Source organism: Cyclopterus lumpus, chromosome 20 (assembly GCF_009769545.1).
Source record: "Cyclopterus lumpus isolate fCycLum1 chromosome 20, fCycLum1.pri, whole genome shotgun sequence".
Classification (NCBI taxonomy): domain Eukaryota; kingdom Metazoa; phylum Chordata; class Actinopteri; order Perciformes; family Cyclopteridae; genus Cyclopterus; species Cyclopterus lumpus.
The window spans coordinates 16959910-17031998 of record NC_046985.1 but is presented as its reverse complement, the minus strand read 5'-3'; the positions used below and the strand labels follow the sequence as shown (position 1 = coordinate 17031998).

The following is a 72089-nucleotide window of genomic DNA, read 5'->3' as shown; positions in this document are numbered from 1 at the left end:
GATATAGAAATGAAGTTTATTACTTAATGGAGTCACGTTGCTAGTATGCTAACCTGTGAGGATTTGAGACGATAGAGTCTGGAACTTAAAGTCCACGAACAAACGTTTTCTCAAGCATTCTAGCAGCGTCTCGGAGTCTTCATCCCTGTTCCAAGTCTACAGGGTCTGAAGCTGTTCAAGGGGTCTTTGACGGCTTCAACCACAGTATTTATTACGTAATACAGGACTTTGACATCTTTAACCATCTTTAAACTCTTTTAAAAACACTGTGTGAGCGCCTCCTTGACCAGCAGCTCTACTGTATCTCTGTCCACCTTCCTCCCTGCTGTGCCCCTCCTCTCCCACTAGGGGTTAGTGAAGAACACAGATTCACCCTCCTCTCCCCAGATGCATACCTGCTGCAGGCTGCGCTGTTTATTCTCCTTGGATTAACATCCCCAAACGTCCACCCTCCTCCTCCTCCTCCTCCTCCTCCTCCTCCTCCTCCTCCTCCTCCTCTTCTTCCTCCTCCTCCTCTCCCACCTCCACACAGTGAAGGGAAAACAACACTTGGCTCTTCAGCACATGGTAAATCTGCTCTGAACTTGTACACAAACACACACACACACACACACATAGAGCGTTTGCCACTGTTCCTCTCCGTCCCCTCTGCATTAGCATGGAAGTCATCCATATTGATGCTAGTTGATTCATGCACTGCCAGCCTCTTTGTTTTTTTTTTTTGTTTTTTTTTTCTGGCCTCCTTACCCTCTTTACCCAGGCAAAGCTTTCTGGGGATCGGGGGGGGGGGGGGGGGGGGGGGGCGATTAAGGCAAGGAGAGATGGAGGAGTGGTCGACCGAGGACCCTGGGGTGGTGGGGGCGGAGGCGGCAGGTTTGTAGCCCCGGTCCCTCCCGGTGATGAGGTGGAGCCTAATTGATTTGTCAATGTGGAGCCATCTGGCACAGAAGAGATGGGGCTCCAACCTGTTCTCCTTCCTGAGGGGGGTGGATTACACACATGACACACACACACACACACACACACACACACACACACACACACACACACACACACACACACACACACACACTCCTTGGGATTTTATGATATCTCCTTTCTCTTATATTTTCTTTCCCACTCACCTTGGTTGAGGACAAAGTGTGTCTTCCTCTCCGTCGTCGTCTTCTTCTAGATCATTTACACTCATCCGGTGTACTGGTTTTCATCTCCCCTCCCCTTCGTGACCCATAATGCCCCTCACACCCAGTGACTGATGATGGGGACAGAAGGCATGGCAGAGCCTCCAGCCAGCCCAAAGAGGGGACACACACACACACACACACACACACTTCAGCTTCACACAGGGGCCCAAAGAAGGGATCAGAAGGTCAGGGGTGCTGATGGGCGCAGGAACGAAGCCTGCGGCGTCTTAATGAAAAGAGCTCGAGGAAATGGGGACAGACAGAGACAGAAGGAGAGAATGGATGCTGCCCTCACTGATTAGTATCCCTCCTCATCATCGGGCTTAATCCCCCCACCCCCCACACACACACTTAATTTCCCTCTGTCGCCCTTGCTCTGACTGGAAGCCTCATTTCTCGGGTCATTTTAAAGGTTATATTATGAAAAACAAATGAAGTGTGTCTATGATCAATACTTTGAGTGATGATGGAGTCACGTCAGTATATTTTGAACAAAGAAATCAGGACGTGCTCTTTTTGATACAGAGCGAGCATATCCCTACTGATGTGCGGAAGCCTCATAATTCATATTTTGGCTCCTTTCTCTTCATTTTAAGCAGCACAGGGTGAGATGAGCCGCCGTGGGATCCCCGGGGCCAAGTGACGACGACTCCAAGTAAGATTTTACATTTCTGTGCATCCCTGCGAACATTTTCTTAAATATACACACGACTGACTTGTCCGCCAAGGTGAGGGGGAAGTGAAGCAGAGGCAGAAATGGCTTTGAAAGCTCAACAGGCACTGGAACGTGAGTGCAACCGGAGTCAGAAGTATATTCAGAAGTACATTCAAAAGTATGCGGTTTGAGTATTGGATCCTAACCAATGATCTCGTTCTCTTTTCTGACACCGAGATCTCAATATGGGTGAAGATGTGGGTCGTGGTGATGAACACTGGGGGAATGTAACTAAGTACATATACTCAAGTACTGTACTATTTGAGGTACTTTCCATGCCATTGGGAACCATTGTACTCCAGTGATTTGACAGCTTTAAAGATTAATGATTAGTAGTCAATACTAGAACTATATTCTGCTCATCGGTTGGTTCCTTATTGATACTCTTATTGGTTCTTTTTGATTATGTGGGAAAAAGACAGTTTATTAGTTTATAAACAATTAGCCAAGCGACTAGCTTTCATGTATTAGGATTATGATGTACAATTGGTTTGACAAAACCAGCAGCTGAATGTGTCACTTTAGGCAACAACAGTATGAGTCATGATGACGTACGCCTTACTAAGTACTTTTATTTTTAATACCTTAAGCACATTATCCTGATTTATGATTTTACTTCAGTGACAATTTACATGCAGGACTTTTACTTGTGACAGAGTATTATTACACTGCGGTATTAGTACTTTTAGTCAAGTCAAGGATCAGAATACTTCCTCCACCACTGGTGACCCAGTGTGTTGGCTTTGGCGACCTCTGTGGACTAAAGTGGTAGTGTTTCCGTGCACCAGAGTCCTTGTAGAAAGCAGGGTGTGACAGTCTGCCCTGCTGAGTCCTGGTTCTGGTCCCCCCCCCCCTCCAGCAGCATAGCGTGGTTGAAAAGCAAACTTGTCAATTCAGATTGTAAAGCCCTCTGAGGCAAATTTGTAGTTTGTGATATTGGGCTATACAAAATAAGTGAGCTGCTCCAGGCCATACAGCATGTTAAACATCATCACCGTGGCCAATGTCATGCCAACAGCGAGCTCTGGTTCTGTGCCGCCCGACACTTCGTGGAGGAACAACTTCTCACCGGCTCAAATTGCCTCTTTCTTTTTTCCATGTGATCAGCAAGACCGAGAAAACACGTTCAAAAGCCGCTTAAAATGACATCCGACCAAGAAACCCACTCGGGCTCCTCCAGAAGAGCTGACATGAAATGATCACTAACAAGACTCCCTTTTGTTGTTTCTGTCTCTAATTATTAAACAGAGACTCATTTTCATTACTGTATTTGCACTTTTTACACTGTTATGTAAAAATCTCTGGAGCCCCTGAAGCCGCTTAAACTCACCAGCCGGAGCTGTGAGGCCCTGCTGTTAGTGGAGGGGGGGGACAAAACTGTTGATAATCGCTGGATTCGAAACAACAGGTGCTGTCCAAGCTTCTCAGCCCGATTAGCTGGAGAAGAAGCAGGAAAACCACGTATATGTGGGAGAAATGTGTGTGTGGGAGGAGGAGGAGGACAAAGACTGTGAGGGAGGGAACTGGCTGTGTACAGAGAGGCAGATGGAGGATAGAAGCTTGGGTATTGGTGGAAAGGGGGGGTCGTTTAGTGATGACCAAGGTGGCTAAATCATGGTACATCTCCTCTTTTAGCCTCTGCTCACAGGAAACTTGTGCATGCACACATTTCGCCATCTCCCAGCGGAGTCGGACAAAGGCCAAGGTGAAAGGTCATCTCTACCGAGGCGCGTACACCAAAGGTCGAGCACAGCGGGATGAACGCAGCGGACACATCACTAATGGCAGCGATGGATGACGAAGAGGCGGCAGCGAGGCCGACCTGGACGGCAGCGGGCCGAGAGCCGGTGGCGTCGGGAGCTCAGTGACTCACATCTGAATATTCTCCTCTCCGGCTGGTCAACGCAGCACTTCTGCCCTCAGAGGCCGGTTTCTAGAACAGCTGAGGTCACCAGACCGAGCAGCCGGCCCCCCTTTCTTCCAGAGTGATTGACAGATGGTGCAACAGCTTCGTGGCCTGTGCACGCTCCAACCTTTAGTCAAGTCGGACCTCCTTGAGGCGGGACACTTGTTGCCGTGCTGTTTTCTTGGTCTGTTCCTGACTCAGTTCTTCACTTCCGTACAAACTGCTGCTGGTTTTTCCTCAAAGATTTCCGTGACACAGTGTTTTAAAGTTGTTGGTCACATGTGTATTGCACTGGTTGTCGCCTATAGATGCACAAGACATTCTTATCCTTCCCAGATTAAAACCTTTATCTTTTTTTAGTCGTTTCTTTTTATTGTTGCAAAAATAAAACCGCAGAGATTTTGCTGGCAATAATACAAACAAGAGCAATAAATAACTGAGGTGACATGATACATAGATAGTTAATGAAATAATTGTCATCATAATATAATGATTAATAACCACTCGGTAGTAATAATAAGAAAGCAAGGATAAAAAACAATTGAATTGAGAACTGTCACCGGGGGAGGTTCTTACTAGACTCAAGATATATGTGTATGTGTGTGTCTGTTTATGTATGTACGAGGGTTTGTGTTGATCTGATATTGATGGATGAAAAGGCCCATGTAACGGTTTCTTTTTGTATTCTTAAGTTGTAGTTATTTATAGAATCTCTGCCCTTTGTGTTTGAATGTTTATTGACCGTTCACCTCAATGCTTAACTTTTTATTGTGAACTTCCAATTCAACTGCTGTACTGCGTGGTTTGCATGTCAAGATATTATTTAACAATATTCTCTGCCATTCAGCACTAATTTGTTGTATTTCATGTTGTCATACAGATAGACAGATTATAGATATAATATATATTGGTTCTGCGAGTTGCATTTTATGTAGTTTATATTGTGTGAGGTGAACGCTGTGTATAAATTTGTATTGAAGCACTTTTCGCATTATGGGTAATCGTGTGTTGTGTGTGTTTATCCTGGAGTTGTTATTGTTGGTGAAATCGGTCTTTACCCAAATGTTCGATTTAGACTAGTTTATGGAATAGTGAGACATGTTTGAGAATGTGGATCTGAAAATCTGGACTTCTGGAAGTGCTGTTGAAGGATTTGTTAGTTATAGCAGGATGTCATCTGCATATAAACACATTTTATGCTGAAAATGTTGTGTTTCCCTGATACAAGTGTTCTGTTGAATTGTGTTCTGCAATGCAGATGGTGAGTTGGAAAGAGTTTGGATCCACTGAATGGAGGACTCTCCTAAAGGGTCATGTTAATAAAGGTTCAGATGACATTAATAAAGGTTCAGATGACGTTAATAAAAGTTCAGATGACCTCTTCTGCATCCTGTGATATAATAAAGGTTTTGAGATGGTCAATCTGGGACAGACAAGAGGAGATAGGTGCTCAGTGTATCCTAAAACATCCCCCAGCAGCCTATAAGCCTATAGCAGCATATCAAGGGGCTCGACCAGGGCAAACCTGATTCATCACTAACTATAAGCACTATCAAACAGGAAAGTCTTAAGTCTATTCTTGAATGAGGTGACTGTCTGCCTCCCGGACTGAAAGTGGAAGCTGGTTCCATAAAAGAGGAGCTTGATAACTGAAGGCTCTTGCTCCCATCCTACTTTTTAGGACTCTAGGAACCACAAGTAGCCCCGCATTTAATGAGCGCAGCTCTCTAGTGGGGCAATATGGTACTACAAGCTCCTTAAGATATGATGGTGCATCACCAATCAAGGCTTTGTAGGTGAGGAGAAGAATTTTAAATGTGATTCTTGATTTTACAGGGAGCCAGTGCAGAGCAGTTAATACAGGAGTAATGTGATCTATTTTCTTAGTTTTTGTGAGTACACGAGCTGCAGCATTCTGGATCAACTGGAGGGATTTAAGAGACTTATTAGAGCAGCCTGATAATAAGGAGTTGCAGTAATCTAGTCTGGAAGTAACAAACGTGTGAACCAGCTTTTCTGCATCTTTTTGAGACAAGATGTGCCTGATTTTTTAAATGTTACGTAGATGAAAAAATGCAATCCTTGAGATTTGCTTAACGTGGAAGTTAAAGGACAAGTCTCGGTCACAGATAATGACGAGATTCTTTACATTCTTTCGTGAAGTTTGCTTTAGGTCGCGGGTCTGAGGGTTATACCAGGGAGCAAACCTCCTTTGCCTCACTGTCTTTTTATTCAGTGGGGCTATCAAGTCTAGTGTCATTCTCAGTGAGCCTGTAGCACTATCGACAATATGATCAATCTGGGACGGACTAAAGTTAGCACAGGAGTCCTCCGTCACATTGAGACGTGGTATTGAATCAAATGCAGAAGGAATCGCTTCTTTAAATTTAGCTACAGCACTGTCAGTTAGACATCTGGTGTAGAAACTTTTGACTAACGGTGTATACTCCGGGAGTATAAACTCAAAAGTTATGAGGTAATGGTCTGACAGAAGAGGGTTCTGTGGGAAGACCTCCAAATGGTCAATGTCAATGCCATATGCAAGAACAAGGTCGAGGGTGTGGCCAAAGCAGTGAGTGGGTTTCTGTACTCTCTGACAGAAGCCAATCGAGTCCAACAATGAGATAAATGCAGTACTAAGGCAATCATTATCAATATCCACATGAATATGAGGAACTGCTGTGTGTTTCTTTTCACGGAAACATGGCTAAATGACAACATCCCCGACTCCGCTGTGAAACTCGAGCAGCTAACATGCCACCGAGCAGACAGAGCCCTCGTCAAAGGAGGGAAGACCCGCGGCGGAGGGGTGTGTGTTTACACACTGGATGCATGGTGTCGGGACGCTGTCGTGGTATGTAAACACTGCTCTCCACTGGCGGAGTTCATGATTATAAGGTGCCGTCCTTTTTATCTGCCGAGGGAATTTACAACGATCCTGCTAGTCGCTGTTTACATCCCCCCCACCCCCAACATCAGTGACAGAAACGAGGCACTGTGTGAACTGTACCAGGCTATCAGTGAACAACAGACAGCCCACCCAGACGGCTTCACCATCCTCGCTGGTGATTTCAACCATGCAAACCTCAAGACTGTCCTTCCCAAACTGCATCAGCACGTTGACTTTCCAACAAGAGGAGACAACATTTTGGACCTGGTCTACACTAACCACAAAGGAGCGTACAAGGCCTCCCCCCTACCCCACATTGGACTCTCTGACCACATCACCGTCATGCTAATGCCAGCATACAGACCCAGAGTGAAAGTCTCTAGACCGGTTCTGAAGCAGGTCCGGGTGTGGCCAGAGGGGGCCACCTCCGCTCTCCAGGACTGCTTTGACTCAACAGACTGGGGTATGTTTAAGCAAGCAGCCACATACAACCACCACACAGACATTGAGGAGTACACAGACACTGTTACTTCCTACATCAGTAAGTGCATGGATGATGTGACCCACATAAAGACCATCACCACTCGGGCTAACCAGAAGCAGGGGAAGTCCATCGGCTGCTGAGGGCCAGAAACAAGGCTTTCAGAGCCGGGGATGAAACTGGCCTGAGAAGAGCGAGAGCCAACCTGTCCCACGGCCTCAGGAAGGCAAAACAAGACTACACAAACAAGATAACCTTGCATTTCAGAGACAGCAGAGATACACGGAGCCTGTGGCAGGGCATTCAGACCATTACGGACTACAAACCCAAGCCACAGACCTGCGACAACAACATCTCTCTGTTAAATGACCTCAACAGCTTCTTTGCACGGTTTGAAGCATAAAACGGCACACGTCCATGCAAGACTCCACTCCCTCCCCACGATCAGGTCCTGTGCCTGTCTGCTGCCAGCGTGAAGAGGACACTCTCCAATGTCAACACCCGCAAGGCAACAGGTCCAGACAACATCCCTGGTTGTGTGTTGAAGGACTGCGCAGAGGAGCTTAAGGATGTCCTTGCGGATATCTTTAACACTTCTCTGAGACAAGCTGTTGTTCCAACGTGCTTCAAGGCCACCACCATCATACCTGTGCCAAAGAAACCCACTCCGTCCGGCTTTAATGACTATCGTCCAGTGGCACTTACCCCCATAATAATGAAGTGCTTTGAACGACTAGTCATGTCAAATCCATTCTCCCACCCACCCTGGACCCTTTCCAATTTGCATACCGTGCCAAACGGTCCACGGAGGATGCAATCTGCTCTGCTCTCCACCCAGCCCTCACCCACCTGGACACAAAAGACTCATGTGAGAATGCTGTTCATAGACTTTAGTTCAGCATTCAACACCATAATCCCACAACAACTCATCTGCAAACTTGACCAGCTGGGGCTCAACACCTCGCTGTGTAACTGGCTGCTGGACTTCCTCAGTGAGAGGCCACAAGCAGTACGTGTGGGCAACAACACCTCGAGCACAGGGGCCCCTCAGGGCTGCGTGCTCAGTCCACTGCTCTTCACCTTGCTGACTCACGACTGCAAAACCACCTACAGCACCAACCACATGGTCAAGTTTGCAGACGACACAACTCTGGTTGGTCTCATCACCAATGATGATGAGACTCACTACAGGAAGGAGGTCAGTCTTCTGACCACGTGGTGCGGAGACAACAACCTCCTTCTAAACAACAGCAAGTTGACTTCCGGAGAGGCCACACTGAACACCCACCACTGACCATCAATGGTGCTGTCATAGAGAGAGTGAGCAGCACCAAATTCCTGGGGGTGGACATCAGTGAAGACCTCTCCTGGACAGCCAACACAACATCCCTGGCAAAGAAAGCACAGAGGCGCCTCTACTTCCTCCGGAAGCTGAGGAAGGCAAGAACCCCCCCCACCCATCATGTGCACCTTTTACCGTGGCACCATTGAGAGCATCCTGACCAACTGCATCACTGTGTGGGGCGGAAGCTGCACTGACTACAACAGGAAAGCCCTGCAGCGCATAGTGAACGCAGCTGGACGCATCATCGGTGCCTCACTCCCCCCCCTCCCCTCCCTGCAGGACATATATAACATCCGCCTCACCCGCAAAGTGACCATGATTGTGAGCGACTCCTGCCACCCCTCACACGGTCTCTTCAGCCTCCTGCCCTCTGGGAGGAGATACCGGAGCCTCCGGGCTCGCACCACCAGACTGTCAAACAGCTTCATCCACCAGGCTGTCAGGAAGCTGAACTCTCTCCCCACTCTCCCACTCCTAAAGTAGACTCATATGTCAAATGCTGCTTTATATATTGTTTACATGTTCTTTGTTGTTGTTGTTAACTGTTTGCACTTTATTACTTTTATTTATTATTATTATTACTACAATTACTTTATGTTGGACAGGAGAGAAACGTACTTTCAGATCTTCTGTATGTTTGCACAAATGGAAGAAGTGACAATAAAGCTAACTTTGAACTTTGAATATTAAAATCTCCTACAATAATAACCGTATCACTTTTAAGGACTAAACTTGATAAACACTCAAATTCAGATATAAATTCTGAATATGGACCTGGTGGCCGGTACAGTATAACAAATAGGATTGGCTGTAATGTTTTACAGGTTGGATGTGAAAGACTAAGAACAAGGCTTTCAAATGAGTTGTAGTTTAATTTAGGTTTAGGATTCATTAATAGGCTTGAGTCAAGGATGGCTGCTACTCCACCTCCTCGGCCAGTGCCTCGAGGAATGTGAGTATTAATATGACTTGGAGGAGTTGATTCATTTAGGCTGACATATTCTTCATGGCTTAGCGAGGTTTCAGTAAGACACAATAAATCAATGTGATTGTCTGATATTAAATCATTTACTAATACAGCTTTAGATGACAGAGATCTAATATTTAGGAGTCCACATTTAATTCTCTTGTTTTGTTGCACTATTGAAATAGTGATGTTAACCTGTATGAGGTTATTTTGTATGACTCCTCTTCTGGTTACTTTTGATTTAATTCATTTAAGTGGCCGTGGGACAGACACAGTCTCTATAGAGTTAAGGTTAAGGGTGAGTAACTGCTCGAATGGAAGTGCAGAGAAGGGTGGAAGACTACAACTCTGCTTCTGCTTCCTGATCTGAACTCTGGGTCATGGATTAAGTCCGCTAATCAACTTCGCCATGTTTGCAGAAATGAGACGCGCTCCATCCCAAGTGGGATGAATGCCGTCTCGACTCATCAGATCAGGCTTTCCCCAGAAAATCTGCCAGTTATCTATGTAGCCCACATTGTTTGCTGGGCACCACCTGGACAACCAGCGGTTGAATGACGACATGCGGCTATACATGTCATCATTGATCAGATTGGGGAGAGGGCCAGAGAAAACTACGGTGTCCGACATTGTCTTGGCATAAGTACACACCGATTCCACATAAACTTTAGTGACCTCCGACCGCCGCAGTTGGGAGTCATTACCGCCGGCGTGTATTATAATCTTACTGTAACTACGCTCATCTTTAGCCAGCAGTTTTAAACAAGATTCAATGTCGCCCGCTCTGGCCCCCGGGATGCATATGACTTTGGTCCCTGGCTTCGCTATCTTCACGTTTCTGACTATGGAGCTACCTATAACCAGAGTGGGTTTCTCAGCGGGTGCGTCGCTGAGTGGGGAAAACTGGTTCGAAACGTGAAGAGGTTGATGGTGCTCAGTGGGCTTCTGTTTAGACTTAAAACCCCTTCGAACAGTCACCCAGCCATCCGGCTGCTCGGGGGCTGCCGGGGGACAGCTAACAGAGGCTAATGCTAAAGGCTCCGAACCAGCTATGGGGGGAGGCGGGCTAACTAGCGTAACTGTCTGAGCTTCGATGGTGCGGAGCCGTGTAGAGCGATGCGTTCAAAAGTTAATCAGACAGGTTTATAGTTTTATAGCTGGAGATGTTCATCTGTGTATGTGTAGCTTCTAATTTTTCATTGAAAATAATAAATGTTTGTGTTGCCAAAAGCGTGTATAGATTTCTACTGTGCAGCCTGCAGCATCAAGTGATATTATCTAAACCATCGTCTCTGATAGTCATCATAAAAAGTTGCATTCATGTTGTTGATTATTTAATGTCCTTTTGATTATTTATTACATTACCTGTATGTTTTGAATTACTGCACGCAGCAACTTATTTTTTCTTTATCAACTGATAAGCAAGAAATGTGTTCAAAGAAATCTCAATGTTGCTGGCATTGTACTGATGTGTGACACAATCAATACCATAAACCTTTCCACAAGACAACAAGTTTATTACCTCCAGGTGAACAAGTTAATTTTCTAATAATTGGCTTCACAGCAGAAAAAACAAAATCACAGCTAAAACATTAACTGTGAGTGCTGTTTGCAGTTTCTAGCCTTAAGCTACTGTAACGGTAATGTTACACACCGAGAATATTAGTCCAGAACTTCAGAATACCTAAAGCTACATTTAAGGAGCTTGTTTGTCTTCTTTGTTGGTTTTCAGAGTAAAGAAATGAGGTGTTGGGGGCGGAGCAACAGCAGACTGGACGAGGACGTCGAGGTGGGAGAGGTGGACCTGAAAAACACACTACTTCCTTTTTTACCGTCCTTAAAACATATAGTACAGTATTTAATAAAGTTTGAAGAAATGCTCAAATAATATTTGCTTTAGCAAAAAAATATAATATAGCATGTCATACCATAGTAAGCTATATAAAATGTATGCCATAACAACAGCATAATAAATGTCATTGTATGTTATGTAAAAAAATTGTATGTTATGTAAAAAAAATAATAATAATAATAATACATTTGTTTTATAAGGCGCCTTTCAAGGCACTCAAGGTCGCCGTACAACATATTTAAAAATCTGACAAAAAATAAAACCTTTTTCTGCTATATTAAGCCATGGCAATTTTTAATGACATTTGACAACATACGATACATATGTGTTACGACGCATGACGCTATGGCATTATGGCGATGCTTTGTGTTTTCATGGCTCTGCTTCTCTCAGATCGTCAGCTGTTGAGTCACACCTGAGCTCCTTCATGCAGCTCGTTCTCTGCTGACTCGGCTGCATTTTGGTTTTGTTTGTTTTACCTTTGCACATGCTTACATAACTGATTACTCACTTTCCACGTGGTTTGTTAAATGATTGTTATTGTTTAAATAAATGTGCTAATGTATTACTTTAACTTGTGTGCTCTCCTTTTTTGGTTGAAACAAGACTTTACTATGACTTCATTATGACTTAAAAAAAAAAAAAGATCTAGGACTTTTCATAACTTTATTTCCACATACATACCATGGCTTTTTTAAAGGATTTTTTACGACATACTACAATTACTGTTTTGTATGACTTTTCGACATGCTCTCTAATGACTTTGGACATATTATACTCTGACTTGTTGTCAACATGCTTTTGGCATATAGGATTTTTTTTTTTTTGCACATGTTTTTTTTTTTCTGACTGTGTTATACATATTATAGTGTGACCTTTTGGACATACTATACAATGGATTTTTATGACTTATATGAAACATTTGTGGATTCAAAGTGTATGCTAGGTACCAATCAATATCAATATCCCGAACAAGTCCCTCCCTAGCTCACTGAATGTATCATGGGCACTTTAAAACATTATAACGAATGGGTTCTAAATTCATATGAGAATTAGAGCTTGGTCTCGTTATTTACATTTTCTTTTAAAAAGGCCTCAAATCTCAGCGAATCAGAAACCCTGTAACAGCCAAAGGCATCAGGTTAAATACAGCCTCCAATCAGCAGGCCCGAAGGGAGGAGGATATTTAGAGAGGACATTTGCCACTGCAGACTCTCACTAAGTGAACGACTCGAAGACGGTGAGATGTGGTCCTTGTAGCATGCGGGCCTTTCAGGACAAAAAGGTGAACATTTAAAGTGTAAAGAGATGTCACACCTTTTTTTATGGGCTTATCCACTGACCTCCAGCAACCAATCAAGTGGCAGGTTTGAAGATGACATTTGAAGGTCCAGACGGGACAATGGGATTACACACACACACACACACACACACACACGGGACAGGAGAAATAGATATTTGCGTGTGTGTGTGTTCATGCATGCTTTCCTCTACGTGTGGGAGGACCAAAGCATACAAGAGTGGGTAGTTGGGTGGAGGTGTGTTACTTTCAACTGAGTGCAGTATGTGTGCATGTGTGTGTGTGTGCAGGCAGGTGGGTGGTAGCTTTTCAAAGAGCAGAGCATTTAATTGAATTCTGTGCAGCTCCTTGTTATTCTAGTCCTGACTGAGAGCCTCCTCGTGTTGTCCCAGCAGTGTGGGAGGGCCGGCCCTACCTGCAAACACTGGGGTTTTTTTGCACTCCGTATGTGTGTGTGTGTGTGTGTGTGTGTTTGTGTGTGTGTGTGTGTGTGTGTGTGTGTGTGTGTGTGTGTGTGTGTGTGTGTGTGTGTGGAGTCAGGGGTTGTGAGGTGATTGTGGTTGCGCTGGTGTTTTTCTAGTGCAACTCGAGTCCCGATGTGGTAACGAGGAGGGGAAGTGGTGAAAGTCAGCCTGAACCTCACCCTGAAAGAAAGCATGAAAGTGCCAGAGCATTAGTACTAAATATCTTTATGTCGGGGGGGGGGGGGGGTGCAGAGTTAGAGAATGTGTTTTGAGAATGCGTTCACGTGAAGCTATCGCCTTACTGTCCTTATGACAAAGCAACCCAAAGTGCACAGAAGCAGGACAAAACAACACGGCCACTAACACACTGGCTGCGGCTCCAGAGAAGATATAACTAATGAAATGAATAGAGTCTCTGAGCAATTACAAGCTTAAACGATGATGCATAAATTTCATTTATAGATAGATTTCACCGGGGCTTATCTCTGAGAAACACTGTAATAGGATTCAGCTGGCAAGAGAAGGAAGACGTGTGTGTGTGTGTGTGTGTGTGCGCGCTAGGGAGAAGTGAAGCTACATTTGTGATTGAGGTGATTGGTTAAAAAGGTGACCAGGACTGCGGGTAATGAATCCCGGCAAAAACAAGGACACCTAAAACCTTCGTGGATCTCGACATGAGTTAACGATTGGCTTCATATTACTGAAGCTGAAGGGTAATTCTCCAGGGAGCTGTTTATGGTACGAGCTAAATACAGCACAATGACAATCCAATCAAACCTTTGGTACACACACACCTGGGGTCCTTTGACCGCTGCAAACACACATGTATGTTTTGAGTGTCGGTTCTTTAAAATCAAAGGAACTAGACGACACCAAAGTGACCGCAGCTTAAAAACCTGTAACGGTATTATCATAAAGCAAGCCAGAGAGGTAGCATATCCATTCATGCTTTTCATAATGAGCAATCTGATTTCCATATTGGGTGGACCGATGGCCTTTTTGCCCCTCGACATCTCCTATCACGTACTTATGTGAAGCGGCATGGAACACGTTGGGTTCCTTGTTATGTTTTCTTGTGTTGTCGTTATTTATTCATTTTTTGTTATGCTTCAAAGCGTCAAAATACACAACACACCATACATTATGTAATGCTTTGAATGCTGGTCGTTGTTGCATCATATGCTTAATTGTGTTTCATGTTAATTGATATTATGTATTCTTTTATCCCAGCTCTGCGTTATGCTACTCTTTGTAACGTGATGTTATGTTATGTAATGTCATAGTGCACATACTGCATGCTGACCAGGCTCCCTAATTATCCACCCGTGTGAAAACGAAATCAATAAGTCCACTGATTGTTGAAGGTTATATCAATTTGTATATATATATATAAATATATTTAAATATATATAGAGAGATATATATAGAGATATTTGTTTTAGTTTATGTGTCTTTCTCCAAATACCAGTAGGAAATGCTGTATGCTTTTATCATGAAGAACTGACATAATTGTTGCTTTGACGTCTCACAGCTTACATGCGTAAATACATATGTATTCACATGCGTATGAGCTTATGCTGACCAGCGGGTTCAAATGGAGCAATTTGTCACATGTGACATATTAAACCCTCCCATTTTACACACACACACCAAAACACACACATAATGTCTCTGTGTACGTTCTGCCATTTAGTGGTTGAGTAAATGAACATGATATTTAAGTGACTGCCATTTCCTGAGAGCAGGATTTTCTTTCCTCCTCCTCCTCCTCCTCCTCCTCCTCCTCCTCCTCCTGCCGGCTTTCCTCTAAATTTCCCCGGGGAGCTTCAGCCCCCCTGAGTTTGGCTCGGTGTCAGAGCCCCAGCAGCCATGATACTTCATCAGGCTTTTTCACCATTATTGCAAGAGCACTCCATATCCTCTTAGCAGTTATAGCTTTTCAATTTTTCCTTTGAAATGCTGAGCCAGCAAAACATATGGCAATATCTTGGCTTCCGCATCGGGGATTGGACTGAAGGCCTGTAAACGGCCCCGCGCCCCCAAAACCCGCCGCCACGGGCAACGTACTCTTTGACCTTTATCCGGAGTCTCCTCGGCCCCCAGTGGAGACGTTGGTAATAGGCACGATTACACCACGCCGTCGGAACAGTTTGACACCCTAATGTTATGGGGTGAGCTGTCCTATAAAGCATTACCCCCCGCCCCCTTTACTCCAAGTGTCTCCGGGAAGACTCCGGTCACATGTACCCCACCAACACATTACCAGCTCAGGTACTTTGAGTCCTGTTCCCCTCATGTGTCCTCCTTCAGACTTCAGACTTTCCTGAAAATGCCCCCCGAAGAAACCCAACAACCCTCTTTCTCCAAAAGAGGGAGTCAGTGCTTCTGGGAAGACACAGAGAGAGAACTATCAAATATGCTCAAGAGCTATTGTATCATTTTCAGCTCCTCAACAGACTATGGATTTTTAGTCCACTCCATTACTAATTAATGCTGGTGGAGGGAGCTGGGGTGGGAGGGGCAGGAGGAGGGGTGGACCCTCATGGAAACCTAATCCGGATCAATAGGGTTGACCTTGGGCTGGATGGAAGGAGTGTTGTGACTGATCTATTGCTGAGGGTTATGTGCACGTCCTCCATTCATAACGGAGTTCAAAAGAGTGGGATGATTTGTTTAGTTTTTGGGGGCTTATTTTCTTTCTTATGATTTAGATGAGAGGGTCAATGTGTGTATGCTAAAGAAGGAGTGTGTGTTAGTGAGCTTTAGGAGGTTATGCTAAGAGTGTGAAAGCATTAAGCTCTGATGACATTGGTTTTACTTTGTCATTGGAAAGTTGGGGACAATTATGTGTGAATAAGCATAAAGTATTATTAAACCAAATGAGGAAATATCAATTGTTTTATATGGTGTGTGGGCTTTGCATTAACACATATAAACATTATATCATATCATATTAACATTATATTATTATCAATAATTGTATATTGACAATAATCATCTTTCTTTTTACAATTTCAAAGTCGTCCTTTATGGATTTCTGTTCCTATTGTAACGTTAACTTGATTTGTTGCAGTATAAGCAACAATTTAATATTGTGTGATTTAAAAAACTCTCAACAACAATATCATCACAAACCCAGCAGCTTGTAATTGATGTATTTTATTGTGAGATGGGGAGTCATAAAAAAACAAAAACAAAAACAAAAAATAAATCACTATAAAAAAGATGAGGGTGTTAAAACGGGGAAGGGTATATAAAAGTGGGCGTGGTCTTGACACTGACATAAAGTAACAAATTGGCACAAATAAAAACATAAGAACAAATGTCAATATTATTTTGGCTTGGCAAAAAGGACAGTTTGTGTGGTTAAGGGTAATCCTTCAATAAAACAGCACACCACTCATTGCTATTAGACATACGATTAGTTTTCAAAAGTTCAGTAGCTTCATATTAGAGAGGGGAACAAAAACTAACATGAGAATGGATGCACAGAGGTCATAGGTTCCAATTTTCAGGCTTGCAGGGTGCGAGTTGTTGTTTTCTTTTTCCGAGGAAAAACATCATTTTTATTTGTTCTAAAAACACACTTCAGTATGCTGGAGTCTCATATTTCCAGGCTTGTAGTTATTTGCCTTTGTTTTCCATACTAAAATATATTATCGTATTAATACAAACTACAGTCTTGTACACTACATTGTGTAATAAATAACCATAAAGAAATATAAAAAATAAGACACATAAATATAAAAGTTCTCTATGACTAAACAGACATGCCCATCTCCTTGGGGGTGGGGATAATACTGCCATTGCTGAAAACATACAGTACACACAAGGAACCAGAACATAAAACAACATAAGAGACAAAAAAGTAATACTGACAGGTAAAAACATTGTTGAATTAAACTCCTGGGATTCATATTTGCCTACATTTTGTTACCTGAAGAGACATCTGAGCGTTTCATGGTCAAGTGCACTGAATGAGCTTTGAAAAGGCAGGACACAGTTAGCAATTACAAATCATACTTCATCATTCATTTGAACGCATGTGCATCTGAACTTTTAGCTGCTCAGATTAGAAACAAAAAGCAACTTTTCTAACATCTAGAATTCATGAATAGACCGAACTCTTCTCTCGGTATGGTGGCGAGCTAAAGTCCACAGTATTTCGGCTTATTGGTTGATCAATACCGGATCATAGCTGCTGAGCTTCAACAGCAATATTCAATGGCACTTTTGATATGCATGTTTCTCTTGTTTAGTTTGATTTGTTTTTGCATATGGCTCGGAGTAGGGGGTCAGACAGTTAGCTTGATCATCTTTCTGCGCGCTCTGAACACTTAAAGCAGTAGTTTAAGAACACATTTAAAGACGATACCCTTATTGGCTTTCTGGGGGAGAATCAGATGGGAAAAATGGACACTTCACACTTATGGGTCTGTAAATATGCAGCTAAAGCCAGGAGATGATGAGCCACGTTAGCTAGCCTGCCTCTGTCTGGAAGTCAGAAATAGTCCAGCATGCATTGCTGGACTGGAGTGTGGAACAGTAGATGAGCAGGAAATAAGTGCTAGCTTTTAGCAGTGTTAGATTAGCTCAAGCTAGCTTGTTTCCCTCTGCTCTGGTCCTCATATAAAGCTAAACTTAGCTAAGCCAGGATCAACTAAGCTAAGCTAAACTAAGCCATGTTAGCAGCTGCTGGCTGTAGCCATATATTACCAGACAGACATGTGGGTTCTTTGCATTCAACTCTCCTCAAGAAAATAACTGGGTTTATTTCCCAAAATGTCAAACTATTAACTATAAAACACTGGTCTTTGACAACAATGAGTCTGAAAAGAAGTCAATGACTGAAGAGACCGCTCTCCATTGTTATTCTTCTTAAGGCTCACAATCCAATCAAACGCAACCGTAAAGCTAACATCTGCTAGCGCGGTGGATCAGGTGCGGTAATACTGAAGGTGGACAACTCAACTGCTCAATCCATCGGTAAACCAAGCCACTTGTAGTGCACAGGTTTGTCTTATTTTCCTTCCAACTTAATAAAATACTGACTTTTTTTTTGTTCATTGGCAATAAAAAGGTATAGAAATATCTCCCAACTGTACAACTTTTAAAGGTTAAAATATGAGTGATAAAATTAGTAACACTGATAAAAAGAAATGGCCCAAGGTGTTTTAGTAATAAAACATTATCTAAAACGTCTCGGCTCTAGCTTCCAAAGTCTGTATAATGCATTTCCTTCGTTTGTTAAAATTTGTATTCGTCTTCATCTTTTTCTTTACAAATTGATTTTTTTTTTTTCGGACAGCGAGAAAAACGCGGAAAAAAGTCACCAGAATTATTTTCAGGCACACCTGGATTCTACACAGTAGTGAACTGAAACGAACTGTCAGAGTGACGGACATCATCTCCTGCGTTCTTCCTCGCACGGGGGGGAGGAATCTGATTTGTGTCTGGTGGAGGAGTCGGATTTCTCCTTCAGTCAGTATCTCCTTTCTCCTGCAGCGTCTGGTTCAGCTCTCCAGAAACCCTGTCTGTTTTCACCTCCACTCTTCTCTGTGACCTCCTCTGCTTCCCCCTCTTCCGTCACCCCTTCCTCTGCATCCATCGCCTCTTCTTCCTCCTTCTGGCTTCCTCCTCTTCCTGAATGCTACCGAGCACCTCCTCCCTCCTTGAGTCAGCCTCCTCGTTTTCCTCCTCGTCTTCCTCTTTTCTCCACCATTGCTGTCTTCTTCTCCTCCTCTACTCCTCCCTCTACCAATTCTCTCTCAGTCTCCATTCTCATTGCTCTCCTCTCCTCTTCCCTCCACCAATACTCTCTCCGTCTCCTCCTCATTCCTCTCCTCCTCCCCTTCTCCCGCCTCCAATACTTTTTCCATCTCTTCTTCATTCTCTGATCCTCCTCCTCCTCATCCCCCTCCTTCGTCCCCTATCTGCACCACCTGGATGTCATCCATGTCCACCGCGGCCTCCTCCTCGCTCTCCTCGTCCTCCCTCGCACTGCTCCCCCGCTCGTCCAGGTCCAGCTGGGAGGGCGCCAGGAGCCGCTCCAGCCTGCTCAGTGCCTCCATCTCGGCCCGGGCCTCGCTGTCCCTCAGGGCTCTCCCGGCCTTCGCCTTGGCCCTGTGTCTCCTTCTTGCAGTAGGAGTAGCGGTGGTTCATGTGCTGGGAGTAGGAGCCCGAGTGCGAGAAGCGCTTGCCGCACTTGTCACACTGGTACGGCTTCTCCCCCGAGTGGAGACGCATGTGTCGATTAAGTGGTGCTTGTGTTTGAAGGCCTTGCTGCAGATGCCGCACTCGTGAGGTCGCTTCCCTGCAGGGGAAGGAGACAAGGAAGTATGCTCAACATTTAGGAAAACGCTGTTGAGTTAAGGAGGCACAGACATGGGAGGCAGACAATAAACACTCCAGCACCAATATGCCGTTGCGGGAAGGCTGAGAGGCCTGTAACGGTATCTATCATCAGTGTATCCAAGGACGGCCATTTCAAAACAATACAACAGAATCACTGCGATTGTGCTCGCAAACTTTCAAGGAAACTTTATCCAGGCAGGGAACCGTTTTTTTTCATCTAGGCATGAGGTCATTTGGAGCTGAAAACTACGGTTGCAAGCCAGGTATGAAGAGTAAGAAAAAAAAACAAACGCCTCTGAGAGCGTTGACCCGCACTTGGCCGCGGAATCATCGTCAACCCGGAGCAATCCAAATCACTACCAGAGCTCGCCTGTTGCAACATGCGGTGCTTCACATGAGAAGCTGGCAGTGCAGAGTGGCGGAAAGAAATTCTCAGACCTCTTCTGCGCGTGTTGAGTAATACCTGCTGGAATGGAGGTGGTCCACCCTTCTTTACGCTGCAGCTCAAATCCCCCTTTCACTCGCACTCTGACTCATTTTTCCCAAAAACTCACAGGGAGTGTTGGTGAGACAAGTTCTAGTTCTGCTGGGGATTTTCTTTTTTGTGTGTTTGGGTGCGAGCCTCGTATTTACCCGTGTGTTCGTATTTGTGTCTCAGCAGTGAGCTGCTCTTCTGGAAGATCTTGTCGCACAGGTCGCACGCGTACATGCCGCCGTCCGTCTTCTTCATCTTCTTCCGCGCGGGGCCCGAGTCCGAGTCGTTCTGCTCCTCCACGGTGGACACGCCCTCTGAGCCCGTGTCCGGCTTCTCCTCCTGGGAGATGTGAGAAATCACAGATGTAGTCCAAATGTTTTGACGACGAATGACTCAGAAATGTACCGATGCTAATGAACAACTTGTGTGTGATATGCCGTGTCATATCCTACTTAAAGCTCTTTTCGAAAGTAAAATCTCTCCGAATTTTCAGATTATGGGTGAGCAATCTTTTCCTTGGCCCCAGACACAATGCACCCAGTTCACTTACAAGCACACGTACAGTTCTCTGCTGTCCCCGGGCTGGTAAAGCTCATCTACTGATGCAGCGGAAGAGGATGTGCGGCAATATTAAGGAGATGATATATACACAGAGCTCTTTCGTTTTACAAGGCAGGTCTATGCCAATCCACTTAACACGGAAGTATAATACAACAACAATAAATCAATGAGGCAGGCAAAGGTGTGCCGTTTAAACAGATTCCAGCAGATCAATAGGGGCTCTGCAGTAAAGTGCAGCCTCATGTCCTCTGGGTGACAGCCCGGGAAGATCACTCACACACCCGGAGAGATCTACATCCATCTTTAGGCATCTGCACAATGAAGAACTGTTCAGGGCTATCATTTTCATTTTTTACAAAGGGCTGAATTCTGACATTTCTATATATGACTTATTGATTACATTTTGGACGGTTTCACACTATCTATCATGTCCTGGTGGATTTTGAACAATGAGAAGTAATGATCTGGACTGAGGGGGTTTGACTGATCGCTCCCAGGGAGGCAAAAAGACAACTTGATTCCAAACCACTTGCTTCTTAAAATGGCTACCGGATTAGTCACTGAACTCTTTCCTGCATTATCTGCTGTCAACTAGTTGCTGAGTGAAGCCGTTTGCTGTAGCCGACCCAAATCCAGCATTACCGTAGTGTAAAGAGCGACTGTACGGTCAGACCTGTGCCAATGAAACCAGAGTAACAAAACCTCTGAAATGCTGGTGAGGCAAATAAAGCTCTGAGCATTTAAAAATAACATCCTCCCTTGTATATAGCGGCTGAAGAGTGCGAACAGGTTGAATCAAAGTAATAAGATGGTGTGCTTGTAAGCTTTCTTGGCAAGAGACAGATGAGAAGATTGATACCACTCTCCTGTCTGTACAGTAAATATAAAGCTACTTAATTTAGCTTAGCACACAACAGCTAGCCTGGCTCTGTCCAAAGGTCATTCATTCTGCTGACCAGCAGCTCTAAATCTGTCTGACTAACAAGCTATACTTTGTTTGGAGTACCCACTGATTGCCAAGTAATCTTAAATGAATCCAGCAGGCTAAAACAAAATGGCCATAAACTCCATAAAACTACAATATGTTTTTTTACTGCTCTTTTTGTGTGGATCAAAAAATTTAATTATTTTGTGAGCTTTGGAGATGCTTGCTGTTTCCCACTGTGTTCCGTCTTTGTGCTAAGCTACATGTAGGCTAACTGACTGCTGTCTGCAGCTTGATGTTGAGCATTCAAATATGAGAGTAGTATCACAAATGTCAAACTATGCATTTAACAAGGATGATAGCGCACCTTCACTCCGTTGAGGTGGATGATTTCCTGCATCTCGGTCCCAGCAGGGCTGCTTGCTGTAGTGGTATAGGTGTAAGCCAGCTGGGGGATCAGGATAGTCTGTTTGTTGTTAGTGGCGAGTGCCCGTAGGCATTGCATTGTGGTCACAATGTCGACGGATTTGGCACCTGGCTGGCTGGCGTACAGTGCGATGGGGCTGACGCCCATGGCTGAGAGTGGCGATGCCTCTTTCTTTGTGCAAGTTAAGTTTAGGGGTTCATCTGCATTGGTAGAGCCAGAGGAAAGGGAGGGGTAAACGCGGGCTATAGCCACCACTCTCTCCGCCTCCTCTCTGGCGAGCTTTGGCAGCGACAGGTCTAGGGGTCCCTCAGTGCTCTGGGGTGGTGGGGCTGGAACGGGACCGGCAGCTGTCAGATTTAGTGGTGAAGGAGTAGCCGGCATGCTGTGAGTGCCGTTGACCTCGTCTGGGGTGGCTTCTGTCGGGCTGCCCTGAGACCCGGAAGGGCTCATATTGGCCGTGTCCTTCCCTGGGACCAGAGACACCTCACAGGTGTCCTCCTCCTCAGAGGGAGGTGTTGGGGCACCCAGTGATATCTGACCCTCCTGCATTTTGTCAAACCACTTCTTAACCACATGGATTGGCAAGCTGACCGAGTCAGAGATCTTTGCCAGCTCGTCCTTGGTGGGCTCTGCATTTAAGGCAAAGTAGGCCTTGAGCAGGGACAAGAGGTTCTTGGGCTGGTTACAGAGTCTTCCCTCTGACAGCAAGGCAGCGACAGCAGACTCAGACATATCCAGGTCCGCTCCGTTCAGCCGGAGACCGTCCTTCTTGCAGTGCTTGAGGGCATGGAGTGCTTCCAGCCCACCAGGACAGTTATCACACAGGAGACAAGTTTTAGTGGTCTTTTCCTCTTTTTCTTTAGTTTCATTGGGCCTGGCTCCTCTGATGGTTAGATCCTCAGGGAGTTTCTGGGACTTGAAGTTGTCAGTGGTGGTCTGGCCTGGTGAGGTGGGCTCAGGTTCTTTCTTCAGGTTATGGGCCATGAGTTGGCCCTGGTTGGGGTCCAAACTGTAGTTTATAATGATTTTTGCATTTCCATCCTGACCCACAATGGGCAGACTGATGGCTGAGATGAGTTGCTGCTGTCCGGGATGGAGCATTCCAGTGGTTAACCCAGAGTTCATCTGCACCTGACCTTTGGCGTTGCTTTCCAGGACCTGGCGAATGACGTTACCGTCCACCGCCACTTTGAGGGCATTCTGCAGGTCTGCCAGGTTGATGCTGATGGGAGACATCAGCCCCACCGTGGGCAGAACCACGGCCTGCACTGTGCCCTGCAGAGGAGCTGCACCACCTCCATTGAAAACCCCACCGTTCATGGCGGCCATGGCTGAGGATGTTATCAACGTCGGCTTATACTCGTAGTCCACTGGCTCCGTCTTGATCTGATTGAGGGGCAGCTGCTCCTGCAGGGGCTTGCTGTGCTCCAGCTTCTCCCTGATCTGGGTGCGGAGGACCGAGGGCGACGTGGGCAGCACCGGCAACGGACCCTGGGTCTGGGTTTTGGCGTTCCCCAAGCGCGGTCTGCCGTTGACTGAGATGACGCTGATGCACTTCTTACTGCTGATGTGGGAGCTGTATGAGCCCGAGTGGGAGAAGCGCTTCTTGCAGTTAGAGCACTCGTAGGGTTTCTCTCCTGAATAAAATGTGTACAACAGAGAGAGAAAGGAAGGGAGGGGGAGACAGATTTCCATTAGTGAATGAAGCTAAATGAGCACACTAGGCTATGAGCAGTGCGGTAGGAAAAAGCTCTAATGCATTTCAATGATGCTTAAATGCTGATGTAATGGCACCGTTGGGAAAGGCCCCTCTCTAATTGCTGTCCCATAACGCCAAAAGAAACACAATCATGGCACATTAAGGAAGAGCACACAATAAAGGATACCTAAAGACAGGGAATTGGCCAAAACATAAATAAAACATAAATATTGGTTCAATGGAAATATCTGTGGCCAACAGAGAATCGTGGCAAAGACGTGTACAGTATCACGTGCACGCACACCCATACACACACACATACGGGCGGAATGCTGCCATGGTGACAGGGGTTGTCCACTCACCGCTGTGGATGCGTAGGTGCTCCTTCAGATGGTGCTTGTATTTAAATGCTTTGCCACATTCAGTGCACTTGAATTTACGATTGCCTCCCGACTGTGTGATGTGTCTCTGTCAGACGAGGAGAGATGGGGGGACGTTCAGCGGGATGCACCATGAAAACACAACCTTTGAACTGCTGCTAATTAACGTTGCAGTGTCATTAATCAATCGGGGGGCAAAAGTTCATGTTTATTTATCGTGTTTGGGAGCGAGCTGCTGGAGACAAGCTTCCGTGTAGGTTTGCATAATTTAGGATCACTTTGTCGGTGCGTAATTACCACCGTGCGATACTGAAACCTTCTGGCCAACCGATCCAGCTGCGCTGACTATTGCCGTATAAGTGAAGCATATACATATCAGAATATTAAACAGAGTATCTGTCGTACAAAGCATACAAATATAGACTTGTACTTAGTAGTAGGGAGTAGGATTAGAAAGTATCTAGTGAACATTTTATTTTATTTTCCACTTACAACTTAATAACAACACTAAGATAAGAAAATCAAAATAAAATCACAAGAACATTCCAATATACCTGAAAGTTAAGAGTTTTCAGTTTAACCAGTAACGGTGTTTTATCAGTATCCAGCTGTTGTTGTTCTTCTCACCTGATCCCGTCCGCCCTTGTGGACCGTCATGTGCCGTTCCAGCTGAGCGCGGTATGCAAAGCTGTAGCTGCACTCGGGGCAGTTGAAGCTCTCATCCGTCTTCTCGTGCCGGTACTTGATGTGCTCCTTCAGGGAGCTGTAACGCTTGTAGCCTCGTGCGCAGTATGGGCAGGTGAGCAGCTGAGAGAACGAATCAGGAGTTCCTGAGTGGAGAAGAAAAAACAAGAGGAGAGTGTTGTAAGGACACATGTGAGAGTGAGGGGGGTTAAAGCACACTCAATCAATAGGGAGGGCTCTTTGATGTTACACAAGGCCTGCCACAGTAACACTCCTCTGTGAGTTCACCAATCACTGAGAGATCCTCCCCCACAGGTAAACAGCACCCAGGTAACCAAATGGATAAACGCTGATTAGTGATCCATAGTAACCGCCTTCCTGTCCTTGTGGAAATAGCGTGCTCGGCTGCCGATGCAGGCCGTAAATAATGATTTTTGTTGTTGCTTTTGTACTTCTTGCCCAGCAATTACAGCTTTCGCACGCCTGAAATTCCGTCATTTGATTGCCCATTGTGTGCTCTGAGCCTTTCAGAAAACACCCACGCATGTAAGGAAAAGTGAGCTGGGTAAACAGTCACCGCCTGCAAAGATCCGAGCTGGGCTGACAGAGGGTCTCGGTTGCCCGGCTCCCACACAGGTGAAGCATTAATTCGTTAACAGGTGATGTATTGGTGAGGGCTTCGGGATGGGAATGCACACACATTATCGCGCAGGTAGCTGTGAGCCAAGAGCTCGCGCAGACGTGACAAAATTTGCTCAGGTGTTGCAGTTTCTCTTCCTCCCCTCTCTCCCTGGGGGCCCTCACCCCCCTCCCTCCTCCTCTGTGGCAGCAGGTAAAAGGCAAAAAAGCCCGGGAGCAATAAAGGGCCCCAGTGTGCCGCACTTAACAAATAGCAGCGTGTGTAATGATGTTGGAGAGTGGTGTTAATAGGGGGGGGGTTAACACCTAAAGGTGAGACGGGGGAGCAGGTAGAGCCGTGCCTTGGGGGGGGGGGGGGGGGGGGGGGGGGGGGAGTAATTACTGAGTAGGTGCAGTAATAGTGTGAGAACTCGGTGACTGTGAGCTCGCGGGTTGATACGGCGGCGTGTGTTTCAGCGTGTGTGTGTGTGTGTGTTATTTAGGAACAATACACCTGGCTTCTGTGTGCACTACTAACAGGGATATGAATGACATTTAAAGCAAACAAAGAAAAATGGTCTTGCTAAAAGTGTTCTCTTAGTTCTTAGTTTGGATTCCATGAATGTGCTGTGAACCCTTTGGGGTGATGTCCCCTACCGTTCTCGTCGTGGATGCCGGCGTCAGGCGTGCCCTGGCGCTGCAGCTCATCCTCCGGGGCCTCTGGGTAGATGACGGCCGTGTCCCCTTGCTGCAGCATCTCCTCCACGAGGGCGTCCGTGCTCCCGTCGTCCTCAGCGTCCGACGTGCAATCCTCCTTCACTGCGGAGGGGACGAACATACGCAAGGAATAACAAGTGTCATCGATCAAGCCCGTTATTTCCATTCGTATGTATGTTTTTCCATCGATGCGGGCAGCGTGTATGAAACCCTAACCTCTGTAATGTTATAATCCAATAATGCCACTGTCATTATAGCTAAATTGGATCTTACAGTCCGGGCCCTTGATCATGACATGTTCACCAGCCTGGAATGAGGCATGTGGCGCCAAAGGGAGGGGGGAGGAAAAAAGAAAACATCCTGAATGCTGTTGTTCACAATAGGATGAGAAAACTAATTAGCATCAAAAGCCACAGGCTACTGTATGAGCATCGAGCTCTTTGTTAGAAACTGAATGGCAAGCTTCTTTTCACAATGTTAGGTAAGGTGCTTGTTGAGACTGCGACTGATAATTAGGTGATGAATCTTGTCCTGATGTATTGCGGCGGATAGATATAATGCAGCAAGGGATGCGTGCACACATGCTACCACACACACACACATGCGCGCACGCTCTCTGGAGAGGCTTGGCCTTCAGACTGTGCTTAATATCACAGCAAATGAGAGTCTGCACGTGGGAGCCGAGCATGTTTGTTTTTTCCCCCTTTTTCTCCTCCACATCACACAAGCCCGGCTAGCTAGCCTAACAAGCACTAATTAGCAGACGGCGGCTTACAGGGAGTGTAACCCGAGGACAGAGTTTTGGATGCGCGGGAAACTTCCTTTCCCCGTTTCTCTCCCAGAACTGCCCTGAAGTGGACACCGGAACCAAGTGCAATGTGTCTGCGATTGAAACCGGGCATCTGCGGATACGTTAGTGCGCCTGTGTGCATCATTACAGAGGATGGTAACGAGGGTGAGCCGTCAGCTAAAAGCAAAGTTAGGCCTTTGTGGTGTTTACCTGATCTGTTTTACAGCGGAGAGAACATTTGTGCTTTGTGAATCTGGTCTGTGTTGAAAGAGAGAAAAGGGGAGAGAGAGAGAGCGAGAGCTGTGTTCTCCTCGGAGACGGGAACAGGTGTAGCGCTTCCTGACTCAACGGCGCACAGTGAATACCAGTGCTCTTACACACAGCCCTGCTCCGGCTTCCTCTGGTGCACCTAAACAAAGCAGCGAAACAATATCAGTTGTTTGTTGCTTGGTTTATTGAAGACCATTTAATCTGACATAAGGACATAGTTATATAGGGCCTCTAAATGAGATGCAGAGCATTGCAGCAAACAACTATTACTGTCTGCCTGAGTGTGTTGTAATAGGAGAATCTCTGTGCTTTGTTGTTGTTGACGACATAGCGGCGCGTGATTTTAGTGCATGCTAGCGAGTGTGAGCGCGCACATGGCCGCCCCTCTAAATGGCGCTCTAACGCCGGTTGCGGCTGATAACGCCGTCTCGTGGAAAGCGCAGCACAGCGCCATCCGACTCCCCCTTCAGGTAAACACTGTCAGCTTTGTCAGCACCGGTGGTGCCGTGTTCAGAGCCACGTGGAGGCAATAATGCTCTCAATGCTTCTGCTGGCTGTTGACGAGACGTCGTCGAACACTGTTCCATGTGGGAAAGTGCTGATGTGACTGCGGTGAGCTTCGCTCCACTGCTCAAAGGCAGCATCCAAACACACCTCTAGGCTACTAAATGTTGAGCATGTGTGTGAGTCCCGGTTGGGGGTCTGCGGTGCAAAGGTATGATAAGCTGTTGTCTTCCCTTCTTGTGTGTGTGTGTGTGTGTGTGTGTGTGTGTGTGTGTGAGTGTGTTTCTCTCAGCTCTTTGTTGAGTACAGAGCGAGGCCAGAGAGGCTCTGTGTTATCAGGCTGCTCCCCTGACATGAAACATCACACAGGCCATTTAAGTGCTGACGAAGGGACATGCACGCACCACTGCACAAGTGGAAAATCAGTTTGGAAAAAAACTAACCTGGATAGAAGACCCTGTGAGGCTGAGCAGGACACTCTGTTGTCGACTATTTTTTATTTCCTTTATTTTACACTGTAATCTAACTATAGTACGACAAAATCACCAGACCACCCAATCTCTCCTCTTCTCTTTCCCTCGCTCCTTTCTCATCACTCTCTGCCCACATCTCTGCAACGTGATACAGCGGCATCCCATGTTGCATTTCCTGCCCGGGGCCTGACCTTTGCCCCCCAGCCCCCACCGCTTCCTGTGGTTGTACATCCAGGCCCCGTACGTGGGTTCTCTCTCGGATGGGGGAGACGCACCGGCGATAAGGATTCGCAGCTCAAAACACGCCACAGTCATTAGCGGAGATGTTGCGCTTTATCTCCTAACAACAGGAGGGAAGTCCGAGAACACACATGTGAGGTATTTACTAAATCTACAAGGACTCGCTTATCCTTGGCTTCGTGCGATCAAGTATTTGTGCTTGGTGTCGCTGCTGGAAAATCTCCCCAGTTCTCTGGGTGATTTTTCCTGTCCTGTCCAGAAGGGTGGCTAGTTTTAACATCATGCGATGACATAAGACAGGCAGGAATGTAGGTGTTCCTGTGTGTGTCCCCGATAATTTGATTGTAAGGGACATCATGTGTCATCGCGGCGCGTCAGAGGAGAGCGGTGAGGAAAAAGGTAAGTGCTGTTGATGCGAGAGATGAAGGAGCAAAGTCGCCGCCCAAACACACTCCTCCACTAACAACCAGCTGTAACCAAGCCCTCCTAGGTGACCGCTCTCTCTACATTTCTTTTTTTAAATCACGTGGAGTTACTCAGGCTGCAGTCTACTGCACCAACACTTGGCCGCTTAGGCACTACATAATCATTTAGGAGGGAATGAGTAATGACAGCGAGCATGGGCTGTGATACCATGTAATCAAGAGGAATGATTCAGAACAAGAGGAAGCCAGTGAGAGGGAACAGAGCAGGGAGGAAAGGGGAGATGGCGAAAGCGCCACTGGAAATAAAACGCAGTGTTGGTTGTGGAGTGCGGCCTTCTCAGGAGAAGGGGTGTCAAGGTTTTTTTTGTTTTAATTTGAAGCAAGCTAGGCTATGCCGAGGAGAAGATTAGAGGGTGGGGGTCACTGTACAAGGCTGGGCCCGTGAGACTTCTCCGTTCTCAGGAGGGAAGCCAGCAGAGGGAGGGACCAAGGGAGGAGTGGCTTTGTGTACTTTTATCATCATGTCTGTCTTGTTGTCTGTGTTGATTGTAATGTCGAGATGAATGCCTCACTTTCCATTGCGAAACAAGTCTACCTACGGGTACAAATAAGTAACCTGAACCTGAACAAGAGTTGTTTGTTCACGGGGCCGTGGCTTCGCATGTGTGTGCGTGTGCTCATGAGTGAAGGCCAAAAGAAAAATATGCCTGATCAGGTATAAGTGTGGAGCGCAGCCAGCTCACTGAGCTGTTTCAGTGTAACTCATGCTTGTGAAGTGTTTAATGTTCAAGAGCCCCGGCCAAAACCAATGACATTATTCTTCCTCTATGCGAGGAAGTATGGCTGGAGAGCAGCGCTGAATGCGATGATGCGGCCCGAAACCTTGCCGAAACTGAAACTAAAGATGAGTTGAAACTCGCTGGAGAGGAATACAAAAACAAAATGGAAAGAAAAGAAAAAAAGCTCCCATAACTGAAAGTTTTAATGTCGACATTTCCGCGAACTCGACCTCTTGCTAAATCGACCCCCCCCCCCTAACACCCTAAAATAAATATCCATGTGGCTGAATATATAATCACATTTCATACGGAGCTGTCACAAGTGTTGCACATGCTGTACTTGGCGCAGAGCCCGAAACTAACATGGTTTCTCTCTCACAGAGATTTATGTGAGGTCATGAGAGCGGTGTGGAGGCCTTGGGCCCAGGTCGGAGCATCGACATCCTTCAGCACCTGTTGTTTTGGAGGGTGGGGGGGGGGGGACGTCAGCCCTTCCTGTGGCTCTGATGTCACATCCACGCAGTCCGAGGTAAAAAACGAGTTCACGGTCCCCCCCATTCCAATGCCCACCAGTGCCGTAAAGCTTGGCCCGCTCTCCTGCCTGCGTGGGGCTATTTTCTGTGCTTGAAGGTCTCTCCCTGTGTTGGCATTGTCTATGTTTGATATCGCCCTTCCTGTCCCAGTTGGGAACCCACCGAGTGTAGTACCTGTTTCCTCGCACTCCGCGTTTTTCACAATGAGATAAAAGCCTGGCACTTGAACGTGTCCCGAGGTCAGCGGTGCACTTCTTTACTTAGCCCGCCCGCGTCCGCCAAGGTCAATACGAGGCAGCGGCACTCAAACAACCGATGTCGCCGCAGTAAATAAAAGGGCGGCGTGAGACAGCTCATTTGACGCTCTTATCCTCTTTGGGAGACAAACGGTGGCAGCATCAACAGAGAGAGGAGACACCGGGAGAGTATGCAATACTCGTGGCATGAAGGATCTCGCTGTGCTTTATCTCGATACACAAGAGAACATTTTTGCGGAAACAGTGAATCAAGCGCTGTTATCCCCCACTGCATGATTTTAGGCTCACCTCCATCCCAGCAGCACTCCCTGGGGTGCTTGTCGTCGGGCAGGGTGCTGTCACAGTCGGCCCTGTCTGCCAGACTGCCTTCCTCCTCCGCGATGTGCAGCTTGTCCTCGTCATCCGAGTCCGAGCACGCTTCCACCGCATTGCTGTAGTTAGTTACTGCACGGGGAGACATGGGGGGACAGAGGTTAGGATGACGGGTGTATCTTTAGTCTTGAAAGGAGAGCATTTAGTGTTTTCATCCTTGATGAAGATAACGGGAGGCTATGGACTTCTCGATTGTGAGCACTGAATGTGAAAGGCCACAAGTCAGAGAGGTTAAATATATGTACCGTCATTTAAATGTCAGAAATATTAAAGGAAATGGTTGAAGGGGGAGGGGGATAAGGAGCTCAAAACACCAATTAAACAGACCACGGCCTAACTTCAAGAAATGCGATGAAACTTTAAAGGATCCCTATGGGGGGGGGCGTTAAAAAACACCGCAACTGATGAGTCGGTTGCCTCAATGAAGTAGATGTATGCAACATTCGAATGTTGCATACATCTCACTCAGGATTCCTGAGTGAATCCAAGCTCCAGAAACAGCAATCCGTGTTGCACACACAAACCCCCCCCCCAAAAAAAGACGACACATGCAGCACCAGTGTGTGAGATCATTAGATTGCAGGCTGAAGTGGTGGTGTGTGTGTGTGTGTGTGTGTGTGTGTGTGGGAGTCAGTGTGACCTGGTGGGTTGTGTTATGGGCTGAAGGAGCCAGGAGACAACAGAGACAGCCGGCCCCGCAGAGAGGGTTATTACGGGGAGTAAATTTCCCGACTGTCTGCCTCAGATGTGCGCGAGTGTTTGTTCCCATGTCTTCTTTTGATTTTCCGCCCAGTTCCTTCCACCTCTCAATTCTACCTGTGTTACTTCCACCCACTCTCCTTCCATTTCTAACCCCCCCCTCCATCCCTCTGTTCCACGGAGAAAGCTACAGATCCTCTCGGAGGCCAAATCAATTCTCCAGTGAGAGCAGCCCAGTCAGCAGAGGGCCCGGGCTGCGGCACTGAAACTACCTCTCTCTTTATTGCACATCATACACAATGCGCACACACACACACAAACACACACACACACTGGCAGTACAAAGCACCTGAACATTTTTCTTCAGTCACCCCAACCCCACCCGCCCACTTCTTTCTGAAGTGTTTTTTTTGTGGTTTTGTTGTCGGGAGGAGGCGTATCTGGGAGAATCATGATCCTCAGTTTCAATCAATGAGGATTGTTTCTGTAAGGTCTCTCCCTTTCTCTCCGCATCGCTAAAGGTCACTACAACCAGTCGGGTCCTTGCGCAAACTCTGTAGACGTGTAGGGATCGGGCTGAGGGGGAGAGTAAGGAGGTGCGGGGGCGGAGGGATGAAAGGTGGCGGAGGAGGAGGAGGAGGAGGTGGAGGGAGAAGCACTGTTATTTGGCGTGTCGCTCGCAGGGTCAACACCGCTGTGCCGCAGCTGCAAAATCTTATCGAGGCTCATCAGGAGAGCTATTTCATTCTCAACCTCTTTCCTTGTCCCTCACTCCGCAATATCGTCTCCTTTTTCCCCTTTAATATGATGGGACCGCCACCACATTGTAGCTTTCAAAAGAAAAAAAGGTGACGCACATCCTTTCTAACTGGATTGCTCTCCAGGCAAGCCAATAGAACAATTGAAGACCCGGGATCCCTCACATTCAAATAAACTGATAACTAATTGGATTCATATTGCATTGTGAAACTGTATAAACTAGTGTGTCTGCCTCACACCACCTCTCCCTGTCTCTCCCTATGCCCCCTACCTCTCTCTTTTCCACCAGACAGAGTGCAGCACTTTGGAAGGCGCTTCAGGATGAGAAGCCGTTTAGGGCAAGAGTCACCCAGGTGTGGAGCTGAGGTCAGCGATTGCAACGGCGACACTCTCTGTCTGCGGTGTGTCGAGAGAAAAATGATCAGATATATAGGCTGCAGAGAGAGAACCAATGTGCTGGTGTGTGCAGAAGGGGATGCGGCCACGGCCAAACGGGACAATAAAACCAGGGAGCAGCAAAGTACAGAAAGAGTGACGGATGGGAGTGCGGCTCCAGGTGGGGGAGGTGGACAGAGGACGGCCTTCCTGTGCCAAATGGTTGGCGGTGTTGCGACAAGAATGTGTGCTCCGACAGGAGATGTAACACCTCACGTCAACAAAGGCCGCGGTCCCTTTTGGCTGCCCGGCTGAGCGTTTGGACAGCTGGCCTCCTTAGCGCCAACATGCAAGCGCACAACAGGAGGACAACTCCTACGCAGCTGGGAGAGCGAGAGCACTGGTAGTGGAGGAGGTGAAGAGCTTACTTCTAAAAAGTTTGCTCTCTTTCTGAGGTTGCAGTGTGTTGGGAACACCTGGGAAAATAAAGGCCTGTGACCCATGGCTTTGGCTTTTTGTTCACCCCCTGGCCACGGATCACACCTTTGCGGCGCCCTCCCACACACAAACACTGGATGGATCTGGGTAATAGGGCAAAACAGGCAACAACACTTGATTACAGGCCTTTACCTCGGGAGATCCAATGCATCCGACTTGTTGTGAAATGACAGTACCTCATTTGCTCTTCAGCACGTCTTTTGTGACCGGCCACACATGCGTGCACGAGGTGGAGCGCCCGAGGGACTCCGCCATTAATGACTGATGCCAAAGCTGCTTCAATCTCTCCACCCTGACCGTTACTCGTCACCCCTTTGCAAAGTTCCCAGAGTCCATTGGGAGACAGCCCATCTCAGCCACACTTCCATGTGCTGTCCCGGGGGAGAGGGGCTGTGTTGTTATGACACCTGCCAGGCTGTATCAGTTACTGGCAAAGGAATGGGTGACTGGGTGGGTTACTCCCAGAAAAGTTGGAGGGATCACCTTGGCAGACATATCCTTGTTGATCCATCTGCGCAGGATATCAAGCGCCACACCTTCACGCAGGTTCATTTTGTAGATTTGTAATGATGTAAACTCTGGCCCTGATTTTTTTAGGGGCCCGTGCTCTTTTGATCCTGGCCTGATTGATGGATAAGGAGACATTGGGAACCTAAAAATCACAGCAGAGTCATGTTTGTTCAACAGCAGATGGCTTGGTTTGTGCTTTCATACACTGGGGCGCGCCAGATAGGAACGGCAGTATCTCAACCTCTGTGGGAGTGAGCTATCTCTGAGGCCCTCGAGGTGTGAGTGACTTGGCGTAATAACCAAGCTTTGGTCGAGGACACAGAGCAATTCACGGAGCCCATGAACAAACAGATTACCGTCTGGAATGATTGTTTATCTTGATCCATCACCTGCGAGGGCATCTGCAAACCTATATGTCGTACGTGCAGGCCGGACACCCCCCTACCAGAATGCGTGGGAGGTATGTCTGGAATGCTCAAACAAAACACTTTTCCCCGTCTTACAGAGACAGATCAAAGGGTGTGCGCTCTCCCGCTGCTAATTTCAGCCAACCGACTGACATATATCCTGAGGTCTGCTGTACTTCTGGTTGTGATTAGACACATCGACTCATCATAAGCGGCAGCCACAGTTTTCTACCTCTCTTCTGTCTCTATATTTAGCCTCGGTGCAGTCTCCCTTCTTTGAGGTACGCCACTTATCTCATTCAGAGCTCAAACAACCGCAGACATCCTCGATGACTTACAGAACCCTGTCGTCACAAAGTCTGCCCTTGCTGCTCTGCAATGTCTTTTTTTTCTCTCTCAGGGAAGCCAACCACTACAAAAAAAGAAAAAGAAAAAAACTGCTCAAACCAAAGTAAAACAAAGCCGTGCCATTCAAAACCTCAAGTATGCCGTCTCAAGGTGAGGTGCCTCATTCAGCGTGGAGGTAAACGCTGACGGTTTTGTTAAAACAACAGCAGTCCTCCCACAGAGTCAGGAAGGTCAGCTCGAGTGCCTATAACAAAACAAAAGAATTGGGGATTTTTGTTTCATGGTTGGCTTGTTCGCAGGCCGCCTTGAAACTTGCAAGCTCGGCCTTTTGGGTCAGGCAAAGACGAGTTGGCTCCAGTAGTTAAGAGGTATAACGGCGCTGCATCCCCTCACACAGTCAGTTAGCTGGAGAGGGCACTAGGGGTCCCAAGAGACTGTTTCCTGAGAGTCTGCCACCCACACCAGACGAGGACAGTGACATCTAGTACCAGTTATATCCTGGACAGCTCCATGGATACACAGCACAATTCATTCAGCTCCAAAAACTCCCCAAACGACATCCAGCGACTCTTACTCATCGTTCTAAGTCCGACAGGGACGGGAAAAAAGCAGAAGTGCAAAGGAGTCCTGACAATTAGTCCCTTTTGATGCCGTTCTGGATTTGCGCGCGACCACAAAAATGCCAATTGTTCCACTGATAGATCCAAGCAGCAAATAGCAACACAGGCAAGTGGTTGAGATTATTCCAAAGCACTTCTCCAACCTGTGGAGCGGGGCTCTCCATGTGACTCATTCTAGAGGTGAGCTGTGGAGACAATGGGCTCTTGTCTTCCTAATGACGCTGATCAAGGTTTTAGCACGTGATCTAATGGGCCTCCATGGGTCACTCATCTCCCATCTGATGAGCACTTTCCATGATAACACTAATGCTAATGGTGGCTATTGTTCTCTTAATCTGCATGATCACACTTCCAAGTTTAAAGGAAGTCAGTGGTTGGTAATGAGCATTAGGAAAAGCAACAAAAAAAGGATTTAACTGCCCCTCAGAGATTATGGTATGCGTCTCAAAAGAGAAATGGACTAAAGCGCTTTGCTTAGTAGCCCACGTGGTTGTATTGCTCGGGGTTAGTCCTGATGGTGCTGCTGTGCCTCAATGACACCTGGATAATAGGCTGCATTTGCTAACGAGGAGAGGTCAAAAGGCTGTTCTGGGTAGGAATCACAATGGCAGGCAAGGGTATTTCTCTCTGGGGCTAATGAGCACAGTGATGAGCCACACACACACGCACCCACACACACACACACACACACGCATGCACACACATTCTGTTGCACTGGGCGTCCTCGGAGAGTTGCTGCTTCTGGCTCCTCTCGGCTCTTCTAAATAAGGCCAGTGGGCTGGTAGGGACCGGAGGGACCGGAGGGTGCAATCACACACACACACACGCCCTCTGCAATGCCCCCTTCACCAAGTTTACACTTGTCTCCCCAAGCCATGTTTATGTTGGAGGTGAGACATCCCCATCAACGGCAATAACAGCGCTACACCTAAGTGAGAGCTAAGAGTGTGTGCATTTAGCCGCTAAAAGGCATGCTCAGCCGTGTCGAGGGCTTTTTGGTCGCTATTGGTATATCCATCCATCACATCTATCACAGAAGGCCACAAGGAACTATAAAGACAATTAACTGATGCAAACAAAGTCCAAAAAGACTACAAAAACTCAAACAAACACATGCACCTAAACCCTCTGCTACTTACAGTATCTATGCACCATCCCCCCCCTCCCTCCCTTCATCCACCAGTGAAGAGGCCTGCTCCACTTCTCCAACACTCCAACACTCAGCAGGTCTGTGGTGAGAGAATGCCAACCCAGTGAACCAGTCCAGCTATGCACAGTGCAGGCAGGTGACTGAGAAAGCAGTGATGTAGAAGGTGGGTGAGCAGGGAGGCTGGAAACTATGTCACCAGAGCTCCGTGCTTGCAATTATTCACGCATGCATTCACTGGAAATCACCTCAAAACACAGAAACAACAACCAATTGGCAATAGAAGCATCAGCATGTTTCCCCCTCCGTTAGGGCCAAACCTCTTCAGTACCAGACGGGCAAACTGACACCAACCGGCTTAATGTTACATTAGTTTTCGGAGTGTCGCAAAGCAAAATGAAATGCCCCCCCGTCACCTCTGCTGTCAGACTCCATTCAGGAGATAATAATGCTCCTCCTCCGCTGGGATTTTGCCGGTTTGTGCCTTGTGTTTGTGACATTCTGAGCGGAGGCTCTGTGGGGATATTATTAGAACTGGCCACGTTTAAATGTAGTCTGTTACATCAGTAGCATCAAACTTCATCACGTAGTGTGTGTCCTTTCTCTCCCAACCACTTGAGTAACTGATGGCAGTGCTATGACTGGCCCGGGCAGCCTGGTCCTGTTTGAGCCCTACATGTGTTGGAATTGTCCACTCGTGCATTACGACGCTGGACAATAGGCAGACACACTCAGGGGTGTGTGATAATAATTGTTCAAGCAGCGGGGCCAAAACTGTTTAAGTCTGCTCTCTGTGTTGTCAGACAGAGTCCAATTTCACAGCCTGATCCAACTCTGTCATAGATACAGTGGGGCGGGTGAGCGCTGCTTGGAGCTAAGGCTAACGTGCTACAAATGCTACCAGTCCTTCCTTAAGCCCGTTAGCGCTCCACAGGAGCATGCGTTCATGTAAAATCTAGGGGTCGTAAATACCACTTATTTGTACTCATTTGTACTCACTTATTTGTGACTTCAGATTTCAGCTTCCCTCGCTGTGTGCATTGTAGCCCAACAGCTGGGCTGGGCCGGGCCGGGCCGAGGTTGTGTGTTTAAATATATGCAATGAGCAACAACGGTGATATCTAACCTGCTTGTGTGTGGCGCAGGTCTATATTAGGTTAGTGTAGCACAGGGCTGTTGCATTTTAGGAGCAGGTGACTGGACATTCCTGCCTGTATTAGGCTTGACAGTTTACTGTGGGGGAGTACAGAGCAGGGAGAGTTACACTGGCCTACGAGGAGGGAGGGAGGGAGGCGTGCAGGCAAACAATCCTCCAACTGGAAAATCTCATTAAATCCCGCTTACCTGTGAAGTATACCTTACTGCACAGATTGCTCAAAGACGTTTGTACATTCCGCCCGACGCATCAGTTCATTAAAGGAGGACTGAACATCACCGGCATCCGTCACGTGGCTTTTGAACTCGTCAATTCCTCACTCGAGTCGAGGCGGTGTTTGCTATGCAGATTAATACAAAGTCAGCACCGGGAGACGTGCGCATACAAACACACAGAAGAGGGCAAAAAAGGTAAACGGGGAGGAGAGGAGCAGCTAATGGCTTAAAAAGACAAAGCTGGCCTGTCACACGCGATGCTCGTCTGAACTGATGGCGGCCCCAGGGAGGGAGTGTCACAAACTGTCAGAGGGGCCGAGAGGAAAGGAGGGAACGCAGAGTGTAGAGAGATGGAGGCGGGGGCAGATGGAGACGTGAACGGTTAGAAAACGGGAGCAAAATAGGAAAGACGAAGTGATCGGTAAAGTGAAGGTATGAGGTAGAAACAAAAAGAGCGAGGGACAACAGTTGCGCTGGCGTAAAGGTCAGTCGTTGATGTCTGACAGATGTCTCAGTGAGGGGACAGGCTGTAGGGCAACAGGCAGCACACACACACACACACACACACACACATACACATTCATGGACAGGTGGAAGTGCAGAAATAACCCAGAAGTGCCTTTATGTTTATTGGTCACGTCTAATTTTAAAACCGTTGCAAGTTCCCCATTTATAGCAATCAGCGGGTCAGCACACCTCGGTGAAGCCACGGCGGCAGATCCAGGTCGACAACCTACTGTAGCTTCACTAATTCTGACACTAACACGCAAAAGTGCAGCGAGAGCTCTTTCATTATTTCCTTTTGCCATGAAAAAATCTTCTTTTTTGTGGCATTTTGACAACAGCTGACCAGTCTCTCATTCTCCAGAATGTCAGCTCTGTCATAAGACTGCCGAGGGCCAAACGTCCTGGACAACCCCCTGACACAACGCATAATCAAACGCACGGCCCCGGGGCTGTTGCTCAGTTGTCACAGTGGTTTCTTGTTAGTCATGTGAAGCAGGGAGAGAAAGGGGTTAACGCCGTTAAACCTACATCCACAAAAGCTCTTTTGTCACTTCGGTCCTCCACTAACAACCCTCCCCCCACCTCCTTATGTCCTTTCCTTTCTCTCCAGGCAAAGTGGCTTTCACCCCTGTGTGATCAGGAAGGGTTAGCCCCTTCTCCCCACAACACCAGCCTCCAGGGCCACTGCGGCTGAAGAGCAGTCAACCGGTCCCGATCACACCATTACCCTGCTGTTAGACAACCTTGGGGGGGGGGGGGTAAAACTAGTCCACGTGCCCCTCTCCCAGCTCGTCGCCTCCTCCTTTTGGCTACGGCTGCAATGACTAACGCGCAAACTATGATTTGCAGAAACGTGGGGCGGACAGATGAAAAATCACAGGCCGAGCGAGCGGCGTTGTCGTTAGCGCGGGCGCTGATTGTCCGATATGGCTGAGGCAGCAGGTGAGCGCGCGGACCGTCACATATTGACGTATTGATGGAGGCCCTCGCTTGTCCATTACGCCCAGAGGTGCTGGGAATGGCGTGTGGGCGTGTGTCTGGTTGCCACCGGCCCCCGGGAGACTATTAGTCCACCGTGTCAAAATTCGTAGGGGAGTATCGACGGTGCAGCTGGGGGCAATCGATGGGCGCAGATCTCTCACTCCCCTCTGCCATCTACGGTAATGGCCTACAATGAGTCAAACACTGCTGCGGTGGGACTCTGGGGCACTCTGTTATATCACCCAGCTTAGCGTCTCCCAGCACTGTAAACAGGGGGAAAATTAACTGTTGCTTTTGAGAGTGAGTCAGCCGGACTCCAATGCCAAACTGATTGATTGTGTGAGAATGGTTTGGACGATCGCAACTGTCAGCCGAATAAAGATGTTCTTCTTTCCCGCTCCCTCATTCAGCTCGGTCCCGTTCTTCCGTGTTCTGGTCCAATGCCTGGTCTGCTCCTCAGGGCTGAGAGATGGAGGCCAGATCAGGGTTTGTCATACGCCACGGGCCAACAGGGTGGGACGTGGATTACCCAAGCACACTGCAAATGTTGGACGAGACTCCCGGGACTATCCAGTGTGATGTCACCCATACCGTGAAGTCATTCAACAGGGAGCGGCCAGATGTTCTCTCCACATAGAGCCTCCCCACTTTTTCCTGTCAAGTATCCCCAAACAGAAACACTTAAAACACATATCTGATAGCAGAAGTGTCCCAGGGGCAAAACCCACAGCTATAACAATCACAGCTCTCTATTTCTTGGTGAACAAGTGACCTGTGCTTCTGATCCCATTTTTTATTAATGAATGTGGGAAAATATTCCTTCTGGTTGTCAACTTCCAGCAAGGACAGATGAACATAGAGATGCACCGATCAATCGGCTAACGGAGCTAAGAGCTAACGTTAATGTGAACTGAGTTTGACTTAACTGGCATTACGATTATATACATTATAGAGTCATGATGTGTTCAAAAATAATCACGGAAATATGAAATAGATCTAGAACTTCTCAACACCAGCTCTAAGCAACTTCTATCATTAAAACTACTACTTTTCTCAAATCAAAGCTGGTATCTAAATAAAAACACAATAATGTATTTCCTAATAATTTGAACTGTGTTTTTTTATGCAAATAACCACTATAGATGACTTCCAGGACAGTGATGAAAAAAATCTGTATGTCAATGTAAGTTCTTAGAGAGAAAATCAGAATCAGCAGGTCAAAACAACTGCAAAGCAGTGATTCACTCAAGGAAAACCAGCGCGGACAGAAGAGGGGCTTGCTTTTTGTCTCCCTGACACTACGGTGGCTGAACTGGGTCAAACCGGAGCTGTGTTCTCGCCCCGCGTGCTCCCTGTGGTGCAGGAGGGGAATTCCACTGGGCGGTGCGTGACCCTGAACACTGGCCTTCCTGTTCAACCGCGGTGATGCGCTCCCTAGCCGAGAGGAAGTGGAAAAGAAAGACAGATCTGTCCAAGGACTGGCTCTTCTCGTCACGCCGCCAACATGAGTGTGACTTGTGTTGATGGTTGTGTTAGAGCTGACTGTACGTGTGTGTGTGTGTGTGAGTGTGTGTGTGTGTGCAGCTGTTGTCAGACAGATCAGAGATAACACTCTGGCTTTTAATAAACTCAGCGGGAGTGTGTACGTGTCAGTGTCTTGGTGTGTGCATGTAGCCTGCTGAAAGGTCCTGGGCGTGTGATTGATGGGAGCTTTAGCACAGAAAATACACGCATACACGCACAACCACACCCACACTCACACACAGTGGAGGTAGGTGGAGAGAGAAAGGGTGGTCATATGCAGCAATGCTCGGCTAACATTATTCATCTCGTGCTCATCTGTGAGGGCCGAGCCCAACGCTCCCCATATTGATGAGCCAGGCAGTGTGTATTAGTAACTGTATTTACATGGCAACACACCACACACACACACACACACACACACACACACACACACACAAGAACACACACTCAAGAGCAGAGAATGGAGAGGCAATTTAGAGCTTTTCTTTTCTTTTGTCTTTTTTCTTTATTGTGGATGTCTTATATTTGTTATATGGATGATGGAGTGACTCAGAGAGAAGGAGGCCGGGAGAGGGCGGCTGAGAAGGAGAGAATGGAGGGAGAGACCAGGCAAGGGAGGAGGAGAGGTTATTTTTGGAGTCTCTGAACTGTAATCACCACCGAAAGCTGCTTCCTCCCAGGTGCTCCAACTGGACATCAACAGAGAGAGGGAAGGAGGGAGGGGGAGAGAGAGGGGCTCTGCAGAGGAACACGAACAACTCATGTAGTATTGGTGTTTGTCTTAGTTATAATTAGCCAAAACTTCCATATGTCACTGCACAACAATAACCGCATTCTGATACCTGCGTTTTCCACTGCGGTGTGCTCCCACAGAATCTTCCCCTGTTGAGCGAGTTTAATCTTAGGAGCAGGAGGAAGTTGAAGCTGACGCAACACTTCCAGGAGCTGCCAGAGGAGACAGGATGGTGACTACCTACTGCGAGTCATGCCAGACAGACTGCACAAACACAGAAAAGTGAGCCACAGGTGAGACCAGATGACCCCTAAAATGTGACCCGGAAACGCACTTTTCTTCTCATTGTGTTTATTTTGCCCAAAATTAAAGAATGTGCGCTCTACCATTTGCTGATCACGTGCATTGTCACAAAGCAACAGTGTGCTATGCTTTAACCTGCGGTGTGGTCATGCTAGGTTATACTGATAAGCTAACAATGTTAACTCAACTTATATCACACAGCCACATGCAGCCTTGATTATATTTCTAAAAAATTTCACAAAGAGGTTATTGGCACTGTAGGGCCCAGTATTTTATTAATTATAAATAGCTGCTTAGCAAGTGGTACTTTCCCATCGATTTTTACAACCTCTTTTAAAGACACCTAAGCTTGATCCTTCTGTTGTTTCCAATTTTAGGCCAATTTCAAAACTTCCACTTTTATCAAATGTTTTAGAAAAGGTGGTCTTAACACAACTCCTAGTTTTGAGAAATTTCAGTCAGGTTTTAGAGCACTTCATAGGACAGAAACTGCCCTCCTCAAGGTAACTAATTACCTCCTTTTTAGCAGCAGACAGGGGGGAGAGCGCCGTTTTAATTCTTTAGACCTTAGTGCAGCTTTTGATACTGTAGATCACGCCATTTAATCGATCGGCTCAAAACCTGGGTTGGCATCAAGGACACTGGACTTGGCTGGTTTTATTCTTACCTTTTAGAAAGATCGTACTCGGTCACCATAGGTAGTAATCACTCGTCTTCCACGACTCACATTACCTGTGGTGTACCACAAGGTTACATTTTAGGTCCACTTCCACTCGGCCAAATACTCCAGCAACACAACATATCTTTTAATTGCTATGCAGACGACATACAGATATACCTTCAGTCTTCATTGTCTCTCTGACGTTAACTGCTGGATGGCTAAAAATTTAATTCAGCTCAAATCAGAAGTCATATTATTCAGTTCCCCAAACAATAACACCAGTCTCATCAAGAGTGAACTTGGTCCCCTGGCTGCTTATTTAAAACCTGTTGCCAGAAGTTTTGGTGTAATGTTTGACTCTCAATTAAATTTTGAATCACAGATCAAAAAAATTGTTCAGTCCTGCTTCTTTCAATTAAGAATAATCTCAAAAATCAAACCCATACTGTCACGCTCAGACCTGGAAAAAGTCATTCATGCACTCATTTTCTCCCGACTCGACTACTGCAACTCCCTCCTTTCCAGCATAAATCAAAAATCCATCTCCCGCCTCCAACTAGTCCAGAATGCAGCAGCTCGGCTTCTGACTGGTTTTAACAGACGGAATCACATTACTCCAGTCCTGGCCTCTCTCCACTGTTTTAGAATTGATTTTAAGATTTCAACGATGTAGCCTGGGTCTGGCCCCAAGCTACATCATTGAAACGTTAGCCCCATATGAGCCAGCTCGCAGGCTTAGATCCTCCGGTGGGGCCCTTCTGGCCATTCCAAAGTCAAGGCTTAAATCAAAGGGTGACCGTGCTTTTGCCATCAGACCCCCACGACTTTGGAACGACCTACCTGAGGGGATAAGACTAGCAGAATCAGTAACTTCTTTTAAATCACTTCTTAAAACCCATTTTTATAGAACTGCTATTAAGTAATGTTGTCCTTTTATGCAGTTCTTTGGTTCCCCTATTTTAAGTTGTCCGTTCTGCTTTAGTTTGTATTTGTATTTTTCTATTCCATTATTGTGTTCATTGCCTATATGGCATGGTCTCCTTTGCCTCCTGTATTTCTGAAATGTTTACTTTACGTATTGATGTTATGTTTTACCTTGTTTCTATGTAGAGCACTTTGTAAACCCTGTTTTTAAAGGTGCTATATAAATAAAAGTTATTATTATTAACTGACTCATAATGAACTGGTGAGTTATGGCTGCTTCAACGCCGACTGAGATGGTTCAACGCAGCAAAACTGATGGCTGGGGGTCCTGATCAGCGGGACTAACGTTTTAGCAGCTCACCATAGCATGAGATATGCATGTCCACTTTCAACGTGTCCTCAGAATAACAGTTCGTATGATAACTTAAGAAAAGTTACTCTTCATTTTTCAAAGGTAATATTCATGCTTTTCAAAATAAACTTCAGTCTTCACAGGAAAAACATTACATTAGTTATGTTTGGGCAACATAACTCCTTGGTTAGGTGTAAGTAACACAACTACTTAGTTAGGTTTAGGAAACCAAAGTACTTAAGTTTAGGTAACCAAACTACTTAGTTAGGTTTAGGCAACCAAAGTACTTAGTTAGGTTTAGGTAACACAACTACTTAGTTAAGTTTAGGTAACAACACTACTTAGTTAGGTTTAGGTAACAACACTACTTAGTTAAGTTTAGGTAACAACACTACTTAGTAAGGTTTAGGTAACAACACTACTTAGTTAAGTTTAGGTAACGAAACTACTTAGCTAGGTTTAGGCAACAAAACTACTTAGTTAGGGTTTAGGAAAAGATCGTAGTTTAAAATAGGTACGGGGTGGCATAACTTAAGAATGTGAAAAGTAAATCAACGATTTGTAAACTTTTAACGTTTTTTAAACTTCCTGGTTCACGATTAGGTGGATTTAATATGATTAGATACCGTCGGACATCTTTGCATTCATTTTTCGTCGGTATAGCTTATAAGATCAGCCTTCCACAGTGGGACTTTTGAAGCACCATGAAGGATTTACGGGGTGTCTCACAAGCACACAAACGTTACATATACTCACAAACACAAGTGCGTGAAAGCATAAAAAGTAGCCAACAAATGTATTCCCACTAATGTCCCACAACGCTGTTCCACAGCATGCACAATCTTCCACCATGAGGCCCAAACGCAATCAATCACGCGGCCAACACCCACTCACAGTTCATCATAGGTGTTGCTGTGGGAAGCATTAGAGTGCCAGAACGTACATCACACAGTGGCTCACATGCGCTACAGCACCGCTGCACACCAAGCGGCCTGTGTTCAAATAAAAAAAACTCTGCATGGAAGGTTGCGGGCGCATCCCTGTAAGTCATCCGGGGCAGCCTCCCCATTATTGTCCAATAAAAGCAGCTGGCGCCATGTGAGCCGTGCGTGTCACCACTGACAGACCCAATGTCTGCTGCTTTCACAGCCTGCGAGGAGGAACATGTGGATCCACTAGCAAAAGTTGGATTAATACCACAGCTATAGTGGATATAGTGAGGGATGCAGAGGGGTGGGGGATGGAAGAATAGCAGAAAGACAAATGAAATCAACAATGCCTTCTCATGTATAATGTATAGGAGGCAGTCTGCCATAGTGTTTAACTCGGAGTAAGCAGCACAGACTGGCTATCCTGTCCTTAAGACAGCACAGGAAAGGATTCAAAATAAGGTCGAGCCTAAATGACTCACGATGAGATTTGTTTTTTATAATGTCATGACACATCAGTTGAAAAAAAGAAACTCCCCACACTAAAATGCCTGTGAACGGACACGTACAACTGCACAACAGTGCCAACGGCGCTGTGAAGCTGTTAAAATCTTTTTTAATAAAAAGTGTCAAAAGGTTAATCACGCGATGCTCGTCATCCTGTTAAAACCGGTGGCATCAAAGTCTTGCAGATTATAGTTTACAACAAATCGTCCCGCAATGGACAGGCACCTGCTACTTTTCTGTAATGCCCCTTATCCACGGGTCCGGAGTGTGTGTGTGCGTGTATGTGTTTGCTTTTGGTTGATCTGGACATAGATACATACATATTATAGCTTTTCATTAATGAGAGAGGTCTCTGTGAATCAATAGGATGATGAAAGGTTTCTTTACTTACATCTGAGGGGTTGCTTATATTCGTGCGGTGACATGACTCCAGTGCCATTCTAACTGACTATAATTAGCGTTTATTTAATATACATAAAACACACCGTCACAGCCTTCGCTCAGTTTTTAAAATGGCTCCAACAACAAACGTATACAGTAAATAGACTTGCACTAATACACAGGAAGAAGCTCTCAATTCAAGAATCAACAGTGATCATAGTTCCCACGGGGGGGTTTAAAACCCATGTATTTACGTTGACTGATTCCGATGCTGCAAGTGCAGTCCGGTGAGAGGTGAAGAGACAGAGAAGAGGACGGTCCACACAAGATATGCTGATATTTGATTTACCTGTCCCTGCACAACACACACACACACAATTCCACCAGCGTGGCAGAAATGTTCACTCCTGTCTGTCTCCTCACCCCCCACCCCGCCAGCCGCAGTCGCTGGCGTAGCACTTTTCTCCATTTTCATCGCCATTCCTAACCTTTATCTCCCTCCTCTCCTCCTCCTCTCTTTATCTCTCCTTTTGCTTCAAACAGCCCCCTTTGCAGGGAAACAAGGTTGTAAAGGTGGAGATGCTGATATTGCTTGGCCTGTGTGTGTGTGTGTGTGTCCTACAGTTTGTGGCTCGCTGCCAGCTAAATGGCGCCACTGGAGGTGTTTGTACTGTATTGTGTGTACTCTGCGAGTGTGTGTGGTATTGTTTGTGTGCCTCTGTTTAACAGTGTGACTACTTCGAGATGATTGCGAGCCTCCTCAAATGAGGATTTCAAGTTTTAGTTCCCCCCCACCACATATTTAAATGCCACTTCGAAAGTAGCTTGAGACCAGATTTAATAAACAAGAAAACAATTACAGGAGTAAAACTCAACGTAGATCTGAACTGAATAAAGAGACATATTTCACTCTCCCACGTCCGTCAGTTATGTTGGAACGACTAGGTACACTCTTGCTGCGGCCGTTTGTCTTTCTAATGGTGCGGGGGGGGGGGGGGGGGGGGGGGGGGGGAGCATCACCGACCACAGGCAGAGAACAACTCTCCGGCTCCTTTAATGGGAATGAATAAAGGATGAGTCGAGTCTCAGACACTGGGGTTAAGATGCCGTTTAGCACCTCTGGCCCGGCGCCCAGCGTTGGTTGGAGGCGGGGACGCACGCAGAGGGTAGGGGCAGCGACGACAGCGGGAGGACGAAGACGAGGTTGAGAGGACGACATCAGGTCGAATATCAGGGTGCACTGATGAGCCGGTGGCTGATGGCGTAGATGTGTTAATGGCTTGATTGTAACCGGGTGCAAGAAGAGGACATTGTGGCACAGAGGTGTACCAGCTCTCAGTTAGAAGTCATAAAGGAATAAAAACAAGAAGAAATGTCCATAGCAAACTCAAGCTCAGTACGAAGCAGAGAAAGCTTCATGTTGACACCGAGTCTGGTTCCAAACGCCTCCACAGACCTCGTCTCTTTGATCCAACTTGGGGAGAAAATGAAAGGCTTTGAGAGACGGAGGAAAAAAAAACAAAAGCAAAACAAGAAAGAACGCAGACCTTAGACCGGGGGATCTAAAGCGTTGGCGTTAAGAAGTGCCGCTGGGTTTAAGGTAGGAGGTAGGAAGGGGACACCGAGAGACCGGGACCGGCTGTGGGACGTCGATGGCTAAACCTGCCGGAGCAGAACAGTAATGGCTGAAACCTTCCCTGGGTACGAGCAAGGCCGGCGGCACCTGTGCCAAACCATCAAATCGCCACGTCAAAAACGAGCCAGACGGATTACACCACTACTGGGAGCGGAGTTGAAAAGCGGCAGACTCTTATTTTTCAATGGAAATAGGACCGCCGGTGCTGCGTGGTGGGGGGGAGGGACTTTCAAAGCCTTCAAACTGGGCTTGAGTATTTCAGTAGCTGCGGGTGATGTCTGGTGCCATGTGACACGGTGAGAGTGCATCTTATTTTAGAGTGAGAGGTTGAGATAAGGTGTTAAAAGGAGGGGGCAGTGGGGGGGGAGAGGAATGCTTGTGAGCCTTCGATGTCGTCTAACCTCCCAGGTTCACTTCTTTGACTACGACCTACAAGCTAACGGTTGAGGAAAATCCCCTGTTGTGTTTGTCGCAGTTCAGACCGTTTACTCTGATATATTCCACTTGTAGCCTAAAGAGCTGTAGGCTACAAGTAGCTGTAGAGAGTAAGGACTGTCCTTACTCTCTTGCCCTCTTTGTTGTCTTCCCTCCTTCTCTCTCTCTCTCTCTCTCTCTCTGTGTCCCACACAGCAGTTTATTTAGCTGCCATGTTTACATTCCTGTCCAGTCAGCCTCACCCAGGGGAGGCTGACTGGATCTGAGGACTGTAGCTGAGCCCCCCTCTCTCTCACTGCTCAAGTCAGTAACATGACGGGTTCACTTCAAAATGCACGTTTAGCCATTTCTTTTTCAACAATGGAGGAGACCTCAATGCCGGTCACTCGGCTGTCCTGCGCGGTCAAAGTAACGGCGACTATGGGCGGGGCCCTGCACCCCCTCCTGTGCATGGAAAGGGCTAATTGGATGGAGCTAATAGGACGTCCTGAGCGCTCAGGTCCCCGGCCTCATCATTAGACTGACTGGCTCCTGTGGCCTCTGGGCAAGAGTGCTGTCTGCACACTCTAATGACCGCTGACTCACTCAGCGTGCAGCACCGCCGCCACATTAGTCCTGCCCAGAATAACGGCCAAATAGAGAGAGATGAGAGAGGGGTAGTCGTCCCGTTAGGCGCCCCCACAGTCTTGTAAGACATTACTCCGGGCAACGCCGCGGTTCGGCTGTGTTCAGTTCAGCTCTTTCCCATCCCAATGTGTTCACTTAAGTTGGATTTAGCACTATTGCATTCCTTTTAGCATAAACTTAGCCACTGTTGTAATAACCTTGTTGGGAACTGCACCACTTCCGGCCTGTAGAATTGTTGTGGCTTATAAGTGATGCTAAACTCTACTGGTTCATACAGGAAACAACATTTAAGCAGAGCTGCCAACTCTAACGGTTTCGCCGTGTGTCACACGCATTTGCATGTTTTCACACGCACTCACGCCACACAACCAACTTCTCACGGCAAAAAAAAAATTTGTGGGAGGTCTGTCCCCGAGACGCGTTTGTTCCTTTTCAAACTCCCCGACGATAGGTGGCGCTAAGGAGCGCATCTGTAACCCTATTCGCTGCATAGACATCCTATTTATCCCAACGAGTCCCGAAGTTAGCAACAGAAGAAGATGTTCAAAGAGACACAACCGCGGGAGCAGAGACTAAGGTATGTTAACTCTCTTAAACTTTAAATCTTGAAAGAAATGATTCGTTGTGTTTTGTGAGTGTGATTTTGTGTGGTGAATGTAAACTCAGCTGTCATAACAAGCAGCAGGAGAGCACCTTGTTAACCTCTTGGTATACTGCATGCTCAAAACATCATAGCATTGTTTATTAAGGCTGCTCACATAGCATTTATCTTTTTATTTACAGGCCAAAGAAAATAACCCTCTCAATCATTTTCCAAACAGCACTTTAAACAGGTAAGATGTATTCCAAAGAATTTAACATAAAGACAGGAAATTTGTGCAATAGAATTAGGCATGTTTTTGTAAATGAGAGTAGTTATTAAAAAACATTTAAATTCTTTAAGGTAACAAAGATGTCTCGTAAAAGACCTTTTCCAGGCCGAGGACAAAAGCAACATTTATTATATTATCTAAAGAACCAGCCACTGTCAGAACAGTCAGAACAATTTATAGAAACAACAGGGCAACAGACAGGACAGAGAGATATGGACAGATATGGACAGCTTCTGGGCTGGAATGGCAACAAGGAAACATAAGGTATACATTTTTTTGGCAGGTGTGGCTTGACTACATCTGTTTGCTTTTATTGATGCATGCATATAGTGTGTCATACATGATGCAAACTATGCATATCTGAAGTTTTTTACACTATACAATATACAGTATTAATGAAAACAAAATATGGTATGTTTTTCCATTTTGTTCTTGTTTCATTTTCAATAGGTGACAGGAGCCAAAGAATTTCAGAGGCTTGCTGCCGTCGCCAAGCTGGTCCTGGTGTTGCCCCATTTAAATGCAGATGCTGAGAGGGTGTTTTCAGTTGTGGGACTAAATAAAACAAAGACCAGAAATAGCCTGTGTCCTCCATCATGGCCATAAAGATGGCCGACCTGGAGCCCTGCTTCAGATGGGAGCCCCCCTCAGCAGTCATCAAGGCCTCCAAGAAGGCCACAGGCCAGTACAACCTTGCCCACAAATCGTAAAAAAATTCTGATCTCTGATGCCTCATTTTTTGTTATTTTATTTATGTGTTGAACCATTGTTTTTTGTTAAAAAGGCTACTGTTTAAGCACTTTATTTGTTGCACTTTTTTTGTTTTGTCCCTAACTAATCTTGTGTCATGTTTTGCTCTTAAGAATACAATTATTAACAATATAGGTTAGGTTTCAGTTAATAATTAGTTGAATACCATTGTAATCAAAATGTCAATCAACCTACCTTGCGTCAAATCTTAAACACAGGTTTATTAATTAGGCTATATTGTGGTACATAGACAGTCATTGAGGCACAACAATAGTTTTCTGGTTGAATGTTCAGCTCAAGTCTAGAAGGCAAGTCATGAGCAGATGGACATGAATCAGAATAAGTTCAGGTATTGCACATATTTAGCATACCACCCAAAGATCCACTAGAATGCATGAAATAACATCTACTTAAACCAAAATGTCCTGGAGGCGAACCACGATGTCTTTGCTTCACAGAATGTAACAAATGTTGTCCATCTCCAGCCGCCCCTATCAACGACTATGGGCCTCACAAACCACCAGAATGCAGGGCACAACATGGGTACAATGCCAAATGAATTCCAATTTCCTGATATTTGAGCCACCAACGTGTGTGGCTGCGTGCGCAGCAACATTTTGGTTACCCCCGACAAAATCTCACTCCAAGGTTTTTTGAAAAGCTCTGATTTTAGTGTACATATCAATGAATGATTAGCCAATCTAGTCGATTTTTGTCATACATAGTCATGAAGGAAAGATTAAAACAAAACCTGTCAAACACTGAACTGTGACAGAGCAGTGATTTCCCCAGTGGAAATGTTGGCCGCTTTACACAAATCATCAACTGTGTGAATCGACTCTGATGGGACATAACTCAACCCACCCGTGATGCAGTGCGGCGGTGTTGCTGGTCGGACTACCGGTGCTGATTGTGCTGATAGAGCTAGGAAGCTAAGAAACATAGCCTTTAGCATTTCCACACTGATGAGGAGGTACCATATTTTAAGCAGGCTTTATGACTTCACAAGTAGCAATAAGAGTAATGAGCAGCTAACGTTGTTACAGCAAGAATTTAAAAGGAACAGTCCAGTGTCTTGGGAAATATGTTTATCTACTTGGGTTAGATGAGAATAGTGATACCGCTGTCTGTACAATAAGTATGGAGCCACAATCAGTAGCAAGTTAGCTTAGCATAAAGAGTGGAAACATGGGGGAAAACAGCAAGCATGGTTCTGTCTGAAGGTGGACAAAATCCAGCACCCAAAAGCCCCCATAAAGCTCTCTAATGAACAATTACTAGTTATTGGCCTGGCGCAGGGACTTCCTGTGTACGCTTGTATCCTAGAGTTGTGACCGGGAGGGGACACCAGGAAATCCCTATGCCCCGGCCAAAAAATAGTCCGGCACATAGCTCCTCGGAAAATTGCAAATTGTAGTTTTTTAAAAACCTTTATGTGCTGATTAAACAAAGAAGATATAGCATGTTAATTGGTGCGCTTTGGGGATGTTACTAGACATGTTTTGTTATCTTTGGACAGAGACCAGGCTAGCTGTCCCCCCATGTTTCCAGTCTTTATTCTCAGCTAAGCTAATTGGCCTCTAGCTCTAGTTTTTTTATTTGACCAAATAGTCCGGAGAAGTGATGTTGATTTTCTCATCTGGCGAGAACGCAAATAAGAATATTCCTCAAACTCTAAAAGTATTTTTGCAAGTACCTGAGCAAAAAAAAGACTTCCTGCTCACTAAATGAAACAGAGTGTAACAATACAGAGCCTAGCTCAGCAGATAGCTACGGGTTAACCAGGCTGCAACACCCACATGATGGCAGGACAGAGGACGGCTCTGTGTTCAACTGGCCGCGGGGGGTGGGAGGAAGCCAGTGAGAGGGAGGGATGGAGACAGGCAGAGTTTTGTGCTGCTGTCCTTCCAATAAGAAGATAGCGGTGGATCTCCTCCGGCAACACAGCTTCCCAATTTTAACAAGTGTTTCGTGCACAGTGTAGGTGGGGAAAGGCATTTGGTTTGGGTGATGGACAGGGCTGTTGAATAAAAACAAATAAGGACAATTGGTAATAAAAAAGGAGAGTGAGAGAGAGGACGGATCGCCAAGGGATTTGTCACCTTCTGTCAGGAGACAGAGAAAAAAAGAAAGAAAGAGAAAGGATGCGGGCGTGAAAGAGACGTGGCCTGTCGAAGATACACCGACTGAGTGCAGTACCAGCCAAAAATACTCCTCCTAACAAGTCAATAGTGCGTATCGATTACTTCAGCAGCAGGGCTTATGCAACATCAACGCCTCAGTGTACAACTGTGGCGAAATGGCTGTGTGCACTGCGACCCGCTCGCCCTGCAGAGACAGGGAAAGTAAACTCCTTTTGTGTGCCCTGGGGTCCTTAAATCACACCGCACAATGTGAACTAATGGCCCGGAAACGCTGAGAGACCTGTGCTCCCATTGAGCCATATATATATATATATATAGAGAGAGAGAGGGACCAGACGGAGGGATGTTCGCAGGGTTCTGAAAAGGCCTCGACCCAAAATCGACCTGGTGGAGAGACGTTTTCTGTAATCGTGAATCGAGGGGAGATTCAACACCGAGCTGATGTGGATGTCCAGTTAATGAGGACTAAACAAAGTGCTGGAGAGACACCTGTAGTCATCGCTGTCCAATCCTTCCTCTCCTCCCCTTTTTCCTCCCGCTCTTAGTCCCACAATCAACTCCCCCCTCTCTTAGAAACCCAGTACATCACCATGTCCACCGGGACTCTGATGCGAGCCCGGAGACGGCCGGCGCTTAATCGATAGTGCCCGGTTGCCAAGACAACCTTGATTTCCTGTCCCCGCTTTTGCCGAGCGCCGGTGATTGCGCCGGGTGTCCGTTGCACCTGCCGCCCCCTCCTCCTCCTCCTCCTTCTCATCAAGCACTCCTTTTCCCTTGCCTCCCTTACTCACTCCGTCCCTCACGCCATATAGCCACCATAGACAAAAGAGGCAGACGGACATACAAAGGCAAAACGGATTAGACCCAAGAGGTTGGGTTTGAACAATCAAAACACAGAGTTGCGCGTGAGGCCACATGTATACACACACAAACACACACACACACACACACACACAAACACATGCCCTGTCATCCGGAACAAAAGCGAGCTGTGACAGTTATCATATCTACCTTGGAGGGTGATGTCATTGCACCTGGGTGGGGAGCTTCTCCCACACACACACACGCACACGCATACACACACACACGCACACGCATACACACACACACACACCTCATATACTGGCACCTCCTGTTTTTTTTTTTCTTCTTTTTTCTTTCTTTCTTTTTTTCATTTTCATTAATGGAGAGCTCATTAATCGTGGCTGATAACGAGGACGTGGGACAGGGACATGATTAAGGGTCTCTCTCTCCTTTAGCTGCGCGCCCTTGGGGATAAACAGCCCAGGGTTTGTGTGTGTGTGTGTGTGTGTGTGTGTGTGTGGGCCGCATGTTAAAACAGGTAAAGGACACACACCGAGTGCTATCTCTAGGACATCTGTGGGATAGGATGCGACACGTGTTTTCACTTTCCAGTTGTAGCCGCGGTCCGTTTTAGTCGCGGAGAATTTCCCAGTCTTCGCCTATCGGTGCGAGCGCATTAATCCATCTCCCCTCAACCATCTACGTTTGTCTTTATGAGGACTCCCCAAAGGCTACACAGTTTAATGCTGAGGGAGATGGATTGGGGACTCGGAGAGAGGAAGTTTAAAACACTATTTCTGCGCGATGTGTGGATGGGGACTCTGAGCATCCCGGCACACGGTACCTCTCCTGACTGGGAACAGAGAGATATTCTCTTCAAAGTCTGTGTTTTTGAAGGAACCTCATTTGGCTCATTGTCTAGTAATTTGCCAATTCAGTCGTGCGTCAGGCTGAAATGGCGTCGCATTAGTTGCTCGAGTGAACAATACGTATGCCAGGCTGGGCCTAATTTCATAGTCTGCGCATGCTGCAGACTATGAAATTGTTGATTGTTGAGTTAAGAGAGACATTTGACTTCCTATTTGCTGGCATGCGCTTTGTGCGCTGTTTGCGTTCTTGTGCCTGTTTGGCTCCTTTCAGCTTGGGTCCAAATTGAGCCGCCGTGTCACTGAGTTGCGATAAACAAGTCCAGTTTGGTAACCTGAACAGCGAAGGTACCTACAGGCACGGGCATCTGGTGCGATGTGCACTGACTATCTACAAAGCTCTGGAAATACACAAGCACACACACATGGACGTTCATGAATGCCGGGCAACACACAGGTTGCCTATATAAATAATGTAGGCTAATATAAATGATTATCCAGGAAGTTTAGTTCAGGAAAATGTGTTTTGGCAGGAGTCTGATGATATGATACATATCATGATACAGGGGTTAGGATTTATTATATTGTCATCAATATATCACGCCTCAGATATATATTTATAATTACACTACAAATACTAAGTTGTCTATTTTGTTGAGTCACTGCAACAAACTAAACATCAGGAAAGTACACATTTGCCACAGGGAGGCACATTTGTTACTGCAAACCTGCATGTTTGGTCAAGCAAACAAATGTTACATAATTCTGGAAATAAGGTTAGTGCAGGCTGTGAAGCAGAACAAGAAGAAAAAAAGTGTAGAATTGCAGATGACTAACTAGGTGGTATGGTAATATGTTTCTCTCCCAAAGCTGACAAATGTAATGTACTGATCCACAAACACAACGGGATGTCATGACGTCTCAGCCAGAGAGCAGAGATCAGTGCGCATGCATGAGGGCTTTTGTAGTACAGCAATCGCTTAGTCGTACACACACATTAAATCCAATCTGTCTGGACCGGGACCCTAATCCCCTCTCCACGGCCATGGAGACGAGCAGACAGTAATCCTCCATATTTGTGTATTAATAGAGTCTCAGAGGGGACCATATATATATATATATATATATATATATATATATATATATATATACACACACACACACACACACATCTTGTGATGTTTTATTAGTTGGTTAATCTGCTTGTCGATCAGAGGACCTGGTCCATTTAAATCTGGGTTTTAATGAAAACACGGCCAGCCCTGCCAGAGGGATAAGCTCCACAAGGACAAGGGGAAGAGCGTGGCTGGGCTCAATAGACTCGTCATCAACAGTAAACAGCTTTACATCAATGTTATCTGTCACGGGGCAATGCAATTATTATGGGGAATTCAGCCCCGGGCCTTTTTTCAAAGAAGAGGGCTAGATAAAGCCTGACCCAAAATAGGCCTTGCTACTTTGTTACCATAATGCAGGCCTTAATCAACTCTAATGTTATTTCTGAGGGTGTACTTTAGAGTCGTTGGCCACGATAAACTCTCGCCGTCCTGCGGAGGACTTTGACCCTCCTGGTGGAACGAATTTGGCTAAAACGCCGCTCGGCGCCAGCGGACAAGAGCAGCCGCTTGTGACGGAGAGGAGAGGGATGAGATTCCTTCGCATAGGGATCGTCCACTCACCTCTCAGCCCGTCTAGACGCCGTCTGCCACGCCCCGCCAGAAGTCTGTCCTGATTCAGAGATTTATCAGACAGCCGTTCGATTAGAAGGTCACCGTTCTAAATTAGCAGGCGAGTCAGGGAATGACGGAGGCGGGCTGGACAGGAGGACCATTACAGTCTAAGGGACATTGTCCCCCCTCCTGCTTACCAATGACACCGCAGTCGCCAGCGATCACGGCGACGCCTGCAATCATTTCAGCAACAATTTATATGATTCTCTCTTCAAGATATTTGCCTCTCCCACAGAGGAATGTGGCGTCAGTGTGCGTGCAGGCCCCGTTTTACGGGAGGCATCAATCAAAGTGACTTCCGCTGGATAAACAAACAAACAGCTTTTTAAACATCTGGTCGGGAGAGATAGAGAGAGGCACCCTGGGGAGATGTGTGGTTTTCCTCTGAGATCTGTTGATTGGGAGGAAGCGTGGAGGGAAGGGCAATAAATGAAGGAAAAAAAAAGAAAAGACAAAAAGGAGAGGAAGAGCCGAGAAGAGACAGTTCACACTCGGGTCAGATTTCAGGTGGAGGCTGGGAATGCACTCCCAAACCACGATCAACACACACACACACACACACACACAGAGAGAGAGAGAAAAACATGGCCTTTAAATGCATTGCAGCCAGACCATGTGACTCTCACGGGATAGTCTCATGGAAGCATCCCCCCAGCCCTGAGCTACCCTGATGGACTAGAACAACAGGAAATCAGCCTGGCTTGTAACATCACACCACACCGCACACCTACAGATAGCTGCTCCCTCTTTTACACACACAGCACCGGCCTTCCCTCTTCATGCGTCGCTTCGGCCCACGCCATTTATCACTCACTGCGGACAAAGTCGAAAGTTTTAATCTCTCTGAGAGTGTGCTGCGCGGCGCAGAAGAAAATCGGTGGCATGGCGCCCGCCATTGCCGGCGTCGACCTGGCCGAGCGAGACGCGCTGCGGCCTGGCGCCGACACGAGGAGAGGCAGAGGCTGGCAGGGGGCGGGCTTTTCAGCCAGTGAATGGCCCTTGTTTATATAGGCCCCTCTGGGAAGTCAGGACACTGCGGTGAATAGGAACCAGTTAGCAGCGATGGCATAATAAGACCAGGAGGAGGATGAGGAGGATGAGGGGGGGGTCATTGAAATTCAACGCAGGACACTGCAAGACAAACCACCCTTGCCAGCTGTGGCGGCAACTCAATGGTGCAAGGGAGAGCTTTCTATGGCTGAGGGTTTTTGGGTTAACAATGTAACACGTTAGGTGAGCAACAAGATTGTGATTGTTTCCCTCATAAGAAATACCAGATGAGAGGTGGAGTCTAACGTCGAAAATGGAGAGCAGGGGTCTTTCGGAAGATTGGGCAACTGTTTCCCTAGAGCTGAACAAAAGAGGCATACAAGCAGGCTGATTAATGTCACGAAGTTCCTCATAGGAGTGACACTGACATGACGGGGCTATTTTTCTCCTTACAGTCTGGTCTGTGTGTCATACTGAGTCCAGAAACTCTTTGCAGAAGTGACTTTACGGTATACAGTACTCTGCAGCAAGAAACTAACAACTAAAAAGCTGCCTTTCTTTTACTGGCTCACCCTTAAGAGCCAAATCTTTCTAATGTGTCTGAAAAGAGATGCTGTTTTTCCATGCCCTCTGTGTGCGAATTGTTTCCCAGGCTTTCATGTGTTTTTCACTCCCGGTTTGTGGTCTCTGTAGCCCCTGATGAGGAGCCTTAAATAGGCTGCCACAGGTGCTGGGTAGGTGAAGAAGGGGGGGTTGCGTGGCCTGGATGGGAGCAGGACTGCAGGAAGCCTCTTGTTTTCACAGAGATAAAGGGCTTTCAGGTTGCATCCTGAGACGTAATCTCTCGCACACTTCCAGGTTTTGTTCCCGGTGAGGCCAAGAGAAGACGACAGACTAACCTTCGCCCCGAGAGGCTGATCGATAGATGCTGATGAGACAGGATGTGTCTCTGGTGTTGGCGTGGATTTGAAGAGCGCAAGATGACAAAGGCACGGTTTGGCTTTGAGCTGTGTTCATTAAAAGTCCTCGATCCAGGATGATTTATGGGTTCATTTATTCAGAGTGCTGGTTCATTACTGATGATGATTATAAAAGTGTGCGTATAATTTCTTTCCTGACCTCTTCATTTGCTTTTAGGGCACAATTAACGTTTTTTCCAAGCTCTTACACCCTAATTACAGAAAAGATAACGCTCCCTTCCTTCAAATTCCAGTTCCTCCTTAACCAGTCACTTAGAGCTGGCCTTGTGTTCAAAAAGATCCATTTACGGGAAATTTGCATGAAAGCGCTTTATTGAAAAGTTGGCATTGAGGAGAGGCGGGAACTTCACGAGAGCGGGCGGCGCATTTGCACCTTTACGGCGAAGAACCGCTCGCATTCCTACTCTTTGTCTCTGCTGCTCTCACACATTCTCTCTCTCTCTCTCTCTCTCTCTCTCTATTTTGAACATGTCCTTCTTGAGAAGGCCGGCATTTGACCGTGAGCCACACCCTGTTCTCCTCCCAAAGGAAACTTTCAATCTCTGCCTCTCTCCCTTGTTTCGACTCTCTCCTACTTTTTGTGTTGTTATTTATGAGTGCCGTATAGCTGAATTGCTGCATGCATACAGCACCTGCTGGTGTTGGAGAATCAGAGCCAAGGCAGCTGCCAGACTGGGGGAGAGCGAGAGAGAGAGAATAGCGTGCGGCTTTTGTTAGCACACTGGCACGCAGCTAACGGGACAAGCAACTAGTGGTGATGCTGTGTTGATCGAAACAGCGGGACAAAACAAACAAACAAGTGATGAGCAAGCACTAATTGATAGTGTCGTACGACTCCAAACATGATCAATTAACGGACGCACCTCAGTCAATGAGGCGCGTCCTTTAATTGATCATGTTTGGAGTTGACTGAGGCGCCGGTGTAACCAGAGACTAGAGGGCCCTGTCAGCGCAAGCAAGGAGACAGATGTATGACCGCCTGGCTGCGGGGAGCCGAGGGTATACTGCCTTCACTACACACACAATACACCCACGCGTCTGCGTCACAATCGGTGAACTGAGCCATGACAGGTGGGCTGATATGGGGTTAAAGGTCTCTGGCTTAATTCCAGTTGCCAGAGACAGAAAGAAAAACACAACAACAACAACACTGTATACTTTGCTCAGAGTATGGATTGTGTTTCACAGGGCGCCCACTCGTTCTAAAACCAATATGGCGACGAACAAAATGCAGAACTCAAGGATTCAAAACCGTAGTATCCGGAATCCCATTTCTTTCGGCCGCTACCCCCAAGCTCATGGCCACAGGTGAGAGTCGGGGACATGGACCTAACTGCACTGTACAGGACATCCAATCCAGAAGGTTGAATGTGACACTAACTTTGTGCTTCAGCAATATGTAAGATAAGACAGGTGGTAGAAGTGAGAAACATATGGAGTGATGTAACAATGGAATAAACTGTTTGTAAAGAGGCATTTATCAAACGGGGCCTGCCCTGTTGAGTCTCTTAAAGGAGGAACTTAACGAAATAGCCTAAAATGACCTTACATAGTTAGGAAATGCAGTATATTTCTGAGGTTGCCCTCGGTACAGAATGATAAGAAACTACTTCCTGTCTTTATTTTGATCTGTTTAACCTCTCTAAAGACGGTGTCAATTCAGTCCAGGCCGCACATAAGATTATTCTTTGCATTCTTCATTCACAAAGACACACTGTATCTCTTCGTCTCCTATGACAGTCAATGAGTGGGTCTGGGCTTTGCTGCCTGCTCCGGTTAGGTCACACTAGTGGGGTCATGGGGAGCTCAACAAAGCCCTCATGAGTTAAATGGGGCGATGCGGATGCTCCATGCCTCCCTCTTCTACTGCCCTCCCCTCTGCTCTCAGGCTGGCCATTCTCCTCTCATTAATCCTGTGTGGATGTTTATCCATGTTGACATTCAACATAGCAGCCGGCCTTCTCCCTGACTAACATACAAGGTGACTAAGGCGTTTCTTTTTTTGTTTCTGTTTTTTTCTGCAGGAGCTGTCACAGGGCTAGCCTAGCATGGCCAGCTCAATGCACGGACGCAGTCACGTCACAGTCAGGCTGTGCAACCGTATAAATGTATAAATGTGTAGCCCCTCAGGAGGGCCATTATCAGTTTTGTGTGCTACGGAGTGGAAAATCAATATGGTCATCATAACGGGCTGGCGGAGAGCCAGCCACTAGGCTGTGTTCAAAGCACAGTGCATGGCGGCGGATTACTCCTTATCTGATGTCATCTAATTTCATCCCTGTAGACGGGAGACACTGAGGGACTGTGGTAAGGTCAGGCACATTTAAAATGGACTAGACATCCAACATCTATGTAAAAAAAAAGAAAAGAAAAGGCAATAAACTGACAGTCAGGTGGTCTGAGGTGAAGCTCCAGCAGAGGTTAGCCCCGATGAGCTTTAGCCATAAACACAAGCTGGCGTAGGAGCCCCTTACCGGGCCCGCCTTCTGCCTATTGTGTCAGCCCAGTCTTTTTCATTAACCGCTCCACTGAGGACCACAAGGGAGGGGATAGATGGGCAGGAAGGGGAAAGAGGAGGTGGTGGCGGGGATGGCGGGTGGGGCGGGGGTGTTAAACAGAGAGGGTTTGCAGACAGACCCAAAGGGACCCGCCGTGGACCTGAAGAGAAGCCACCAAATGCGTGATTAAAAACACACCAGTAGGTGGTGTTGCACAATGCCATGCACAATATTTACCTCCGCCAGGACGGCAATTTAAAGGTAATCTCTCCCTCAAGTATACACACTGCTGGAGAATATTAACCCCCCCCCCCCCCCCCCCCCCCCCCCCCACACACACACACACACACACCCCACCTCCTTCACCCACCCACACTTGTGGAGAGGGGCTGAGAAGGAGGGAGAGACCAAGGGGGGAAACAAGGGGATGGTTAATGTGAAAGAAAATGGGTAAAAGAAAAGAAGAGCGTGGTTGGAGAGTTCGTGAGGTTGAAGTCATCTTGCGAACACACCTGTCTGCCCGTGACTCACTGCTCTGGAGTCGGGAGGGGAGGCTTTTCTGCTCAGTTGGCTTACATGATACACTTAACTGAGTTCTCCTCCCTACATTGCACGGCAACAAATACTCGCCTCCACCACTTTACGTGTCAGTATCAGTGCGCCGGGGTCAAGGCTGTCAGAGCTGTTGCAGACCGACCTGACTCACTCTGCAACAACAAGCATGCCAGTGTGCGGTTCTGGTTCCTGCGGTGCCTAAATTATCTTCAACGCTGGCGAGAGTCTGCTCTTCTTGGAGAAAAAAGGGGGGGGGGGGGTTTTGTACAGTTCACTGAGCTACCCCCCCTATGCTCAATATTTGTGTCCTTTCAGAAGGAGTGTTGGGACAATCAGCGTCAGTTGGCGAGCCTCCGAGGTGTGCCGCCCCCGTCACATTGTCCTGTCCTGCAGATGGACCCCTCATGGCCCATCATTGCAGGGGGATTTGGGGGAAACTCCAGCCGGCTGTGCCAAATTAAGCCTTCATTCTGACATTAAAAATAGCACACTGGGTAGTACATCACCACTTCAGAACACACGGCGCACAAAATGCCACGGGGGATGCGTCGGCGTTAACGTTAAAGCGAGCAACCGTGACACGGGCGTAAGCTACACTTCCGAGGCAAAAAAAATGTCAAACAGGGGGCTGCAAAACAGGCTCTTGAGGGCCCGGAGGGCTGCGTGAGAGAGGGATTTGATGAATTCTGCAAACGTTCCGCGGATTCCTCCCTCGCGGGGACCTTTGGCAAAAGAATGGGTCATATGCAAATGGTATGCACAGTATGGAGGAGAAGTTTCCCACAAGCCGAGTGTGAAAAGGGCTCTCCCTCCCCATGCCGGGCCCGCTGAATGGGCCTTTTCTTCTGCCACTGAAAGTGTATGAGGTAGAGCAGGCAAACTGCAAAGGTAACTAGGCTCTTTCTCCTCGGGCTTTCTCACTAAAGCCCAAACACACAATGGTTCATTTAAGCATTCAGCCACGCAAACCCCAATAAAGCACATCCAAGCGCAGTTAAGGGGGTTACTGAAACTGACTCTGGGTTTAAAACTCCTGCTTTACGGAGGGAGAACACCTTTTTTTATAGGCTAAGGCTCTCCATGGGAGCAGCTAATCATTAAGCCGCATTAACAGTGGTGGGAGTGTGGTCGTACATCACATAATTTTAATTCTGCCAAGTGGTCAGATGAGGACGGGCCTTTCCCTACAAAAACAGACAAGTAAAAAGTTTTGGATCTTTACCTGCATGGATTAATTTAGGGTTTTAAGTGCAAAACATACTACTAAAGTCTTGACTCTAGACTCTTTGTCTGAGAGATAGCTGACATGTGTGTCATGCTTTTCATCTGCCAGCAACAGCCCCTTAGATGTCACCTGTTGTAAAATTCTCTAGTCACCTCAGTCACCCCATCCCCCCCGGCTCCACAGGGAACATAGAGCCCGCGGTTTAAGGGGTCAGGGAGCAATGGACGGAGAGTCGGAGGGAGCGGAGGAAAAAGCGGCAGCTTCAACCCCCCCTCCCTCTCTTCCTCCTCCTTCTCTCTCCCCTTTTCATTGAACAGACTTTAACACAAACACAATTGGACATGCTGGAAGCCACACAATGGCACAGGGGGGGGAAAGTGAAGTCATACTCTAGGCACGCATGGGTGCCTAGGTCAGGGGGCAATCAACAACACCCCTGGCTACTGTGTCTTAACCCCCCGAAATAAAGGACAAGCTCTGGGAAGGGAGGAGTGAGAGGGGCAGAGACGGGGGAGAGGGAAGTTGAGGCGGGGGTGGATTTCTCTTCTTACTTGGCACTTTTAAATGGAGCTGCCGAGGAAGTTGGTGAAAAGCAGTGAGGTAAATGAAAAATTTCCTCCTCCGCTAAACTCTTCGCACAACAGGGGTGGACCTTTTAAATGTAAACAGATGTCTTTTAACACCAAAGTGGCATGCGGAGCAACAGGGCCGATCCCCACCTCCTTGAGAGCCTCCGCTGTAGCCCGAAGACACGTCTTGTCGCAAACTGAAGCGAAACCATTGTTTTATTTTATTTTTCTCCCACATTCAATAGTTTCAAGACAGGTTGAGAGAGTCCAGGGGCAACTAAGTGTAGTTTAAGTATAGTTTTACCAGGCCAATAAACATGTTCTTCAACATCACATGAGTTGTTGCCAAGTGCCAAGCCCACAACCTCATTTTTCCCATTTGATGGATGATTCATCGAGGTGCAAGTGTGTGTGAGAAGGCCTCAGAAATAGAGAGAGCGAGAGAGGGTGGAAAGAGAAGAGAGAAAGACAGTTTAGGGGATGAGACAAATGACCCGTGTGATATTGTCCAATAAATAGAAATCCTAGCTAACTGTATGCACACCCTTGCTTCAAGTCTCGGTAACGCCGCTCCGAAAACATCATCCCCGGGCTCCCGAGAGCGGTTGCAAAGCCGTCCCAGCGCTGCCCTGTTTATTTTTGCAAAGAATGTTAACACCGGGCGCATTCCTCTATTCCCAAATTGCTGTGTTAAATTACCATTGCAGGGAACGGCTGCTATTCCTTAGGGGAGCAGGCTGGGGAGAAGCGACAAAGGAAGCTGTAGTATCCCGCCGATTGCAAACACCTGTCGTCCTGCGGGCTGTTAACACCTCTCTGTTTACAGCGGGGAATGGGGCTCACCTTGATCTCAACCCCCCACCCCTGCTCCATGGGACCTGGCAAAGCCACTGACCACAACAAGCTGGGCACAACTTGAAGGCTTGCTTGATTATAAGAGCCCGAGCAACGGCTATTGAAACTATTTTTATTTATTTTTTTAAAGTAGCCACTGACTCAGCAAAGACAACAGCCCATATTAAAATGCCAAGTTGTTCTTACATTGTGACACAGGCAAGAGGTATGGCAACATGCAATGCCAGCATTCAATCTAACTATACTACAACAACAACAAAAAAGCATAAATGTTGATTTACATGACAGATCTGCAGTCTTGTCAGGAGGTGGCAGGAAGTGAGGACTTAAAAGCAAATGCAAATGATGCAAAGTAACCCGGAACACATCTGTTTGGTTAAGGATGCGACTTTAAAATATTATTTAATAAAACGTGTTCAGTTAAAGCAACAAATAAAGGTAGATAAACACAAATAAATGTAAAGTATCTCCTGTGTAAACAAGACACCCTTTCCGCAGAGGACAGAACCCCACACCTTGCCAACAGGACCGTTATTTAAGGTGTGTCCACACCTTGCATGTGTTAAACTGCACAGCCGCTCCAGGGAGGGAACGCAGAGCCGAACACACCCCGTAAAGAAACGACATGACAGTGGAAAACATCGATAGCACCAATCGAGAAAAACAACAACAAAAACATGACACTCTTCACATCACTCGTCGGGTATCCAAAGAAAATGCACACCATCGTGGAATCCCGCGTGAGAAAACACCGTTTTCTCGCGGACGGTCGTCGTTAGAGCGGCTCTCCGCTGACTGAGCGGTCCGTCTGCGGTGGCTGCATGTTTGTTTTGACCAAATGAACGGTGAATTTGCTGCGTTAGCCCAGCTCCTCAAAAGCAACACTGGGTGGCACAACACATAAGCACGACGAGTTGATGGACAACAGTCAGATCCGCAACAACAACAACAACAACAACAAAACAAAAACAACAAAAAAAGGAATTATTTCTCAATAGAACCACCGTGGTAAATTGTCGCTCTGTGGTTTCACAGCAGTCCACGACATAAATACACAAGGGGTGGGGGGGTGAGGGCGACATTAACAACTCGCAAAAGTCTTTGAGGTTTACGTTGACAATGAGCTAAATGAACACGCAGGTGGCTGATAGACGCACGAGAGATATCTAGTGACTAAGTGCCCTTAAAAGAGAGCCCAACAGGCTACTCTGTCCCCGCATGAACACTATTTCGACGCCGCTGTGAGGTGGGCGAAACCCCCGTTGAGCTCCGCATACCGAAGCGCACACAATGCGTCCACTTGTATTGTATAGTACACAAAGTGTATTGAAATTGGCAGTAAGAAAAACGGAGTGTGTTGCAAGGTTGGCTCGCGACCCCTTACACCCCCCCCCCCCACACACACACACACACACACACCACCACCAGGTCTTACAAGAATCAGGATTCCCAGCTCGCGACGAGAGCGAGGATCCGCTGTCCTTATATGGGCTGCGCTCGTCCTGCTCGCACAAACAGCGCGTGAGATAGCCCTCGTTCTCCGGAACCTCTCGTTGCCCCCCGATCGCGTTTCTACTGAGTGTTCTGTCCGCCGCCGACTTCACCACCAAAGACCGCTGTTTAAAACGTAAAAACACGAACGGCGTGAGCCGCCCAGAACTCAAACAGCGCAATAAGTTGGGGATGAAGAAAAGGGAGACCTGTGCTTTCGGCCCACCCGCACGCTTTTTTCTCTTCTCTGCCGCTAACACATGAATGGTTGTCGTCGGTGGTATAAACCTAATTTGAAGCGCACAGCAGGGCCAGGTTCAAAGCTGGCAGAAAGGCGTTGTGTCCGCCCGTGTGGTGCAGCAACAGTGTCCTGCCGCTACCTGCTCCGAGTGAGCGAAAGAAAGAAAGAACCAAACAGTTGTGTTCGCTCTGCTTCAAATACAAATAAAAGACGTCCGCGACGTTTTCGCCAAAAAGGCAAAGCTACAAAACATGTTTTTTTAGTTTCCCCCCAACCCAAACCGTAAGAGACAAGCGTCTGTCGAGGTCCGCAATAACAATCAGGTAGCCCGTTCCGCTCACAGAAACAGGTCTGAGTTTAGTGGTGAGCTCAGAAACTCGACAGAATGAAACAAAAACCAATGAACACAGTGTTCGAGGCGGGTAAAAGTGTATTAAAAAGCGTGTAAAGAAGTATTAAAGTGCAGACACAAAGCTGGTCCGCTCACAGCAGGGTGAGGTGCGTATAACGGTCTCCAGCGCAGCGGACCGCTAGGCGGAGGGAGAGGCGCGACCCAGGTATAACGGTACACCACATAGGGCTGGAATACAGCGCTCACTTGCTACTTCGCAGCACTTTCGGTCACTAAAAAAACGGACTCGTGGGCTGCCAAACTTTTCGCCGAAATTACCGGGAGACAGAGCAGCCTCCACACGGTTCTCTCGATAGAAAAGCTCCGCGTCGGAAGTAGCTCAACTCACCGTTGTTCCTCCTCGGGTTCGCCTGCTTTCTGCGCTTACACCTGGGGCCATCCGCCATGATCCTTTCGCTGTGTCTAAATGCTGCCGGAGAGTCACCTCCTCTCTCACCCCCTCTCCCCCCCCCTCCTCCTCCCTCCCTCCCCTTCACCTCCCCTTCTCCGCACCTGGTTTACGACACTCAGCTTTACGACATCACCTTCCCGCACCTCCCCGACCCACTGCCAGTACCGTTTCATGGTATGCGCTGGAAGTGAGAGGGGTGAGTGCACCCGCGCCGTACCTGCCTTTTACTGATGTGTCATGCGCTAAAAACACGTTTTTTTGTACGCGTAAGTAAGACGGTATTGGCCTATAGATGATGGTGGTTAGTGTTTATGGGAGTTTGCATCTGTTATAACATGAAAGAGAAATACTTCAATTTTTTTGCTGTATGTGGCAATGTATCACTTTATTTCTCTTACACACACACACACTTGATTGGTTGAAGATTAATTGTTCCGTGACATAATCACTCCACATTATCGTATTATAAGCATCTTCAAGTATGTAATTCTGCTAACCAGCTTTGACCTAGCGACCTGTTGTTTATGTCATATGTCTGTGTCTGTGTGTGTGAAACGCAGCAGACAGAACAGAGCCTGTGTGTGTGTGTGTGTGTGTGTGTGTGTGTGTATGTTAGAGAGAGGATGAGCGAGGTCATGAGACTGTTCGATCCTTCACCTAAAGAAAAACCCTGCTGTTCTCCTGAACCGAGCTTGCAGCAGCGGACACGGACAAGCACGCATGCACACACACACACACACACACACACACACACACACACACACACACCACTTATCACAGTAGGCTCTGTGTAAATAGACAAGAATCCAGGATCACATGTTTGAGGTGAATTTCTCCTGGAAACCTATAGTGACAAGGAAAGATGAAGTTTACAAAACTCAGCACAGAGCGAAACGATGTCCGAGATCCCATGACATGCAATTATGGGCCGAAGGAGCGGCGGACGCTGCCCGGCTACCGCTCCTGAGGAGGACGACTGTCACGTGTGTCTGGTGCCTGGACCTCTGGTATGCGAAGTGTTGTCATCAGTCGGCCCATCGAAGCCGGAGAGACTGTAACCCAGTTCCCCCTTCAAGTCGGGTGTCCTCTATTGACTGTGAAACGAGGCCGTGGCATTCCCCAACTCCTGGGAACGCTTCAGGGAGCAAACAGAGGGCTCTGACATCTCTGTCCTTCTGCAGGGTACACTCGCATCACAGCTCCAAAATTATGCCACACAACCTTAGATACGGTGTCACCAGTGCACAATGTGAATCAAGCATTTCCACTTCGGGAGACACACTCCCCTTTACGGGACAACCAGCTTATCATTCAGCGACGTGTGACACCTCGTGTACATAGGACGGCAGATCTCCGGGCTGAATAATTCAGTAGCAGTGGAGCAGTCCTGCTTCTCGGAGCAGGAGGTGGCCCAGACAGAGAGTAATAGCTTAAGCATAAACAACACCTCCAAACTTGCTCCAGGTGGCCTCTCCCACCAATAGACAGCCTGCCTGAGAAGGACGTGGTTGAGGGGAGGGTGCCCCAGACACTTTCTCTCTCTCTCTCTCTCTCTCCCTGCCTTCCCCTTGATGAGAAAGGCCCCAGAAACAGTTGACATCAGCAAAGATCAATGACGAGACGCTCTTCTAACCGTGCAGTCGCAGGCTGGAAAAACCGGAATGCTTGTTATCCAATGGAAAGTCCGATTCTCTCCCATTTTCCTTGGATGCCGCCGCTGTTATAGCAGCCTGTGGAAAACAAAGAATAACAATCACACGACCGCTACTTGATCAGCCTGAAGACGTCTCCGCTGTGTTTTTGGTGAAGAGCTGGAGTAAAAAAAAAAAGGGGGGGGGGGAATTATTTTCTCTGGCAAAATGTACTGTGCGTTTTTGCATCGGAGCGAATTCACACACACCGGAGAGTGAGTATTATCTGGAGTTGGTTTCAGTGTTGGATACACGCAGGCGTCCCGGTGACACCTCTATGTTCTGATCAGTCAGAGAGGTCAATAATTTTGAATCGTACAAAAAAACCCAGCCACCTCACTCTAATACCTCCGGCAATAAAGACACATTTCTTTTTATATCACGAAGGCCCTGCAAACTCCCCACAAAGAGGTCATACGGGTGCCGTTCACCGACATGAGCCGTGAAAGGTAGATATTGTCTTGAGTAAGGTGGGCCTTGAAATACAATCACAAGCCTGACTCCTGCTCTTCCTATGGGGAGCTGAAACTGAGGCGAGGAGGGGGTGGCGGGTGGGGGTGGGGGCCGGGCGGGAGAGTGAGAGTGAGGGATAAGCAGCCATCCTCCACTACATTAAGGGATCATGCTGCTCCCTGAAAATGAGTATTGATCCTCTTAGGTCCGGGATCGTTTAGGAGATTAATGTGAGTAGCGGTTGAGCTCCGCGGTGCTCCACGCGGGACCGGGGGGGGGGGGGGGGTCAGCTCCGTGGGACGGCCGAGCCGAAGCAGTCTATCGGGTGATTGAGGATAGAGTGGCTGGTGTGCAATTGAGGGGTTAGGGGGGGGTGGGGAGGGGGGTCCTGCACATCCAACTGACCATGCCAGCTCTGTGCCATCTGGGCTGTCGGCTAAGAGAATCAGCTGGGACATCCAGGAGGGGGGGGGGGGAATAGAAGGGGAGAAGGCGAGAGGGGCGTCAAATAGAAACAGTCTGGGAGGAGAAGCGAAAGTGTGCGAGGAGCGGGTGGGACGAATGGAAAGGAAGCGAGCGGAGCGGAGGAAATGAGAGCAGAGGAGAGGAACAGAAAGTGCAGAGGGAGGACGACGGGGGAAGAGGTGCCACCCTCACCCCCTCGCTTCCAAACAGAGCGCGGTGAGAGGCAGTGATAGAGAGAGAGAGACACAGCTAAGACTAAACTGCTTAATCTCTCCCAAGGGACAGCAGCTAAATGTGAGGTCCTCCTCCCCCTTTTCCACAGACCGGCAACTACCTCCCCACTATCACCACCATGGCACTCTGTTCAGCTGCGGTTATCCAGCTAAAAGATACACTCTCACACACACACACACACACACACGTTTAAAGTGCTCTGGTGGAGCCGACAGTGCAACTGATACTGCGGAGGAAAGATCAATTTCAGCCTCGAAGTGACAAAAAAAGAGCGACGAGAATGAGCGGAGTGAAATGTGTATTTTTTATTTGTTTATAAATTCCGCTGCTTATAATCTGGCTCGCGGGCGAATAAACAGATCTCATTGCGAGCCTGAGAATGTTCCCATGTTTCTCTCTCTCTCTCTCTTTGAGGTTGAGTCGGCCCCCTTGGGGGAAGCGGTTGAAACAAATGTCAGCCAAAGTATTCGGCAGGAGTTGAATGCACGCTGTCTGAGAGTCCCAAAACCCAACAATGCAATGTTTGGAGGACGAGATGCCGATCTCTCGCTTTCCCTCCACCGAGCAACTCGCTTCCGTCTTCTTCTATGGATTTGTCTCGAGACAGGAAGTAGCTGACACACTGGCTGGAGGGAGCCGCACCCCAAACATCTGAGTCAGGGGATAAAAGGGGAATGGGTCAGACATCCCAAAGTATTTGAGTGCTCCTCCTGTCTCCCATGGCAACTCCACATATTCTGTTTACCTGTCATGAGGAGCACTGATCCGCGCTCCAAAGTCTGAATAAAATCTACCCTGTTGATGTTATCAGACTTGGACTTCGAGACTCAAAAGTTTAAACAGAATGCCTGCATTACAAAGGGTAACATGAGGGAATGTAACACTCAACAACAACAACAAGTACTCAATTACTTCAATTTCCAGGTACAGAACTTGTAGTTTACTTCTGCTCTACTACAATTCAGAGAGAAATATTACACGTTTTACTCCATTTATTAAACAGCTCTGGTTACTAGTCACTTTACAGATTAAGATTTTCCACACAAAAACACATAATGTATGATGACATACCCAAAAAGTGTATAATATACTTAAAACTCTATTAAAAATGCTATTTAAATCAAATTGCCTTCCCTTAACAAATCACAGCAGTAGCTGCTTATGCATGAACACATTAATAAAAATAATCAGATGATATCCTCATAATATAGTCAAGGGGGGCATTTTTTCTGCATCAAGTACTTTGACTTTTTATACTTTTAAAACCTATCGCACTTATGTCCTTGCACTTAAGTATTTTTTTGTTGTTGTTTACAATGTTGGTGCTACGCGTGAGTAAAGGATCTGAATACTGGATCTAATTAAAGATGCAATCAAATTGCATTATGGGAAGTGTAGGTTATATGGTCCTTGATCCATAGGGGGTAAAGTCTGTTTTATTTGATTTTTTTCCTACGACGCTTTGATTCTGACCAAATGTGTCTTTGTTCTGGAAGTACAAAGGATGTGATTGGCTAAGGGGGCAGACCAACAAGCCAATCGTCATCAAGGAGCTGGCATGACCCTGCAGGTCATACAATCTAATCCTAATAAATAGATTTGTGTACGTAAAATCTGTGTAATGCACCCTTTAATCGGAGGAAAAACTGACAGGAACCCAATTTCTTGTCCTTTCTATCTTTTTTTTTTAGACCTTAAGAGTAAAAAAATATATATCAGCGTGATAATAACTTTTCAGGGAGGATCGGCGCACGACAGGAGGCGAAGAAGCCCCCTCTGATGCTCAGAGTTACTCAAACAAACAACCCCCAACCCACACTCCCATGATTCCACGGGGGTGGGTGGCCACGGGGCTGAGAGCTCCTGACCTGCGGGTGAACGTAACGCTGCCTGTCTCCGCTGCAGGCCAAGATATATACTTGTCTTGGCTAGCCGGACGTGTGTGTGTGTGTGTGTGTGGAGTTATCCTAACACGTGTGTGCACATACACGTGAACACACACACACACACACTCGGTGCTCCAGACAGGCTCCTCGCAGTCTTCTCCCTCTTCTTGTGACTGTCAAAAAAGGAGACGGCCATCTCCTGGAAAGCCCTGTGTACATTTATACTGTATTCATTGGAGCGCCTGTTGCATGTTCCTGTTCATCTGTCCCTGCAGCTGGAACGGCACCGCGGAGACGTCGAGGCGTTGTTTTGGAGGCATCTTCACTCGCCGTTTAAAAACCAGTGAGCAGCTGAAACGATACGCGTTGTTGAGGTTGTGCTGCAGTGAAGAGACGACGCTGCTCCGGCGATGCACACTTTGGTCTTTTCAGATGTTTGTCCAATTCCTGCCTGTACGGCATTTAGACTTTCTGTGGTGAAGGTGAGTGGAGTGTAATGCTCATCACTAAAGGTGTAACATAGCGACCTCACCGTGAACAGCTCATTGTACCTACTTAGAACCTCCTGTAAAGAGCTGTAGATGGCAACAGTGAAAAAATCTCAACAGCAATTAATTACAGAGTAAATACTAAAATCCACGAATCAACAGAAGAGGTTACATAAACACAGAATAGTGTAGAAGATCAAAAGGTAACAAGACATGATGCAATTGTTAAGCAAGTTTGCAAGAACAGTTTGTGGTTAAAACTAGTTTTAAACTGGCTCGAGGGAAGAGGGACTCTAGATTGAGTCTCCAGATCCTTCCATGACGAAGGGGCATTTTAAAATAGACTCAATCTGTCTGACCTGAAATCCAATCCAAATCCAAGCCAAACAGCAAAAACAACAACACACGTGGCAGCTCATGAAAAGAAAACAACAGATGAAGCGCACTTTTTATTGATGAATAACGTGACCTTTTGATACACATTAACAGGTTGCATTCCCCTCTATGAGAGCATTTGTCTGTACGCCGCATTTCCATTACAAGGAAAGACTTCTGAGACGGTGTGGCGATGGGTACAATGGTGCGGCTGTGAGCGAATAGTGCGTGGGTAGTTTATGTTTGTGTATGTGCTTATGTTTCATTCTGCGATAGGCCACTGCTGTTTTCACTGGATGAATATGAATGCCGCACACCTACTCTTTTCCCACACACACACACACACTCACAGAACATCCAAGCTTTTTTTGGTACATTTTTCTCTGTACACAAATAGCGGTGGAGCACTATAAATGAACATCCAAAATGCCAGCCAATTACTATGGTGTCCCTTTACTCAACCTCTCCATATTAAGCCCCGGTTGTCAAACAGATTGTCTCCGGTGCTCCGAGCAGTGAAACAGTTTTCATTAAGGGAGGATTGCCATGGGCCTTAGGCTGGCGGCTTAATGTAATTTCACAGCTCAGCGTCCGTGCAGCCACTTCAGGGTCCAACCACGGCCACCCACACCTTTACAAGAGCCAGCGAGAGGCGCTGAAAGGGTGACAGGCCGCTAGGAAGTTTTAGGAGCGAAGGGGGAGCCCCAAAATGAAATTCCAGCACAGGAAATGACTGCAATAACAGCACAACAGCCAATAAGGCTTTTAGAAATAAACATGTACAGAGATAGCCCTCGTTGAGGGTTTTTGTAATGAAGTGTTGGGGACGGGGAGACTCACTCAGCAGTGATCGCTTATTGGGTGTGGAAAGGTTTACAGGAATCAAGTGGGATTCTTGTTTTCATACTGTGGAAATGATCAGAGATGCATTCCAAGATTTGGTTTAATTACTGAATTCCTCTAAAGCTCTTCCTGGCTATGTTTAAAGGGACAGTATGATGTAAAGAATAAGGGATAACGCTCATACTGTTTGTTGAAGAAAATTATACAGATGTTGATAAAGGACAGAACTTACATGCATTACCAAAGTATGATCTAATCTATTGGGTATGGGCGTAGGCATTTTACTCAGATATGTACATGTGTATTATGACTGTTTTCTACCCGGATTATCTCTTGAGCATTCACTCTGAAGGCGCACCAAAAGTCCCTATATTGCAAACATGGGGAGAGCATCACATATGCAATCTGACATGCGTTTCATTTTCATGTATTACAACTTTGGAAAGAGCGAGAGGGACTT

The 72089-nt window shown here is 46.9% G+C and overlaps 1 protein-coding gene across 1 annotated transcript; it reads right to left on the bottom strand.

Moving 5' to 3' along the window:
- Positions 1 to 16228: 16228 nt before the first annotated feature.
- zeb1b (zinc finger E-box binding homeobox 1b) lies at positions 16229 to 65243 on the bottom strand. Its single transcript, XM_034559805.1, is given in 12 exon segments — positions 16229 to 19142; positions 19144 to 19355; positions 19358 to 19417; positions 20092 to 20272; positions 21787 to 23483; positions 23908 to 24013; positions 24553 to 24755; positions 25885 to 26046; positions 30504 to 30659; positions 40991 to 41071; positions 41176 to 41278; positions 65132 to 65243. Coding segments are annotated over 12 exon segments (3141 nt in total). The 5' UTR covers positions 65183 to 65243; the 3' UTR covers positions 16229 to 19013.
- Between the last annotated feature and the right edge of the window lie 6846 nt (positions 65244 to 72089).